The sequence below is a fragment of the Pollachius pollachius genome, assembly GCF_949987615.1.
Source record: "Pollachius pollachius genome assembly, chromosome: 8".
Lineage (NCBI taxonomy): Eukaryota > Metazoa > Chordata > Actinopteri > Gadiformes > Gadidae > Pollachius > Pollachius pollachius.
The window spans coordinates 14,479,547-14,535,227 of NC_136941.1; the positions used below are offsets into that span (position 1 = coordinate 14,479,547).

Consider the following 55,681-nt stretch of genomic DNA (forward strand, 5'->3'; position numbering starts at 1 on the left):
CTACACGAACACACAGGTCCATGGAACGAACTTGTCACTTTACGGTCTACCTCTAAAGGCATTAAGTGTGCTTGGGGATCCATAAAATACTGCCATTTCCACGCACACACACAAACACGTAATTTTCTACTGCCATTTGCGCGGGCACACTCGCAACACAAGCACGCACGCGTACACACTTCACGCCCTCTCTCACGCACGCACGCACATACACACACACACACACACGCAGAACTAATAATACCTCCCCATGAATAGGTCTGCACTCTCTGCAGCATATCAGTGAGTCATGCTGTCTTTTGACACCAGCTAGAAGAGAAGAACAATGTTCTGCTTGTATTTCTATAATAAACAGCGCCCCCTTCTGTCACGTTATGCGCCACTTCATTGGCGTGATAATTACAATGAAGAGCCAGATGGAGCTGATAAAAGATTGTCTTTAATGTTTGGCATTGTTAATGAAATCCATACCACAGCAGTTTTGGGAGTAGGAAAACCACTTTGACAACCAACCACTGTTTGATCATGCTAACACCATATGTACAAGAAAGCACATTTAAAAGTGTATAAAGTATTTATATGAGAAGACTTGAAGTCAAGAACGGTGCAGAAAGCCACAGTCTAATGAATTTGTATTTTTTTCAAACACTGATTATAGATATTTATCAATTACATCAATTTCTGGATTACGTGTATATACACAAAACAACGATAAACCTTTAGGGAGTCTGCAATAATTGTCAAAAATATTTCACAATACTGCTGTATGTACAAGAACTGAATTTACATTGAAAAATTCTCTATTGTACCTATATTTATCTGAGTATCGCTTCCCCTCACCGGCTATCTTCAAAAGCCTTCAAGCTTCCAACCACATATATTGATCTAACCCTTGCCATGTACTTCCATACAAAGTATAGCAGCACATGCGGTACCCTGTGCATTCTGTCTTGGTACATTTTTCTGAAATGTGTTCGCACAACAGATGATTTTCCATACAAAAATAGATGTTGTCTTGTCAGTTGACAACCTGGTGTGTGAGAACACAAAGCAGCCACCTGCAAAAAAAAAAGACACAAAAAAACAACACAAAAGAATTTTCGGGAAACAAGTGTTTGTTAATTAGCTATCCTTTCAACCCAACGTTTGAGCAGCACATTAAATTACAGCTCATTAAAATAACACTGTCCTTTCAGAGCCGGAGAGTCGATCATCCTCCTCGTCAAAAACCAGAATACGTCTTTCACACGACCAAACAGAAAAAATCTAAACATGGCTGAGAAGAGCTGCAGGCCGATTCGTGCCAACGAGCCATGTGACCCTTTGAATCCTAAACAGAAACTGGAAAAGCTTACAAAACCCTTTGCCAGACAGATATTTCATTCCTTCCAGGGGTGGGTTTGGGGGGGGGGGGGGAGGGGGGGAGCATAGAGAGTACAGAATGACGAGCAGAAGTATTTCCATGAGTTTCCTGTGTCCATTGGAGGTGTCGAGATGAGCGGTCATACTGCATTTCAAATGCACTTTAAGGCAAATAGGGCGCTTCGCGACGCAATCTAAGTGGATCTTTAGGTTTGCCCCTTACCCAGCGAGAGTGTACAGGATATATCATCGGAACACAAAACACTGCCCAAATGCAGGCGTCCATGTTCAATTATCATTGGTTGGCATAGTGTGACATCTATCTTGTGTGAGAGAGAGTTATCGAGAAATAGAGAGAGCTAGAGAGAGAGAGGGAGAGAGAGACAAAGAGAGAGACAAAGAGCGAGAGAGAGAGAGGCATAAAGGGAGAGGGCTTCTGAAAGACATAGAGGGGTGTCTCGTGTAAAGTTCAGTGTCCATGTTTTCCGCCAGGTGTCTTAGGTGCGGCGAAGGCAAAGAGTCTTCTTCTTCATCCTGCACTCATGACTTCCAGGGTAATGGCTTCTGTCCGTGACTAGTCTTGGACCAGCTCAGTGAGTTTGACCTGATCAAAATAAGTCTGTCCAGCGGTCCGTCCGTGCTTAGCCGTCAAACCACGCCACTCCTTTCCGTCCGTCTTGCAGAGTTCTCTCGGTCCCCCCCCCCAGAGACATCCCGGTCACGTTTAAAAAACATACGGAAAGAATAACAGCTAAGAGATTCCAACCAAGGAGTTTGAACTTAAAAAAGCACTTTAACTGAAAGGAGAATTGCAACTTGTGAAATCACGGATTAAAACATCTCATTTGAATACATTCACGTGGATTTCCGTCCGCGATGGAACGGATGGGAGGGGGGAGGGGGGGTCGTCTACGACTGACAAGGTCCGCGTTACCTTTAGAAGGTCCAGAGGTCCACAAAGGGGATACAAGTTCAGTACAGTATCGCCTTGGTTCTAGGAAAGCTGGGGGAACAACGCACGCACACACACACACACACACTCGCACGCAGGCTCACGTGCACACACACACACGCACAAACACACCAATGTGCTGTTTCTGATGACTCACTATTAAGGACCACTTAACAGTGTTTCAAAAAACAGGATGGACATAGCTTTTGAGAAGACCCTTGTTTAGCAAATTTATCAAAAAACAATAAATCCCCCTCATAATAATAAAGCATTTTTGGGTTGCTTCACCGAGGGATGTAGAGCCTTCTTCGAGGGCCGCAGACGTGGTGTTGTCATGAAGCAAGGGAGCGTGGGGGGGGGGCGAAGGTTACGTCCTCTGACACACTTAGCTTATACCGATCCGTGTTGTTTAAAGATCAGGGGTAGTGGTCATCTGTCACAAGAACGCTTTGTCATATAATTATTCTCAAAATGAAAACACATGCTCACAGACACGTCGTTGTACCATTGTGTACAATCAATATCAAATCGAGGAAAGCAAAAAAGACATCCCTGCCCTGTGTTTGACTGACAGATAAAATCCCCTTCGTGTCGCACCAGAGGCCGACACGGAACACAGTGACGGCGCGTGCGCCTCGTCCATACTTCAAAGGCCTTCTCCTCGTGTTCCTCCTGTCAAAGCCGCCATGCTTGACGGGACTGGTGACGCCCCCCCCCCTCGGACCAGCCCCTCCTCCCTGACTCGGTGCACATTGAAGGGAGGAAGACAAGGAGAAGAACGCCGTCCTTAAAACCCGACAACTCTCCCAGCTAGGGGACCCCCCTCGCCGTCGTCCCTCCGTCCTCCTCCTCCTCCTCTGCCTCCTCCTCGCCCTGCCCTTCTCCTCACTGCGCCTCCTCGTGCTCCTCGCTGATGCACTGCTCCCAGGGGTGCTTGGCCTGCTCGTCCCGGTGGCCGTGCTGGGGGTGGAAGATCCTCCGGGGCAGCGGGATGGGCTGGGGCTGCAGGTCCTCCTCCGGGATGCAGCCCTCCCTCAGGTAGGGCTTGGGCGGCACGGCGGGCGGCGGCTGGGGCCGGCGGTAGGGCACGTGGTGCTGGGGCCCGTGCCCGGCCCCGTGGTGGTGGTGGTGGTGGTGGTGGGACGCCATGGGCATGGCCAGCTGCGGCTGGGGCCCGTGGCCGTGGCCCTCCATCCCCGGGTGGGGGTGCGGGTGGGCTTGGTGCGGGTGGTGCCCGCCGTGCGGGTGGGCGTGGGGGTGCTGCTGGGGGTGCGAGGCGGGGCTGCGGTAGTGGAAGGGCCGCGCCTGGTCGGCAGGGTCCATGTCCGGGCCGCTGTAGTGGATGTGCAGGTAGGGGGAGGCCAGGTACTCCTCGGGCGGGGACCACAGGTGGCTGGGGAGGGGCTCCAGGGCGTCGTTCCGGATGGGCCCCGTGTCCGGGTACTGGCCCCCGAAGTTACTCTCGCTCAGGGACGACACGCCGCTGCTGGCGCTGCCCGACAGGGTGGAGTTGCTGCCGCCCAGCGCCGACTGGGGGCTGGTGGGGGAGCCGGGGATGGGGTGGAGGGGGGACTGCAGGGAGAGGGAGATGGGGAGGGAGGGAGGGAGGGAGATGGGAAGAGAGGGAGGGAGGGAGGGAGGGAGGGAGATGGGAAGAGAGGGAGGGAGGGAGGGAGGGAGGGAGGGAGGGAGAGAGATGGTAGAGAAGGAGGGAGGGAGAGAGGGAGAGAGGGAGGGAGGGAGGGAGGGAGGGAGATGGGAAGAGAGGGAGGGAGGGAGGGAGGGAGGGTGATGGGAAGAGAGGGAGGGAGGGAGGGAGGGAGATGGGAAGAGAGGGAGGGAGGGAGGGAGGGAGGGAAGAGAGGGAGGGAGGGAGGGAGAGAGGGAGGGAGGGAGATGGTAGAGAAGGAGGGAGGTAGAGAGGGAGGGAGGGAGGGAGAGAGGGAGGGAGGGAGATGGGAAGAGAGGGAGGGAGGGAGGGAGGGAGATGGGAAGAGAGGGAGGGAGGGAGGGAGGGAGGGAGGGAGATGAGAAGAGAGGGAGGGAGGGAGGGAGAGAGGGAGGGAGAGAGGGAGGGAGGGAGGGAGAGAGGGAGGGAGGGAGGGAGAGAGAGAGGGAGAGAGGGAGGGAGAGAGAGAGGGAGGGAGGGGGATGGTTGATACCGTGGATATACTTCTCTAGAGCTGAATAAAGAAGGTAAATCAAGGCAAGGTGCTCTTTGACATTCTGTCCTGTACCTTTCTGAGAGAACGGACGGGCAAGGCAGGGGGCGGGTCATTGTTCTGGTGATGGAACGCATCAAAGTGCATCAAAAAGTGCCCTGCGAAGAAAACAAACAAGAACACAACCACATGTGCCACGTTGGGTTCAGGAAGCAGACCTTGTGAACTCCAACACTGATTCAAACACGTCTCACCAGCATCAAGACGTGAGGCACGAATAACAACGAAAACACGACAACAAAGACGACCGTCATTAAACCATATTAGAAGACATCATCGGAGCCAAGGGGAGTGAGGGGGTGGAGGGTGGGTACCTGGCGGGAAGGATCGGGGTGGGACGGGGGGCATGATCACACTTCCGGAGGACCCTGGGACGTAAGGGAGCGTCTCCTTGCTGTCCCCCTCCATGCTCCAGGCACTGGGGTTACCGGGGAACGCTTTGGGGGGGCGAGGGGTAGGGAGAGGTCAGCGTTTGGACCCCAGACACCCAGCGCCCAGCAGGATGTGAGTGGGAGGGGGGTGTCTCACCTTTCTCTGGGAGGTTCATGTGGGGGTCCGTGCACGGCTTACAGGGGCTGACCTGCTGGAGTAAGGCACGCTGCATGTGGTTGTTCTGCGCACAGAGGGAAAAACAACAACTCAAACAACAAATAACGGGATTTAGATGAAAGACGAATGAAGCGGGATAAAATAAGAGACGGCCTGGCAAGCACGATGGAGGTCATTGAATCAGGTTTCCTCGAAGAATGACCCAAGAATGGCACAGTTGGACCCCCAAAGTACCTGTCCGTTCTCAGCCAGTGTGTAGTACATGGAGTTGTTAGCCCTCTCTCGCTGTGGTAACAGAATCATCACTTCCCTGTTGTGTTTGGCCTTGTCCGGTAACGAAGGAGAGCCTACGACAGAAATTATTGCGATATATTCTGAATCCTGTACAAATTAATATGTCATGTAAGGCAGGGCATATGTTACTTAAGTAGCAGCCCCTCAAGCGCAAAGGCCAGTCCGAGCGCCAATAGTCAACAGAGAGCCTCCTCCCAGTGTGTGCGGGGGCTTACAGAGCGTGTTGATCACATGTTGTGTGATATATTCACCTCGGGCGCTGGACGGAGCAGAGGTGAGGACCTGAGAAGAGGTGGAGCGGATGGAGCTCAGACTTGAGGACGATGGACTGGGCTGCCAAACCACAGTGGGGGGAAATAACAATGAATAACAATAGCGGCTTATTCGGGCCGCAAATATCACATATCGTTGGCAACGCATGCGTTGTTCGGTGGTAAGAAGTATACATTATCATAAAATAAATTAGTAGATAAATAAAACAACAAACGTCTCTTCGTTTCTATAGTGCGGCTCTTAAAACAGTTTGCTTATTTTATGCATTTGAGCTACACAATTGAATCTGCACTTTTTGGGTTATAGCTCACATTTATTGTAAGTCACTTTGGACAAAGGCGTCCATGATCAAACCCTCCTAGATCAAACGTGCACGCAAAACGCTGGCGATTATTAATATTGATGATCCATGGGGGCTCCAGCACTGCACTGCAGGCAGACGGCAGCGCTCTGGAGTCCCTGCTAGGCTGCGTCTGGTTCCCCTCTACCGCAGTAGGCGTCGGCCCGTCTGTCTGTCCGGCCCTGATGAGGTTTGGCCGTTGGGCATGGCGTGCGGTCCCATCGTACCTGCATGTGGCCAGAGTCCTCGGGATGCTCCCCGATCAGCCCGTCCGTCAGGATAACCAGGTTCCCCGCCTCGCTGGACGTGTGAGAGGACAGGGAGGAGGACGAGTGGCGGATGGAGCCCTGCAGGTTCAGGGGGCTGGAGGGGATGGGCGGGTTGGGGTTAGACCAGACCAGAGCATAGAGGCGGGTGATGAACACTGCCCCGCGGGTCCTCATGTTTTTGACAAATGCGTCGCATCGGAAATCAAAGACGAAGGAGGAATACGAGAGGGCGCCCAGTTGTTTCACTCAGAGGGAGACCAGAGAGTTTAGAAGCTTTGGCGCGAACGACAAGAATGTCACAGTTTTAACATTAGTTTTTGTTTACGGTAACATTTGCAAAGTATGTCCCAAGGGTGCCCATGTTTTATCAGATCCTGTTGAAACACAAGGCTGCCTTCAAGAAGCACAGGAGACAATGCGGCAGCTGTGTTTCTCCGGGTCTGTGTGTGTTCAGTTTTAACCCCTGGCTAAGGTGCTAGCGAGCTAGGTGGCTAACCGACCTGTGTCGGTGGATGAGGCGGATGCTCTCCGGGCTCATGTGGCTGTGGGAGGTCAGGATGCCCCGGGGAGAGTTGCCCCCTGAGCAGCCCGCCTGGCCGAACCGGTCCACGCCAGGGAGACCCTGCTGGGTGCGCCAACACACACACACACACACGGGACGGGTTAGTATATACACACACAAGTACAAACTTGTCAGACAGCCACACAGTACATACATACACATACACAGAGGCACACACACATGCTCGCACACACACACCCACACACTTACACACACACACACACACACACACAAACACAAACACACGTGGGTGCACACACACACACACACACAGACATCCGCAGGCGCGCTTGTACACACACACACACACACACACGTGGGGGGGGGGGCACTCAACCACACTGACACTCTAGTCACAAGGGGAGGATGGTCCAACATGGCCGACTCACATGATGTAAGCCCGTCCTCATCATGTGGAACTGATCCACCAGCTTTTTGTGAAGCGGCCGCATCTCAGGATGCACCAGCTTCTCGTGGACGGCCAGTCCGACCCCCAGAATGTGCACCTATTCAGTCAAATATCATGGAAGAAAAGAGAAAGTTGTATATTTGTTACTGTTAGGAGGAATGTTCCCTTATTCAAGGTCAGGTTCATTCATTATGCATGCAGATCATGTGGTGAATCCTACATGCTGCTACACTAAGCTCCTGCTGTGCATAATAATCACCCACAATGCATCATACCTGTTCCTGCATCTGGTCCTTCAGCTGTGTCACCTTCTCCGTGTCTTCTGGGTGACTGGTGATGTATTCCTTATCGAAGAACGCCTGAGACAAAGCAACAACAATAATGAGTTTACTATAGTGAGCCTGTGTGCCACTCATTATCTCCAGGTCCTGCCTTGTTTTCTCCTGCAACACTACCTCCTGGTATCTGGCTATGCCTCCATTGACTGCAGCATCTATGACCCCATTGAGACACATGCTGAGTGGGTTGATGTTGCCATGGTGCTGTCTGTGCTGGTACTGGCTGATTAGCGTCCTCAGCTCCTGGGTCTTGTTCTCCACCACGTAGATGGCATTCTCCAGAGGACTCACTTCCACCTGCAGGCAGATACACAGACGGATGTTCAACCAGGGCCACGCTCAAAAACCGCAGTGGGGATTTAAGTTATTTGATCCCCCCAAGGGGGTTCAATCTCATTTGCACTTATATTCACAAATAACTTAGGGGCGTGGGTATCAAAGAAGGCGAGAAGATTGACAAAATAAAACCCCAGTTCGTCTTTGTAATTTTAAAGCGGTAATCTGTATTAGCGAGATCAAAGACATTATGTATCAGAGCTTCTGTCTAGTAAAATGCACAATTATGTTTTACTTTGTAAAATGCTATCAGGCTGTATGTTTCCAGCTGCTGCTATTCAACCGATGCGACAGACATAAGTGGTGAACAGAGAGAGACACAGGATGAGGTGACACACGAAAGGTTGAATCCCCCCGCACCCCACACCACCACTCACTACTTCTCTCCGCTCCACTTCAGCCCAGCGGGAGATCCCAGGGAGGGGCCTGGACAGGATCAGGGTGGTCCGCTCTATCCACAGACTCTAAAAGAGAGAGAGAGAGAGAGAGAGAGAGAGAGAGAGAGAGAGAGAGAGAGAGAGAGAGAGAGAAAGAAAGGAGGGGGGGAGCGAGAGATAAAAAAGAGAGGGGGAGAGAGAGAGAGAGAGAGAGAGAGAGAGCGAGAGAGAGAGAGCGAGAGAGAGAGAGAGAAAGGAGGGGGGGAGCGAGAGATAAAAGAGGGGGAGAGAGAGAGAGAGAGAGAGAGCGAGAGAGAGAGAGACGGCGAGAGGAAGAGATAGAGTGATAGAGATATAGAAAGAGTGAGAGAAAGATTGACAGAGAGAGAGAGAGAGGGAGGGAGGGAGAGGAATAGACAATATATATTGTCAGAGATAATATATAGAGTCAGAGATAAACATCAAGAGAGAACAATAAAGAAAGAACGAAAGCAAGAATAAAAGATAGAGACAAAGATCTATTGAAAGCATCAGCGTGAATGTCACAGCAGTGTCCGTGGAGACCGAGACGTCCCCAGGCGGTCTCACAGCCTCCGCTTAAGCGATGAAACAACCAGAAGAAGACAAGCCGGAGCAGGAGGCCAGGCCGTACCCTGAACTCGTTCTCCCTGTCTTTGGGTCCCTTGTGGAAGGGCCTGTCGTAGTGGAAGCGGTTGACGTTGTTGATGCGGTAGAAGCTCTTGATCCTCTCGGGCACGCGCTCCAGCTGGGGCGCGTCCGTGACGTCTGACACCGGAGTGACCGCGTAGATCTGGAGGTCTGCGGCCGAGCAGTCAAGGAAGTGACACGCGGACAGACAGCCAGACAGCCGGATGGACGGGGACAAATGGGGAGGGGACAGAGCACCAGAGGGGGGGGGGGAGGGGACGTGAGAGGAATAGCTGATGCCACCGGTGGTCATTTTCCATAGCATGTAAGAGAAGAGGAAATTCTTATTTCACGCCTACATTGAATTAAATAAATAAAATAACCAATTTCAGGGGACAAAAAGTGGGTGAGCTCAGAAGCTCAGTCCACATGTTTTAATTTAAAGTGACAATGTGTAAGATGTGTCCCTCTATCGGTAGCAAACATTTACTTGGCAGAATTGGACAACTATAAATTTGAAACTGCTTTTTGTCTCAACCTGGCCCCATTCACTAGTTGTGGTTGCCAGCATTCACACAAAAATACAGGCAGCCAAATCCAACATGCTAGAGTCGTGTCAAATCTCAGCTGTTCAAAATCTCTGTCAACCTCTCAAATTTGCCAAAATCAATTCTGTTTTTCTCCCTCTTTATTGTCTTTTGCCTTCTTATACATCAAGATATGTTTTCCTTTGAGGCACACTGGGACTGTAGTGAGTTCCACCAAAGCATGTACTATAGATATATCTAGATCAATTCACCTTAAAAACAATAATAAATATGGTCATCAATCTTAAACATTAAAGGCTCCTATCCATTGTGTCTATGTTAACGTGTTGAGCTAGCTGTAATGTATCAGTGTTAGCATGGTAGCTTTCCTCCCGAGTCCTCCACAATACTAATATCTGAAGTGCAATGGTTAAGGATACACTGAGCATCGCTCTGCAGGATGGTGTCGTCCGGTTGGTTGGGGTGCTGCATGGCGATGGCCTGTGGAAATTCTCCCAGCATCCTTTGCTGGAAGTCCTCAAGCCGCTCATAGTCGTAGCCGCGGCAAACAAACTCCTTGTTCTAGAAAGTTAAGAGGAGCGATAGGCAAGAGGAGGTGGAGGATAAAAGTGGATGCAAAAAAAATTGCTTATCTTTAGAGTGGGCTGTAATTATGCTGTCAATGACTCACCAAAAGCTATTCCTGTAAACCTTATATTAATCCTTATTTTAAATAATCCGTTTTATGAACTGATCTTGTCTATAAACCCATGCTAAAACCACAGAGCGTGAATTAATCCGCAGTGTCGGCTCAAAACATTTCAAGTCGTCCCACACCCCCCTCTGTCCCCCGAGACAAACAGGCCCTACATGCCATCCGGTTTCATAATAAAATTCAACATCAGTTTTTTGCACCTTTGTACCGGCGGAGGACTAGAGCGAGCTGCCTAAACCACCAGAGGGACAGCGCAGCCAGCCAGCCGAGTCAGCAGAATATTAAGTACGTCTGGAGAGACGGGGGCCTGCCCCTCTTACCCGGAGGAAGAAGGGGAACTTCCTGCCGTAGAAACCCATTCGGAAGAACTCTGGTTCAACCCTCTGCTGCTCGATGATGTTGTCATAGTAAGCAGCCTCCATTTTCTGCCAGGGGAAAAGATAAACACTTACACAATCATCCTAACGAATAATGCTTTAATTACACCCTCAACCACCCAAAGCCGCCGTCGCTGCCGAGGCTGAGGCTGATGATGTTGTGGAGTGTGGGCTGGGCATCAACGGGTGATTATTAAATTGTTTTGCCGACATGCGTCGCACAAGACACAAGACGGGCTTGATGAGAGAGACGGAGAGAGAAACAGCGAGAGAGAGAGAGATAGACAGGCTAAAAAAAATCCCCCATCCCACGTTATCTTTGGAGGATAATACATTCTTGAGCACATAGCGTGCCTGCAGCAGCAAGCCGATAATGAAAGGCAAACAACATGGAGACGGAAGCCGCACTCACCCGAATCCAGCTGAGGCTCTGGTAATCATATAACGCCTCATATTGGAAAGCCAGCTCCCGGCATAAAGATATTCCATATTCCCAACACTGGAAAAAAGGGAAATGCAGACGGGAGAATAAGACTATATGACCAAAAGGAAATCAACCCTTTACAAGATTGTTCCACCCAAAAAAGAACAACATAAAAAATGACGGATGGTTTTTGAGTGCGCCTGGAGAGACAGTGTTGTGATAGTGTCAGAATTAGTGCTGAAACATTACCAATTAAACATGCATTTATTGTTAGTACCGGTATCCATCTTGTGTTGCAGAGCCAGAAAATAGGTTGTCACATTTACCGGCAAACTGAAGGCACTAAAATGGTTATTAGTATAATGTTTTTGATTATTTTAGATTAGATTGGGTTTCCTTTATTAACTCAAACAGTAGGTGCGGGGATTTGGAACCATAATGTGACTAATCAGCCTAATAAATAGCAGATTTGTGAAGTGACAAGATGAAGTGACGTGCATGAAAACAGAATACTGGCACAGCTAATAGGCTGACATGGGGGGGGTTAACATTAGCAGCTGATCACTACGTGGGCAGTATAACAAAAACGTTTGTTACCATAGAAATGATAATCGTTTATGTAACAAATGGCTAAAAAGCTAACTAATCCCTAAAGTACATATTATATCTAGCTGGCTTGTGTGGTTACATTTTGAACGGTTAAAACTGCCCTATGTCGCTTTCCTACAGCAGCTTCTAACTCCATACGAGCAGTGTGAACTAGAATGTTTTTGAAGATAAACCCCCCCCCCATCTATCCATGAGGTGATCCGTAAAGGAACAGTGCCAGAGGATGACAGTGTGTGAACATGACATAGCTATAAATGTAGCTACAACTCGGGCCACTAGAGGCTGCAAATGGGAACACTGAAATAGTGAAGCTTCAAATGCAGAGCCCAACTGAACAAAATATGAAAGTCAAACAATTTGTTCCTTGATCCTAATGTTTTCCTCAATTTTAAAAATAGGTTTTATCGAAACTAAAAAATATCAATGTTGGTATGATCAAGACAATATCCGGATTGAAAAATCACCATGAAAGGTTACTTTACTCCTATTTGAGCCATTTGTGAAACCATTTCAACAACGATAGAAGGAAAAAGTGATGCCTGTTCAGGGACTTGCCTTCCCCTTGTTGAAGTAGTGGAGGATCTTGCGGCTGAGGTTCTCCTTGCGCTGCCACTCGCTCTGTGAGGGGTAGTGGAGGAAGTCCCTGAGCGCCCGGTCCTCCCACTGGAGCAGCTCCCAGTAGAGCAGCAGGGTGAACGCCGCCTCTGTTGGCAGGGGGAAGGGGCCAAAGGTCAGAGGTCAGGAAGTGGGGAGGCCAGAATCAGTCCATCCTGAATAATTGATGGTCAAATACTAAATGATGTGAAACATCATGACATCGTATCACGATGTCATGATGAATTCTAAATTAATAATTGTATAATTAAACCTGCACTATGTAACTTTTCCACAGAATATTCTCACATATTACTCCATTAAAAATGGGTTGAAAGATATAGATGAACAAGCTATATATATATCTTTTTTAAAGCTGAGTAATAGCTATATCATCTACAACGTTGGAAGATGACATAACTGTAGCCGTAGCTGCATCTCAAGCCCCCAGAGGCTGCTTATGGGAAACCGCAGGTTTAATTAACACAACATAAACAAGCTATTATTAGTTTGAGTATAATGTAGACTAATTATGTCGTACCTCATAATTGATATGAAGATTTATTTAAAATATTGCCAATGGATGCAGTTCATGGCCACAATGCATTAAACACAATATTTGCTACACAGCAGGGGCTGGCCTGAACTGTGCTTCACCTGTGAAGTCCTCCGCCTGCAGGTGGAGGTCACACAGCTTGTGGATGTAACGGATGTACATGTCCTCCTTGTTCACCTCCGACTTGTAGAAGTTCTTATGCGGGGAGGGGAGAAGATACAAAACAAGGTCTGTTAGAATCACGTCTTAATGGGTCGAATCAGCCAGCAGCATTAGTATCACAGATACGATTACGGATTAAACATGCGTCGACCGGATAGAGATAGTGAAAGATGGTGATTACCATGAGGTTGACGGAGCCACTGATCTTCTTGTTCTCCCCCTCCTCCCCCTTTATACAGTCCCTGAAGAAAAACAAAAAAAATTCATTTCATCTCAAGATCATCACAGTGTTGTCATGTTGGTAAGAATTGAACTTGCCTCTAGCGAGATGGTTGAGCACAACAGTTAACTACGTTAACTATTTTCGGAAAACTTTTAATATAAAGTGTCTACTAAATGAGAAGATAGGAGTCATTTAATGAGAAGATAAGAGTTAGGCCTACATTAAGAGTGCAGACATTGGGGTTTCAACCCACAACCCTTTCGACTGGGGGTCAAGCACTCAACCATCCTACGGCCCCCAACGACAAGAGTAGGTACCTGTAATCCAGGAGTCTCTCCATGAGCCTGGTGACTGACGTGACGAAGGAGATGCTGGTCTCTCTCCAGGTCTCCTGCTCGATCTTCTCCAGCAGGCTGGAAAAACAGAAACATCTGTCTTTAACTGGTTGAGGAGAATAATGCAACGCACATGATTCAAAATATATGATATATTATACTCAGTTAAAAAAGGGTTATATATCTATGTATATACCTTGGGTAGGGTCCAAAGAGCTGCGTGCTGCAGAAAAAGGAGATATAGTGAAGAAGAGAACAGTACAGTAGGGGTGATGGGGGTTCACAGCAGAATGAACTGACCAAAGCTGCACATTTCATTGTTTTTCACTGCAGCCATCCCTTTGGTCCAGAATGAGATCTTTGATTGGTGGTTTTATATAACTACGATAGGAAAACAATATATTATAATATACTGAAACCATTCAAATGATGATAGATATGTTTCTACTTGTCATCAAGTGTGTCTACGCACTCTTCAGTCTGATAGGGGTCCTCTTGTGGTCCTAGGTGGATGGTGTCTTTGTTATGGTGGGGTACTTTTAAATGGTATACATTCAGAGGAGACCTGGCCTTAGTAAAAGTAAGTCTTAAGGTCTCAAGTGGAATAACATTCTGACCAATGGTACTCATTAGACCTAGAAATAAAAAGGCTCACCATTCTATGGCGTCTTTTCAAGTATAAGTAAACCTTGTGTAGGCTTGGACATTGTTCAGTCCTTCCCTTGCATCTCGAGTCTGCGAATTCGTATTAAACTGGTTGAACTGCAAATCTACGTGTTGCCACAACTTTTTTTGCCTCGAGTCTTCGACTTCATCCGAACTGAGCTGACTATTCCCCCTTTCCACTGGAGCGGTGAATGGATGGGTTTATTCTGTTGACCGGAGTAGCCAGGTTTAAAGTGATTGCTACGGTGAGGGACGGGGGAGGGTTACACAGAGAAGGTTCTGAAGCAACAGTATTCACTGCGACGCTCACAGCAAGCTGAAGAGTTCCCTGTGGTTATCGTCTCCCTTCCCGTCGGAAACCATGCTGTCCAGCTTGTCCATCAGCTCCGCCTCCACCTGTCACACACACGTAGACACACACACACACACACACGCACACACACACACACACACACACACACACACACACTCATAGACAAAATGAAACACGCACAGAGTCACAGAGACATACACACGTTAAACACACACACAAATACACATCAATGTTAGACACAGATACAATCACAAATAGACACACACACATAAAAAATAATAAACCCCCACACGTCCACACACATACACACACACAAAGACACTCAGAGACAAAAAGAAACAAGCATACACATCAATGTGAGACACAGATACAAACACAAATAGACAAACACAGAAATAGACCCCAACACGCCCAAACAGGCCCCTCCCCACACACACACACACACACACACACACACACACACACACACCGGGCATTGTATATTGTATCAACTGTTCCTTGTTCTGTGATCCACGAGTCAAAGCTGTCTGAGGCACAAGATGGAAATGTTCAATACGAAAACAAAACACAGAAGAAAGCAGCGCTGACCTGTTTGAAGTTGCCGTTCTTCCTCTGTTCCCAGTCCATCATATCGTGGAAGATTGGAATCATGATATTCCGCACCTCAGTCTGCGGTACCAGCGTGACTCCGAGGAAGGGCCCCATCATCCCCGGGATGAAGTGGGGCTTGTTCTCACCTTTGAGGGGGCGGGAAACATGGGCGTGATGGGGATTTCATCAGCCAGACAATAGACGTTATTTCAGAGGAGCCAAAGGGAGCGTCATCTCACCTAGCTTCTGCCACATGCTGAAGAGCTCATAGCCCATCATCACTCTCATATCGCCATGCCTACAGAGACAAGAGCACAACATATGATCAATACACAACAAACAGATAAAAAAACTGAATGTAGTCATATTACTAGTCATAAAGATAATAATTACCATCATTTAATTCTAATATATTTAAATTAAGTAATAATGAATAAGAATAAGTAATTATTGATATTAATAATGTAATTATTATATACTATTGTCATTATCGTGATTATTATTATTAATAAATTATAATTGTAATGACTTGTCCAGGATCTTCTTCCTCTTGGCCTGGGTGAGGGGCTCCAGCTGCAGGCTGGGCTGGTTGATGTACAGCACTGTGAGGCTGAAGAAGGAGTTCCACACCTGCGCCACAGGCAGGGGAAAGATCAAGAAGAGCAGCATTAGCCTCACTGGAAAATCACACAAAACATCTGCTAAATGACCTGTAAAAAAGTAGCAGAATACATATGCATATCTTTATTAAGATTGAAGTATTTTTTTAACAAAAAGTTATATGCTGGTACTCAGTTCAGTTTTTAAGATAACTGAATGATAAGATGAGATAAGATGTTAAATAAATATTGAAAAGCGTTCCTGGAAATTAATTTTGTAATATTTATATTAATATTACATTGAAACTACTAGTTTACTCAGGTACATGCAAATTCACTCATACACACACACACACACACACACACACACACACACACACACACACACACACACACACACACACACACACACACACACACACACACACACACACACACACACACACACACCTTGAAATCGAAGTCAGCCTCAGAGAAGTTCTTGTGCAGCGCGGGGGACAGGAACTGTGTGGTCACCAGGATGATACTGCAGAAAACACACATAGGCTGTTAGTGCTAGCCTTATCAGCTCTGACAGCCAGGTATCTGCCGCTATGCCTTTAGAAAAAGATAGAAATCCCCTTTAAAGTTAGGGTAGGCAATTTATCTTACTAGCATTTTTTGTCATATGTTTTTAAACTCTCTTTACATCCCGACAGAAATCCATAAATAAAATACGCTGAAAAAAACCATAAAAAAAACCTGTGTTGCAGGCCTGTAACAAGCCCGTCAAAACATTTAATGCACCCTGAATGAAATGATTGGATGGCATACCTGTCTGTCTACTTACCTAACCGTATTCCTGCACTCACTTTGCCTGTGCACTCATTGTGCATGATCAGAGTCTTACACAAGGCAAAGCAGACCGATAGCCAAAGCTAGCGAGCTAATCAAATGTTTTGGGGGAGTGGCTTTGGAGGGGGGCCTGAAGGGACTGAGTGGGATTTTTTTGGGTGGATACATTCAAACTCTAGCCTATTCTGGCTGGTTCCTCCAAATTGCCTACCCTACCTTTAAGCAAAAAAAAACCAGACTTACTGGCTTGTGAGGAGTCTCATCACGCTCCAGTCTCGCGGGAAGATTGTCAGTTTCATCAGATTACGAAACACACAGAAGATCTTCAACAGGAACTCCTGGTGGGCGACAGACATGTAAACACATTCGGCAACCTTGTTGATTTTTTCCTTTGTATTTATTTCTCTGCGGCTGAACAAAGCTGCCTCCCACCTTGAGCTCCTCTTTACTGTGGAAGTTGTTGAGCAGGTGATGGAAGTGGAGCTCCGACATCTGCCTGAGCAGCGAGAGCAGACAGGAAACATACTCCCCCTGCACCACAGAAAAAGAAGATTGTAATTTTGAACCCTGATTTCTACAGCTTTCCTCTCAGCAATCTTGAGCAAGGTGGCCGAATTCTCCCTGCTGATCAATGACTTGCATTGGGAAAATGGAATGGAGTAAAATTTCTGTCGAATTACAGAATAGGATATAATTTGCTCCTTTATAGGTGTTTGGGGTGGGGAGTGAGGGAAGGGAGTCTGACCGTGATCTCTGCTGTGCACTGAGGGCATCTCTGTCCCCTGGAGGTCTCCACAGCCTGGGACTTGCTCATGATGGACAGCAGCGTTTGCAGCAGCACGTCAAGAAGGCTCTCCACCATCATCTCCACCTCCTCCTGAACCGACGATTCCTGGGAGAGAACCAGTATAAAAGAAAGAGAGGGGGAAGAGATAAGAAGAAGAGGAAGAGGATGATGATGATGAGGAAGACGAGGATGGTGAAGAATAAGAAGTAGAACAAGAGAAAGAAGAAGACGAAGATGAAGTAGAAGATAAAATAGAAGAAGAAGAAGAAGAAGAAGAAGAAGAAGAAGAAGAAGAAGAAGAAGAAGAAGAAAAAGTAGTAGAAGAAGAAGAAAAAGTAGTAGAAGAAGAAGATAAAATAGAAGAAGAAGAAGAAGAAGAGGTAGGAAAAGAAGAAGAAGTCCGTGAGGGGAAAAGACTGTATAAATAATTGATGGCGAGACCCATGCTGCTTAATTGCCTATTTAAACCGTGGAGACAATGTGGGGCGGTTGGCCGTAACAAGCCAAGGCTGCACTGGAATGAGTGACGGGGTCTTTCAAAAGGACACATGAATTTTACATTTGATTTTTTTTGCCATTCATTTTTTATACTCAGCTATGTCAATAGCTGTGTGTAGAGGGGGAAGGGGGAGTTGTGTGCAGTCTGCAAGTCTCAGATAAACAGCAATATCACAGGAATGAGGAAGGACATCGGCTCAAAACATCCCATTCTTGGTCGCAAAAAAGGAAACAGGGGTGTTTGTATGTTGATGTGAGCTTGTGCGTGTTGTTGTGCTTGTGTGCGTGCGTGCGTGCGTGCTGAGCAGGCACATGTCGTCCCACCATGGCGCTGGTCTTGATGATGGAGAAGATGCTGGCCAGGATCCCGGAGCAGATCAGCAGCTCCCTCTGCTGGCGCAGATGGAGGTGGATGTGGTGCAGGACCACTGGCAGCAGGATGCTGCGGGACTCTGGCGGGCGGAGGAGGAGGAGGTGGAGGAGACATGACGCCGTTTAGGTGGGAGGAAATAGACTTGGACTACTTTTTGAAATATTTCGCCTTGAAATATGAATAGAGAGAATAATTTTGATCACAGTGGATTGATAACCTATTCATCTTGGTCAAAATATATAATAAGACAACACCAATGTTTATTCATGCGTTTATAATGTTTAAGTATAACATAATATCGATTATGGTTTTTAAATGTGTATCTCGGGCCTGGCGTTCGGCCAATCGGTCTCACCGGGGAAGTAGAAGAGTCGGCTCTCGACGGTGCGAGCGATGGACTGGAGCTTAACCACGTCCATGGACTGGCCGATGTCCACTGTGCTGGGCATGCTCCCCAGGGTGCCCCGCACGTACTCAGCCACCTCCTGGACGGTGAACATCTGGAGCAGCTCGTCGAATATATCCGGGAAACTGTTTAACAGCGCCGCCTATGAGGGCAAAGATCAACGGGGAACAATCTCTGTTAGGGCTGCTCTGTAATATGTGTGCTAGAGCTGGCGTTGAGCATTAGCTTTATATGAGCATTTTTACAAATGGATGTTACATGGACACGTAAATGCGCACATAATGAAGATAAATAGTTAAAATCCTTCAACCTCTGCTAATTATCTATTTCAATAGAAAAACCACAGAGGTGACCACAGTTTTCTCAATGTCATCTTGTTGGATTGAGGCACAGCCTGCTGCTGCACCGGAACTGAATGAACACAGGGGGCGCTGTGACTTACTGAGACCGAAGAAGCGCTGGAATATGACCACAGAGAGGCATGCAGCTGACCACACCCCTGAACTGTCCAACAACAAGCCAAGGGTGGGGTGACAGTAAGAGGGGCGGGGTTCAATACAATAAAACAACATGGCTTCAATAATCAAAAACAAGCAACACAAACATGGGAATTAAACTGGAGATATGTGGATGCAAAATGAACACAATTCAACAAAAATGGACAAACATGCAAAACCAAAGATCTGGAATCACTCAGCGGCGAAACAGTTACAAAATAAAACCAAAAAGAGACTAAATTGAAACAGGACTGCCTAGCAAGCAGAAAATGCTTTTTGACAGACACGACTGTCCACCGAGAAGCTCTCCCCTAGGAGCCATCTGACCTGTGTGAAGACCAGGGTCTCCGAGCTGCGGCTGTCCAGGCTCAGCACGAAGCGGATGGACTGGAACAGCTCTTGGATGTTGGCGCGGAACTGCTCCTCCTCCATCCCACAGGTGGCCCGCGAGTACAGGATCCGAGACTGGACGATGAACTTGAACAGGTACTCTAGGGCCTGAGCAGGGGGCAGTAGGGGACAGAGAATTAGAGGAGAGCACATGACGCACACTTGTCCTAGTAACTATTTGAGGCCCGTTTTTCTGTGTTGGCTACAACATTCATTATGCTTAAAGTGCAATCAACAACATCAGGCACTATTGATGAACATAATCGGAATAATGTCGTCATTACAACCAATACACACTTGATGTAATATGATATAATCGGCAACCACCTTTAAACAGAAATAGGTGTAAACGCCATGCAAAGGCAGCCTATATCTCCTCATACTAACACGTATCAAACAGTTGGGAGTCCCTTCACCTCTTTACACAATCCCTGCAGCTCAACCCGGCAGCCTTCTCTGTCTGTGTCAGATGGTGCCATTTGTGCTTATGCATCACCATTAAAATGTATACTACTGAATTAATGAGACTCCAGGTCTCCAGGAATTGAATGAATTGCATAGTACATAATGTACAGTCCTGCTGTAGCCTACTCTTCATTTATTATTTATTTGATTTGAACATCTGTATAAGGTGACAGCGAGGCAGGGTCGCCTGTGCGGTGAAACGTGTTGTGCACTCACACTGGGGCTCACTGCATTTGTTTAATTCCCTCTACATGGAAATGTGGAGGGAATTACTGGAAATAGATTGGTCTTACTGGAAATACATTGGATCTTCCTTATGAGGAAATCTCCAGTGAAAACGATGGAAGTCTAAGGAATCTAAAGTTATCTGCTGTAGCCTATGATAGACAAGGAAAAATGTACGAGCATGGAACAAACAGCAGTTTGTATTTAGGGATATCAGGTGTAACATTTGGGGGGACCATGCAGGATGTAAACCCTGGAGAATTGATACAACTCAGGGAATAGACACCTGCAAGTGGAGAAGAAAACCGGGAACGCGTCCTGAGGTTAAGTGGGGACTTTGGTTATCGCAAAACATGTCGGGAAGAACTTCTATTTAAAGGCACAGAGTCATTGAGGGATTTAGTCTATCGGATCAGACGTGTGAACCTTCAACAAGCGTCTGTCCTCTGCCATGGCACCACAGTGATCATTTCTCCTCTGCAAAGTTAAGTTACCTCCAAGGGCACGCGACTTGGCAGTGTTAGCGTATGCGCAACTCCCTGGCATCCGGATAGACAAACAAAAATTAATTATTTAACGGATCGTGGAGAAAAGCCCCTTGCGTCAATGGTGCGGCGGCCAGCTCGCCAAGTGCCAACAGCGTTAGAGTACAGTTCCAGGCGAGAGGGACACCGGTTGCCCACACTATCAAGACACTACATCAGTGTCCAACACTCAGCCAACTGTATCTGCTGTATGGCCAACGGATTCACACCGGCTAACACGCTTATGATCGCAGAACCGCTACCATCGGGCGCAATTAATTCCGGGGTTTATTTTCTGATGTGGGTAACCTTGTACTTTGTTTTGTTTTTGTTTGTGTCCATTCGTTCCTGGCTATCCTGTCGGGCCTCTCACTGATCTGCCCCAGTGTTGTTTTACCCATAATTACTATCTCAAACCGATTCTTTAATAGTGAGCCTCAAAGCAGTGATATTGCATTGGGTATTGTATAAGGCTGACAGCATGGCTAGACTTTGGGTGTCCTTAAATTCTCTCACAAATTCTCTCTTCAATTATTTATCTCAGTAGGAATATTACAAAATTAGATTGCAGTGTTTCTAACATACAACCCTGAGTTGCTGTTCCCATGGGATTGAAACTAAGGCCTGATGCTATAGCAAAATACTATATGCTCTCTTCTATTACCATGTTTTATCCATTTACAGTGAATTCAGATGCATGTCATTAGGGAGCAGTTAGAGTTTAGGCATATTGGGAAATACTGCCAAAACAGGAATTAGTAACTGACTAAATTACGCCACGAATTATCAATATTAAAACCTGAGATTCTACAAATTGCAGACATCACAGAAAAGGGATAGACAGATCGAGATGGGTCTATCTATTGAAGAATTTAGTTTAAAATGCATGTAGCAAGCAACCTGATATTCTTCGCCCCATGTAGATCAAATCAATATATAATGGTAATTGTCTCCATCTAGCAGTTGTTTTAAGATACATGTTTCTGTAAAAATCGAATCAAATATATTCATAGAGCACATTTAAAAAAAGAACAACGGCAGTTGACCCAACTGCTGTACAATCAAAGACACCATAAACACAAAAATAAAAATATAAATAAAAACAAAGAAATGCAACTCTCATATTCGAGTTAAAAGACAAGAAAAATAAAAAGTGTTTTAAGACAGGATTTAAAAACAGGCAATGTGGGGGCCAGCCTGACATGAGGAAGCCACTCATTCCAGAGGTTGGGGGCGACTTTGCGTCACAACCCCCCCGATGCTTCAACCTCGATCTTGGGTCGACTAGAAGCAACAGGTCAGCGTACCTGAGTGACTGCCATGGGAGGTAAGGATGTAAAAGGTCAGCGAGATAGGCTGGAGCTTACCCATTTATATCCATTTAAGGCTTTGTTCAACGATAACATCCTCAAATCAATCCTAAAACATCCAAGGAGCCGGTGAGCAGCGTCTCTTGCGTGTTCCTGTTAAAAGGCAAGCTGCAGCGTTCTGGCCCAAAAGAAAGCATGAGAGGGAGGCCTGGCTAACACCAGCATAAAGGGCATTACAGTAGTCGGGTTGAGATGAACGCAGTGGCTTGTACAAGATACACCGTATCCTCAGTGAAGAATCTGGGGTGTTTGAAGGGCAGAGGTTTTTGTTCTATGAAAGGGATCCGTTTTCTGTTAGGTCTTTGCATTTTCTAGGGCTCATCCTTGGAAGTACCGTGTTGAAAAAATGGGTCATTGACTGGATTCAATTTTAGGTTATGAATGATTGATTGCTTTTGAATGAGACTCGGCTGTCCATTCAGAAGTCCCAACGGGTGCTGATAGTTTATATGTGAACATTTAGTAGTTTTACATCCACTTCTTTACATCCTAGGCATATACGATACACGCCGTTACCTAGAAAGACAATCTCCTCAATCAAACTATTTTACGACCTTGTCATTGTTGATAGCCATATTTGTTTCAATAATTTGGCTTTTCGTTTAATCAAATATACTTTCACTCTAGTTTATCTATATTCTGGTTCATTCTCATTCCCACTTCCTGAGAGTCTTTATTATCCAAGTACATCTGGGTCTGGGAGCCATCGATACCCCCACTCTAGCTCCAGTATACTTTCCCAAAAGAGGCCTGGTCCACCGCAGACCCATTGGGCTTGGTATTACTTACCTTCCTGAGCTCGCATTACTCCTTATCAGCCTCTGCTTGTCAGACGTGCCTATTGGCTACTTTTTTAGGCCTCGCCAATAAATCTACTTTGAAAGATCCGGGACATGTTTTGTATTTTTGCAGGGGTTCAAGCTTTCCAAAACCAGGAATATCAAAGAAACGATTAATTTGTGTGTGTGTGTTTGTGTTTTGATATAAGTCATGGACCTTACCCTCATGGCTTCCTGGATATGGTCCTGTCTGACCACTTCAGCTGAGCGGTCCATGTACCATTTTAGACATCGGATCAGCTCTCTGAAAACACAGTGTGGAAAGAGCCTCTGAGTCAATATCATGGATCTCCTATGGTGAATTGTGACCACAATTAGAAGCACATCAGAGATCGTTAGAGAAAGTGTAATTCATATTCTCCCAACAAACGCTGAAGGTAGCCTTGCATTGGATGGTATTTATATTTCAGTAGCACTATTGTGTTCTTTACTTGTAAGCCAGCGCTCCAGCGAAGTGGTTCTGAATGTACGAGTCCATCACCGGTCTGAAGTGGTAGAAGCGGCTGTCCCTGAGCAGGTTGATGATGAAAACCTACACAGAGCCCAAAAATAACCACGTGAATCCCACTCCTTTTGTCTTGCAGTGGCTACACATGTAAGATGAAACCATTTGTTTTGGTGCGTGAATGCGTGCATGCAAGTTTGTGTGTGTGTGTGTGTGTGTGTATTTGTGTGTGTGTGTGTGTGTGAGCTCCTGTTTTCCTTACCAGTGACTGGAATACCAACGGTCCGTATTTATCTGTGTTGTCATCCAAGAGACAGAAGAGTGTATCCAGGACATCTCGCAAGAACTGAATGGAAGCACAGGAACAAGAATCATGACATGGCTGTCTTGGAATTAAAGGATTTATCTTCAATTTACAATCAAAACGTACTGTAGCACTATAACCAACCACACATCCATGTGATGAGGGACAGAGACTGTAGTTACCTTACCTTTTAACTTATATTTTGGTAAAATATATTATACATCAAATGTATGAAAAATATAACAGGGTTGCCAACAAAGCGTACAATAGTGTCCGAATTTAGTTTTTGTATTATATAAACCAACACAAAATCAACTGTAACTCCACTAGCATATTGAACCGAACACAAAGTATGTTCTAAAAGCACGACAGTGGTGTTGAAAGTGACCTTGACGATCTCCTCCCCGCTGATCTGCCGCAGACGGCCCAGGATATCCAACACTCGGTCAGGATGGGCCTTCCAGTTCAGCAGAGCCAGGAGGTCGACTAATGTCATTCAAAACAAAACAGAGAAACCCAGAAACAGTACATTAGCACTTCAACCGAGAGTAGCGCTCGAGTCACTCAGCTTGAGCCGTGTAGCATCGCATCGACCCGCTGGTCGTCGTACCGTTCTGAGTGAGCTTGGTGGAGCAGAGCAGTGTGGAGACCCAGAAGGTCTCCTTGGGGCTCCTCTGGAAGGGCAGGTTGGCGGGCAGGTTGGGACAGCTGTTGAAGTCCTCCTTACAGCAGGGCATGCTCAGGTACAGGCCCTGGTTACTGAACGTAGCGTTCTCATCACACTAAGGCAGGGAGAGAGAGATGGAGAGAGTGAGAGGGAGAGAGACGGAGAGATGGAGAGAGAGGGAGAGATGGAGAGAGGGAGAGAGGGCGAGACGGAGAGAGAGGGAGAGGGAGATGTAGAGAGAGGGAAAGATAGAGTGAGAGAGAGACGGTTTGAGAGGGAGAGATGGAGAGAGAGATGGAGAGATGGTGTGAGAGAGAGGGAGAGATAGAGAGGGAGAGATGGAGTGAGAGAGAGAGATGGAGAGGGAGAGATGGAGAGGGCGAGACGGAGAGAAAGAGGGAGGGAGATGGAGAGAGAGGGAGATATGGAGTGAGAGAGAGACGGAGTGAGAGGGAGAGATGGAGAGGGATGGACAGATGGAGTGAGAGAAAGATGAGAGAGAGAGGGAGTGAGAGAGAGAGAGAGAGAAAGATGGATTGAGAGAGAGTTGGAGAGTATGAGAGAGAGAAAGAGAACGAGAGAGAGAGAGAGGGGGGGGGGAGAGAAAAAGAGAGAGGGGGAGAGAGAGAGAGAGAGAGAGAGAGAGAGAGAGGGGGAGTTGCGTAGTGGTGAGGATAGGGATAAGGTGGAGGAGTCAGGGAGTTTTTCATGTGAAATACAGCGGCGTCTAAATATAGCGCGGCTACTTTTACACCTTGCATTTGAATGTGTACCCACTCTGCCTGTGAGGGCTCCGCGCAGCCACGGCCCTGCCACTGCGGGGGGGGGGGGGGAAGTGTTTGAATCCCCTCCCCGGCTCTCACCTTGTAAACATAGAGCTCATGGTTCTCATCCGACAAGGTTGTCCCGTCCTCCCTCATTAGAGGCGTGAAGGCGAAGCCAAACAGCTTCTTCTCCCCTTTGTCTTTAGCTGAAAGAACAACAGCATTAAAGATGAAATGTGTCTTTCAACTCGACCACTGCCACGGCCAACGTGATCTTGTCATACAGTGTGTTATTTAATCATTTATATTACATTTAGGAGGCACTTTCCGTCCAAAGCGAAGTAAAGGTAATTCAAGAGCAATAAGGGGGCTATGCACCTTGCTCAAGGGTGATCAGCTACTTGGAAATTAGGGATTGAACCCAGTAACTTTGAGCAAGGGAGTTGAACACCTGAACCACTCGACTTCCCACTGCCCCACTGCTACTGTTAAATAAAAATAACAACACACAGATACCCAGAGTTCTGTCTCTTTATTGTGCCGGGTAATTAAGGATGCATGGTCAGCAGTGGGGACTCACTGGAGCAGTGTCTGAACTCAAAGCGTAGGTGGGACCCTCTGAAGCGATCTATGGGGATGGGCAGCTTCACCATCTCGCTCCAACGAGGGCTGTTGTTGTGGTAGAGGACGAAGGAGCGATGCTCGCTGGTGTTGGGCTCCCCGCTGCCCAGACTGATGCAGTCCTGGTGGGGGGAACAGGGGAGAGAGGAGACGGGGTTAACTCGCCGGGTCTGGACGTTCGCTACGTGGCTGCCAACGGTGATCATTGACAGCCTGTGCTCGCCGTACTAAACGTGTGTTTGTCATCGTGCCGCGTCGTTCCGTACTTTGAGCGTGTCGCCGTCGGCGTAGAGCACGTACACGGTGACCTCGATGTTCTTCTGCACGCTCTTGCCCCCCCTTTCGAATTCGCCCCGCTCCAGGGTGAGGTACAGGTCATTGCGGATGTCTCCTGGGACAAACATTGGAGGGAAGGAAGGATGAACCCTCTTTAACTGAGAACCTCAAGCAAGGAACCACATCCCTGTCCTGCAAAATAGCCTCTCTTCCTCCCGTCTGTCCAGCTGCGATAGGATATGTCCAAACTCGGCTAGAACAAAACATTGTAGAACCATCCAAGCTTTCACAGCCCAGGTTAAAGACAATAATTTACTGGAATGATGTGAGACATAGCATGGTTCCTTTTTCCGATACTCTTTGTAGAACTGAACTGATAGTTCAAGAAAGGTTCAAATATTATTCTAGTAATTTGTTCAACCCGACAGTTGACAGTAGATGCGACTGTTGCGTTCGACATTGCGTTTCAAAGGCAAGCCCAATATCAACCTGTTTCTGTCACTGAAGGGAATACATCTTAATAACTGTCACTGTCTGAGGAAGCGCCATCATGACATACAAATCAACGGCAGCAAGGGCGTAGGATGTAACAGTTACTCTTAAAACCAGAATATGTTTATATATATCCAAGTCAAATGAAGGTATTAGGTTGGAGGGGCATGTTTCTGAGGAAAAAACTGGAAGAGGGATGAGAGACAGAGAAGGGGCTTCAGTCTCCTCAATGGAAGACAAACAGGGCACTGCTTGCTGATGAAATGAATGGAAATAAACACACGCAGTACCTCCAAGCTTTTACCATTTCACTTGGTTTTAGTAATAGACGAACTGCTCAGCACCTGACCTGAATAGCTTCTTCATGCATGCAGGGTGGTGACCAATTAGGTGAGTGTTTCTCTCTCTCTCTCACTCTCTCTACTGCAGAGATCCGAATCCAACTCAACTCGAACCAGAGCATTCCTCAAGTCACCTCAGCCCACACTGCTCTCCAACCCTTCCTCACAACATCTCCATTTAGTCTACTTTGACTATCGATTCCTAGTCCTCTGCGTCCTACACAGCAGTCCTAACCTCCGGACCTACCGTCTCATCAGGTGGACACCACCCTCCCCCATAATCCTTAACCCCTTCTAGACTCCTAGCCCTGCCTCCTAATTTGCCCTTCACTCTTCTCATCTGATCTCCTGGCTTTTTGTCATCCTGTTCCTGTTCCTGTGTGTTTGCGTGTGTACGTGTGTGAGTGTGTGGATGTTGTGTGTCTGTTCAAGTGTGTGTGTGCGTGTGTGTGTGTGTGTGCGTGTGTGTTTGCGTGTGTGTGTGCGTGTGTGTGTGTGTCCGCCCAAGTATGTGCGTGTGCATGTGCATGTGCATGTGTGTGTGTGTGCTCACCGGGCAGGATGACGTCTGGGAAGCCTAGTTTGCGTGTGAGTGCCAGAGCCCTGCTGAACACCGCCTGGTTCTCACGTCTGATCTGCTCCAGCTCACCCCGCAGCAGCTGCAGGGAAATGATGAGGCCTGCACACCAGGAGAGAGAGAGAGAGAGAGAGAGAGAGAGAGTTAGGGAGAGAGAGAGAGAGAGTGGGAGACAGAGAGTTAGGGAGAGAGAGTGAGAGAGACAGTGAGAGAGTGCAGAGAAGGAGTGTCAGAGTGGGCTTGCGTGTGGGTGTTAATGCGAGTTTCTTAATGTGAGTGCCTGTACATTTTTAAATGGGGAGATTTACAGTGCGGCTTTCAATGGATATATGTCTGTATGTGTGTGTGTGTGTGTGTGTGAGTGTGTTTGTGGGTGACCATGTATGTAACACAAGAGTGTTGGACTGGGAGCGGGGGGGGGGGGCGCTACGGAAGCGAGGAGGAGGATGGGTGAGGACGGGAGACAGGCGTTTAAGATATATTAGTCAGACTGTGGGGGCGGAAGAAGCACACAGCAGAATGGACAGAGAGACGTCGCCCAGCACCACATAATAGAAAATAAGAGATGTACACCATTTGAGGAGAGGGTAACAAATACAGGACTACGAGTAGGAACAGAAAAAATGTATGAGAGCTCGGTGAGTCATGTGTTATTTTGTGAATCGGGAAGCCAAAACAAACTAAATAAATGAACACTGATCTCGAGACGGAAGACAGACTCACTGCACTGATGTCGCATCACTTTTGCGGTGTCGTTTCAGAAAAAGGATAAAAGACTAAGGCATAATATATCCTTTGAAATCAAGGAGAGGGACCCCCCCTCCTTTCGTGTGTTTGACCTTGTGGAGTGCTGAGCCATTGGCTAACGAGGCTCTTCCCCCTTCATGGCTCCCCTAATGGAGGTTACCGCCGTCAGGGTTATCAATACTGCATTATGACGCTGACGTCTGATGCATCCTGGGATACATCTTACGCTATGCAGGATCTGCGCTGATGCATGCTAACATTTGCATGCAAACAGTCGCACGCTGACAGTTGCATGCTAACTGTTGCATGCTAGCATTTGCTTGCTGGAAGCTGCATGCTCACAGTTGCTTGCTAAAAGATGTAGGCTAGCATTTGCTTGTTAGCCATAGTATGATAGCTGTTGCATGCTAGCAGTTGCATTCTACCATACAGGTATCATGGAAATATGATATATATCAGTTTTTATACTGATTACTTATTGCTTTATTAGTCACACAGCCCAAAGCACCCAGAGTACACATTTTGCTTCATATATTTAACAGAACAAAGCTATTGTTTTTGCTTGCTTCATATAGATCTGAAGCCTATTTCAAACCTGAAACAGTATTTAATATGTGTTTGAGTACTTTAGGCTTAAGTCCTAATCAACAGAAAGAGGTGGGGAGGCCTGGTGGAGGGAAGTACAACTCAGATGAAGCCTGTAGTGTGACACCAACTGATACAAGGAAGTCCAGGTATACGTTACCATAGTTGGTGCTGGGAGCCGAGTACTTTGTGTTGGACTTGCGGATGATGTTCTCATGTATCTGGAACCACTCGTTCTCATTGTTGCATCTGGAAGGGAGAGAGAGAGAGAGAGGGGCGGAGGGAGAGAGGGAGAGAGAGAGGGAGGGAGGTAGGGAGAGAATGAGCAGGAGAGAGCGATGAAGAGAGAGAGAGGAGGGAGGGAGAGAGAGAGGGAGAAAAAGAGAGAGACGGAGGGAGAGAGAGGGAGAGGGGGGGAGAGAGGTAGAGAGGGAGGGAGAGAGAGAGAGAGGAAGTGAGCGAGAGTGGGAGAGAGGGAGAGAGAGGGGGCGAGAGAGGTGAGAGGCAATAGATGTTAGCGACCAGCAGGCCCAGATGGAGGGGCCTTGGGGGGGGGGGGGGGGGGGGGGGGGGGGGGGGGGGGGGGGTGGAGCCTAAGGTAGGTAGGAGGGAACCAAATGAGCAGCATGTGGCACAGGAAGCCAGTTCCTCCTGGAGACAAGGTAGCAGCGGGGGGGATGGGGCTGGTTGGAGGAGGGGGGCACTATCAACCAGCACATTAGCCCCACATGCACAGCACAGTGCGCTAAGCAGAGCTGACAGCCAGCTCCTCCACCAGCCTTTTTCATTACCGAGGGCCCGTGGGGCCCCTGGGAGAGGCGAGGGGGGAAACGCACGGACTGGAGCGTGATAGGAGAAGACAGTTTGGAGGCAGCTCAGCCGAATCACTGCCGCCGCTCCGAGAGGAAGGAGCATTTACACTGCGTGAAGAACCCCCCCCCCCCCACCCCACCAAGAAGAACAAAAAGAAAAACGGCGAACCTCGTTCCGGGGGAGTTTCTATTCATGGTTATTTTGCTGTCTAGCAAGGGCTCTCCATGCAGAGGGAGCTCTGGTGCGCTCGTAGACCCGGAGGCTCGGTAGGGGTTAGGGGAGTCGCGTCCGAGGAGGCCTCCGGGTGGACCGCGGACACGGATGACCTTTCGTCGTCTGGCGGTACATGACGTGCTTCACCGCGCCACCTGGTTCCTTCTAAACACTGTGGCGGTGCGCAGCAGAGGCCGCAGCAAAGTCTTGGGTGAAACGACGCAACGATTTGGTTTATGTTGTGCCTCCGACCCCTTGACCCCGCGGAGCTCCTTGTGAAATTTGCCCCAGGAAGTGCTGACAAGGGGGGAGAGCAGCGCCGCCAGAGACACGCTCTGGATATTGATTGACAGGGGAAGAATGCTTAGCTCGGTGTTATTCATCTCTGTCCTCTAACTTTGTTCATTTATCTAAGTGTCGTGTCTCTTCTCTCTAGCTCTCTCCTCCCTCGCTCTCTTTCTCCCTTTCTCCTTCTATCTCCCTCTCTTCCTCTCTCTTTCGCGCTCTTCCTCTCCCTTTCTCCTTCTCTCTCCTTCTCTCTCTCTCCCTCTCTCTTTCTCGCGCTCTTTCGCTCTCTCTCTCTCTCTCTCTGTCTCTCTTTTCTCCCTCTCTCTCTCATTCCTCCCTCCCTCTCTCTCTCTTTTTCTTCTTCTCCTCCTCCTCCCATCCTCCATTGACCAGGGTACAGCAGTGTCTCTGTGTGGTGAGTTTTAATAGAGGGGACCATTTGCGCCTCATGTCAAGAGACAGCAGAGCAGCTGCTGAGTTTTCCTGGGACAGTGAGATATCTCTCTGATCAAAACACAGAACGCAGCTAAAAACCATGAGGTGGTCGTGTGGTTGTCCAGGACAACCTCTTCGAACATTTGTTGTGATTTACACCCAATGTCCCTTGTGGTGGTGGTACAGCTCACATGAAACAGGATGATGACACCGTTGCATTTAATTATGAGATCAAATAATCCCATGGAACATTGAATGGACAATATACTTGATATGGAGTTTGTTAAGTTATTCAAGTATTTCTATAGTTATATCCTCTTTTTATATACCTCCCATAGAGCATTTAAGTGGGTCCCACTCAAGTGCTCTATAAATAAACACAACTTTGCGTGACTTATCATGCCAAGATTAAAAAACAACATAGAAAGAAGGGGAGAAAGACAAAATGAGGTCGCTTCTTACGTATAGATCTTGAGCACAAAGTCCTTCTCCTCCTTGAGGTCGGTGATGGTGTGGAACACGTCCGTCATGGCCAGCACGGCGCAGCCATAGGGCCGTCTGTACAGCACATGGGGTGGGCCTTTCTTCGAGTCGTTCAGTAGCATACGACCTGGGGCGCAAAAAACACATCAAGACAACTCCAGGGGGGAGGGGCTGAGGGGGGTGGGGTCGAAGCAGGTCGGCAGGGGTGCAGCCTGAGCTGTCCCCCAGGTCTGATTCTGACCTGATGACCTCCGACACGTTTCCTTCCCTCTCTTTATCTTCAAGCCGTGCTCCTGTGTTCAATGTCCTTCCCGTAAAGCCACAAAGAGCCCGTGGAAAATATGTTTAAAACACATGAATTCTGTCAAGACTCTTCTTGTCTTGTGTGCTGACCATAACACCGTAAGAAGCAAAAGACTCAAGACTCCGCTTAGCCTCCCCATCCCCCTAACCCCCTCCCACCCCTCTCACGCACTTATTGTAGGTTGTACGTCCTGGCACTTAATGTACGCACTTATGGTATGTTGTACGTCCTTGCACTTAAAGATTGTACTTAGCATTGTGGAGCATCTTATCCTAGCCAGCTTTGTTGTATACGGGGAAGGGGTTAATCTAATAATTGTTAGTGCTTGGCACTAGGTTCTATGAACATCCTTACTGTACCGACAGCAATATATTGTTTCTCCCTTTTCTGACAAATGTACTTATTGTAGGTCTCTTTTATATGAAAGTGTCTGCTAAATGCCCTAAATGTAGGTGTAAAGAAAGGGGAATTTTTTGCACATTGCATTTGAACTTAACTTACCAGTTCTTATGACCTGTGCAACGATGTATAGGTCTCTCTTCAAGTCTTTGCTGCTTAGGTCCTGCAGAGGAAAATAATGTAGACAATGTGATCAATACACCATTGTGGCAGCTGAAATATTAAATAAGATTTGGTCTAAGCAGGTTTCTTTTATACGAGTGAACCATTATTACCGTGAAAAGTGCACACAGCCGGTCAACCTTCTCTGGATTCTTTGGCCCTCCATTCTTGTTCAACCTGACCATGAACTTCTCACTGAACGAGAAAACTATGCATGAGTAAACCATGGGATAAGTACAAACGCTGTATAATAGTGAATGCAAAGCATGTGTGTGTGTGTGTGTGTGTGTGTGTGTGTGTGTGTGTCAGTTTCGGTGTGTGTGTGTGTTTTGGTGTGAGTGTGTGTGCATATGTCTTCCTGTGTGTGTGTGTGTGTGTGTGTGTGTGTAAGTATAAGCATCTGTTTGTGTGTGCGTGTGTGCATGTGTCAGTGTGTGTGCGTTCGTGGTTGTGCGTGTACCTGATCTGCTTGGCCTCGCGTGTGTCATAGAGGAAGAAGAAGACATCTGCGTCCTCGCTGATGCTGTTGTAGGTGAAGCTCTTCAGGTTGATGAAGAGGTGGTGCGACACAGGGACACGGCAACTGTCGCCATGGCGCTGCCGCGTACCGTCACCCTGACAATGAGATAGAGAGATAGAGAACCTTAGCAACTAACAAGTCATCCCCCCCTCCCACACACACATGCACGGCTTTGGACAAACGTTTGGATTCCTATATTCGTCATCGGTCCAATGAAGCTCAGCACAAATAGTGTTAGGTCATTTGGTTTCTCCACCCAAAGTGTTATATATTTGCGTGTATCGTTACCATGAGTTTCATGCCACCTGGCGTATATGTGGGTGTTACACAGAATACATCACCACATTTAGAACCATTTAGCTAAGGAATCATTAGGTGAGCCACAATTGGGGGTTTGGTGGCAGATTTCAAAGTATTATTACCACCACAAAAATAACAACATCAACTTACTGTGATTTCCCAGATACACATCATCAAGGAGCAGGTATAGGGTTAGGTATCCTGCTCAAGGATGCCTAAACCTTGATGCCTAAGTTATCGGCTTCTGACATTGGGAGTCAAACCCAGTACCTTTAAAATGGGAGTCCAACGCCATAGCCACTATACCATCCTGCCCCAAGTTAGTCTGTTACGGTTATAGTTTCCCTCACAACAATAAGGTATGACGATATACATTGAAAATGAGCCAGCTCTCCACACGCACATGGCTTGATCACATAAAGGGGCATGTGAGTAGACTCAGGGTACGGCTCCTCATAAGTTGGTTCTGAGGTGGAGGTGAGTCATCCTAAAGCCCAGTGCTGTGGGCAGTGTAGTCACAGTAAAACTAGAATTCAATTATGCATAGAGTTGCATTTGTCAGTGTATGTGTGCGTGCGTGCGTGCGTGCGTGCTTGTTTGCGTGAGTGCGTGATCCAGGGGTGAGTGAGGGGTGGAGGTAGCCTGCAGGCGGTTGAGTTGTAGTCAGAGTGCCCCCTGTGTCTTAATAACAGTGCATTACTGTGTAGGCATAATGTTGTTTAAATATGGTTGATCTCAGCCGTCTGGCGGCTGAGACACAACGCACCGATGTAGCACTTTCCTGAAAGCCTCCGCATGTACAGTGTGACGTGGATCCCGAAGGCGGGGGCATTTGATGCTAACACTCACAATACGGAAAACAAGATTCCGCCATAACAACGGGTGCATGGGAACAATCAGCCAGGGGAAAACGTTTCAGGAAGAACAAATGGTAAAGGAATGCAGTACAAGGAAGTGTGGGCATCTATTTTTAATAGCGGATGCACAGCTGCAATGAAAAGCCTTACCTGGGTTGTGCTTTGCTGGCCACAGTGTCTGCTGGATACATGCTATAAACAAACCGACACACACACACACACACACACACACAGACACACACACACACACAGAAACACAAAAACAGAGAGGGAGATGTCAGTTCAGTTGCTGTACTCAACACAGGACACGTTTACCTCCCAACAACTTTCTACACACACTGGCCCGGAGGTCTGCTCCCATCCCATGGTTCAGAATCAGACAGAATAACTCACCCACTTAAATTGCCAAGAGGCTGTACTTCAATGTAAAAAAGAAGCCCACATCATGTCGAAAACGTGCGCACGTGGGAGAGGAGAGGACAAAGCCGGCTAATCCCCCACAAACACACGCACACACAAAGACACACACTGCCCAGCGGTCTAACAGAGCCCCCACTACACCGACCTGAAACAGCGCCAAGGGCCTGGGCCCTGCCAAAAAACAAACTCACTTTCATCGACATTCAGGAGTCATTTTTCTTTGGCACGGGTCAACGCTTGACTTTGTTTTTAGAAAGGCGCCATTAAATGCACGAAAAATGTAAATGTAAGGAGAACATTGGATATCTCCTGGGCGGCTGGGGAGTTGTGTTGCGTGCAGACATTTGGCCGATGGCCAGATGGGAGCCTCCTCATTTACCTAACTGTGGAGCTGCCACATCACATGACCTGCATTTGATTACCACTGTGCCGTAACCACATGCTCCTCATTTGGATCTGCTCGAGTGATTCTCATCTCCCACCCCTAATAGTAACGGCAACACCCAACTCACTCAGCACGATTCAAAGTCACATAAAAAAAAAAACTCGCTCTTTTAAACGGCGAAACGTTATTTATCCACACGCCGGTCGTCTCGTTTCACCCGATGAACCGCTCTCTCCCAGCCCTCTTGCGCAGCGTGTCATACGGCGTGACGTCGCGCTCGTCTAGCTCGCCATGCCGCACGCGGGCGTCACGTAGCAGCAGCTGGGTAGCGCTGCCTTCTGTGAGTCACCTTCTTATGGATGAGTTGATCATCGCCACACATCGCACACATCGCCACACATCGCTGCACAACATGTTCTTATCAGCCGAACCACACCCAGGCAGAGGGCGACAGAAGGAGCAAATTGCAAGGGAAGCGACTAACGTTTTGTAGTAATTATTATAAAAAAAGAAAATCTGTTCATTAATTGAAAGTCAATTCAATTAATTAACAAATCCATAAGGAACCTCCATGGTGCCTGGAATGAATGTTTTAATATGTTGAAGATCAACTCAATCCTGGATCGATTGAAATGATCTTCGACTTATCAACGGCCCAATGCCAAAATAGGAAAAGTTGAACGCAAACACAATCACTCAATGTTGCCTAAATGTGTGTTTAATAATAAATTGTGACGGTACCATTTTATAGAGTTCCGAAATGCTGATCTGATCCGGATCAACCATCTCAAACTCCTTCCTGGGAACTAGGTCTAACCCCAGGTGCCTGTTGGAGGAGTCCAGAGGGGTAGAGGGTGGGGGTGAATGGGTGGAGAGAAAGGTAGAAAGGGAAATGGGAGCCATTAGAAAGACATCTGTCCAGTTGAAGAACAGCCAAGCAGCAGAGCGATAGCACAGGTTAAGGAAACATTGAATTGTTATTCCGATCCTGCAAACGTTAGTTCACAAGATGGTTTGTACCATGATATCACTGGTAATTAAGTGGGTAGCACTGAGCTAAAAATGCACAGCCAATTAGCTAGGGCTTATTACCGGGCCCCTAGCCAATGAAGCTCCGATAAGCAGAGCACTCCCATGTATAAAGACACATCCGGTCTCGCCAGCGATGCATGCTGATGTTGACTAAGACAATGAAGGAACACTGTAAAGTCAGACCAAACCTACATTAACCAACAGATGGCCCATTGACCTAATGCATTTCCTAAACATAACGCAACCCCCTCTCTCCATAAAAGGACATAATACATTATACCAATCATACACATATTACATCGCAGAGGGCAGGGAGGACTATGTAGAGCAAGAAAAACAAAGAAAAGGCTTTTGTTGTAGAGGAGGGAAAGGAAAAGTGAAAGTGATCAATCAATTCATTCCTCAGCTCTAGATGTGAGGTGTTGTGCGTCGTTGTTTGTGTTTGTCGGCCACTCACTCGTTGCCCCAGTCCAGTCGCACAGTGATGTGTCGTTTGATCTCGCGGGTCTGGTCCTGGGCCAGGTGACCCTGGATCAGCTGGCGACGGAGGTCCATCAGCTCGTTCATCACGTGGCGCAGCTTATGGAACAGGTCCACCTTGTGTTTCTGAGGCCAGGGCGGGACCAGAGACCAGGGTTAAGAGGACGGCTTCTCGAGCAGGCGCCTCGGATCATGTCAATCTGGATCACACGTCTCTAACCCAGGGGCTTCATTGTGTTACCCTTATTTATGTTTGTATCGATCACGGATGCTGACCTCTTGAATGCTAATGTCAAGTGATGCATATTATTAATGAAGTCTGGCAGGGGAGAAGCAGAAATAACCCTACGTCTGTAATTCCAGTCGTAGGATAGCCACACTTGTTCCGTCTAATCTGAATTTTTCTATTCTACTATTCATCCCACTATGTTTCACCGTGCATATATTCATCCCTCCTAAATTACAAAAACACATAAAGAAATATTAAGATACAGTCCCCGTGTCATGTTTTTTCGCCTCATTTTACGTGATTTAATCTCCATGACCGTCCTTTCATAAAATACCAGAAGTCATTCAGGTGGTTCTACACCCCGAGTCTTGAGACAAGCTCACATTAACACCCAGGTTTGTTTACATAACGGCACAGGATGAAGTCATTTCCTACCGCTCGGCATGTACACTTAATGAGGATAAGAGAGTATGTTCTGAACGGCTGGGAGATGCCGGAAAGCCCATCTCTTGATTATCCCTCTTGGATTATTCCTTGGGGCTCATTATGTACATTACAACTAATGCACATTTATGCTTAGACCATTGCGTCTTCAAGTACTGCTATAAACTGTAATTGGCTGCTATAAGAACGGCGGTAAGGTAGCAACATCAGCATGTAGCCCATAATACATGCCCTTTTTTGTTTTTGGACTATCACGACCCCAACTATAGCTTTTACCGCACAGGGGGGGAAGTGTGAGTGTATGTGTGTATGTGTGTGTGTATCTAGCAACCAAAGCGAGCGTTAGTGTTAAATCAGTGGTGCACACATTAGTCGAGCTCCAGAGGAAGTTACATCACAGCGGTCACGCCTCAGGCCCCCTTGGTTTGGCTGGGAGCATGAGCAGTCTTCACCCAGGCGGTTATGTAAGGAGACACTGCCAGCTCGGCCGGCGTATCCTCTCTGCCCCACTCCGTGCCCCCCCCCCCCCCCCCCCCCCCCCAAGACCCCCGTGTCTGCCCGGCAGCACCGGGACGATCGGGAGGAGGACGTTTGTGAGAGGGCCTTGGGTTTCCCCCAGTAACGTATATTTCTATTTTTTCATTTTTGTTCATCTCTTTTGTTCCTTGCAGGGCGGGCCTGACGCAGAGCGAAGAGGTCTCCGTGGAGAAGGAGGAGGGGGAGGGGGCAAGATGGAGAGCAACGTCTGAAGGACACCGCATGTAATTGGATAGGACGGCTGTGAGCGCCGGTATCTGTGGCCAACTAGCCTTCTCCTTGTGCCTCATGGAAAGTGTTTGAGAGCATGGCTGAGGTTTGACAGTGAGACGGGCTTCAAAATATGCTTCTGAAAAGGAGCTACCGTTGTGTGTTTGTGTGTGTGTGTGTGTGCAGCTATCCCTGTTTGTTTGAATTCACCTGTAACGTTTTCTGTGCCATCAAGAGCTTACTGGAGGGAGAGGAAGCATAGAATATAGAATAACCTGCAGAGGTTTATAACATAACCCCTGCAAGGCATTATTTAATTAAAAACCCTTTTCTTAACAAGCATCATTCTTTAAGAGTAACACAATGTATGCCTCCCTAAGTCCACTCAAACTCCGTAGGATATACGCGTTAGGCTTTATATTGAAATTTAAGAAATTTTCTGAAAGACTGCTTTCCCATGTGTTCCTCATCCAACTGGGGTTGCACAAAGGTGTCTATGAACAGAACATTCAAGAGACACACCAAGGGCCTGTAGAAAAGTCATTTAAGTGGGAAAAATTGATCAATACTTGCAACGGTGCGTAATTTCAGGAACGATTCAACCAGAACCTGGGAGACGTTTTAATTAGTCGCACACATTGGGACCATTTTGAATCAACACATCAAACACCGCATCAGCCCGGTGATGCACCTGTGCTCATGTCATTTAGAGTTCACACCAGTGGGATGCAATGGAGATAATGCAGAGTGTGACTGACCACGTAGAGCTGCTTCCACAACACGGCCCATTCCTGCAGCGTGGAGGTGGTCTCTGTGATGATGGGGTCCTCCAGGGGCACCACCGTCTCACAGAGCCTGGGGGCACGCACCAGAACCACGTGTTTAAACACACACACACACACACACACACACACACACACACACACACACACACACACACACACATTCACACCGTGACAGAAATGTCACAGAATAAACAAATAGGACAAACAACCAAACCGATCACGTTTTGTGAGCTGTGAAGAGCAAATCTGCGTAGAATATTAATCATAACAATAAAGAAAATGATAATAATAAATGCATCATTATTATAAAGAATAATATAGTCTTTTGTGGTTATTTGTTTTTTTTTTCCCCAACATTCATGGCGAATCGTCAGAGGAGAAAGGAAATGTGCTTTGGATAAAACAACAGCGATGGCATGAAAGACAGGCACATGACTCACTTCTTCTTTTGTAAAGGCTCCGCCATGGCATGCAATCAACACACCCAACTTGGATACATCAAAGTTTTCCCTGGTTTTGTTGCTCGCGCTACAAAGAAAGACGTCTCTTGATCAAATCACTCCACAGCCCAATCTGTTACATGGAGGAACCAAAGAAGTGATGTTCTATGTTCCGGAAGGGGAAACCCTTCAGAGGTACTACAAAGACGCGCCCTAGCTTTACCTCACTCACTCCACCCAACAGCACAGCATAATCCTCCGAAGTCAAAACTCAAAGCACAATAACGTCAATTTCCCTCCTCATCTGAACGATTGTAATTGTTCCATTGCAAACAGGAAGTCCCCTGCTAGGCGGAGGCTCCACCGCGGGGCAGTGTTAACAGTGTGATGTATGCTACTAGTTGGCGCCGGGGCCCACAACCACAAGATGAGATCTGTGTGAGCAGTGGCTGATAAAGATCTGCTCTGCCTTCTGCTGTCTTCGCCTTTTGTCTTTCAACTGCCACGCACAGTACGAATTTTGACAGTCTTTTGTGTGTGTGTGCCTGTGTGCGCGCTCGCATGTGTGTGTGTGTGTGTGTGTGTGTGTGTGTGTGTGTGTGTGTGTGTGTGTGTGTGTGTGTGTGTGTGTGTGTGTGTGTGTGTGTGTGTGTGTGTGTGTGTGTGTGTGTGTACACTAGTACTGGCTCTGATTCTACGTCCGCATGTGCATGAAGATCAAGAAGGATTCGAGACAATAGAAGAAGAGAATAGACGCTTTGCACGCTCAGACACCAGCCAACTGAAAGACGTCAGCGTTGTGACTCAAAAAGAGAGCGTCATTCAATTAGCCATCAAGTGAGACAAAATAAAACAAGTAGGTGATGTTTTGCTGTAGCTTCTCTTCATCACTATTGTAGGGTGAAACCCGTTATGAGTACACCTTGGCGTCCTTCACTAGGTCTGACGACGGAAGTGGTGACAAAGAGTGTGAGATAACCGCTTTTACTCCCACCTTGTTTTCATTCAGGAACCAAATGTGGATTAGCCAAGATCACCTGGCTCATGCTGAAGTACTTTTGAGTCGTTCAGCAGACACTTTTATCTAAAATGTCACTTAATGAGCAGGCATTTTCAACTCAAGGATGCCTACAGGTAGAGCAGGTCGGGGTTCAAACTCACAAACTTTCAGCTGGGAACATCCTTACCACTACACTATCCTTACTCTCTGGTCGCCGTGAACAGGTGATGAACAAATGACAAACACAAAAGGTAAATGACGGCCGTTTGTGATTAACTGAAACAAACTAAGACTTAATAAAAACCTTGGAAAATCAGTATTTGTAAAAGCATTAGACTCACCCTCTGTTGGTCACTGTGGATTTCTTTAGGTGAACATAACCCGTTGGGAAAATACCCTGCGGAAAGACAAAGTTAAAGGTTAGGAAAACAATGCTGTAAGGAGGTCACAATTAAAGATACAATTTACCAGACAACACCAGAGAAACACACTATTCTCTGTGAGTTTTTGCATCTATAAAAAAGCCAGCATTATCTACAGTTTGATCCACGAGTTCAATCCTGTGTTTCCCTCTTTTCTGTATTATTCTCCACGCAAAGATCCAACCGCCTTCAGCCTTCAGTTTTATTAACAAGTGCCAAAGGCTGTTGTGTATTCTACAGACACCGACAACTTGCACACAACACAGATGACAGGAATACAGGATGCAGCATCTAATGGCCCTAATTGTGGCTTGACTTAGGAGGGAAGGACATTACAGACTGAATGGTGCCAAGTGCCAGACGTGCATTTTGTCATCTTTATTCTAATCTGGCAGATGTGATGAATTGGCCACGGCATGCACAGCTGATTTTCTCTCTTGAGATATACACACAAGCACACACATGCTCGCACACACACACACACACACACACACACACACACTAAGTGCGTGGGTGAGTTAGTGTGAGGGTGGCAGACGACATAACAAAATGGAGGTATTTTGCTGGTTGCTACTGTAAATAGATGGGGAGAGCGCTATAAGAGGCGAAACCGGGGAGAGACCCACCCCTCTGTTCACAGACAGATTTAGCTTGTCGTTCCCTTAAATGTGCCGCACACACAAACACGTCCACTTCTGCCCTTTCAGTTCAAAAGAGGCTAAGAGTTATAAATAGAGATTGCCTGCTGGTGATAACCTTTTTCATAGTAGGGTATGCTGTTTCTGAGGGAAGGCACTGCTGTATTCATGAGAACTGTGACTTCAAGAATTGTAATGCGTGACCTATGGCTAAATATGCAATCTTGAAACACAATTCGTAACCAGGGGCCAGGGATAGAAATAACTCTCAATCAATCATATAAGTGGGTGGTTATTTCGAGTGGCGCACAACCAAATAAGACGAAATGATGCATACCCAGTATATGAGGGGGATTTGGGCAACAAGATAAACAAACACAATTAAACCACCTCATCCTTTAAGTATCCACCAGGTACTAGGTAGCATGCAGTAATAGTTCAAATAGTTGGAAATGTGATTCATATTCTATAGCTAGCATACATTATTCAGGTCAAATGCACTAGCACATAGTAAATCATATATCTGTTTCCATATCATAAGCCAAAAATAGAATTGTACTGCACCGTGTAACCACAGCTGTTCATTTGAAATCCCTCAAAGCGGGAGATAATTGTTCCCTTCATTATTTCGTTCCACAATCTTCCTGTTCCAGAGTTGGGTCTAACATATTGTGTGTGATGCTCGTGTTGGGTATTTTTCCGTCGGATATCATCGTGTCCCTGTGGTGTTAAAGGGCACCAGACAGTGTGTGAGGTTGGAAATACTCTATCTCAGGTTCTTCTCTGATCCGGTACAGTAGCTGCGTTTCCATCCCCCTGATTTCATGCGAATTTTGAAGTATCGAATCAGTAAACGGTGATGGAAACACCAAAATGCGCATAAAATCCTCTAATTCGCAAAAAAGTTTATCCGCTCGCTTGAGGTGGTTTTTGAGAAATGCGAGAGTAAATGCGCAAAATGGGATATGGAAACACACTTTTCGAAACAGCTGTGACGTAGCGAACATTGAACCCACAGGACTGACAACGTCCTTCCGATTTCCGCCTAACGACCGGCCATGGCAACCCTGGCGACATCAACTTGTAGCGTCAATATATTTTTAAGCGTTGATATATGGACACCTACTAAGTAATTCCAGTCAAATTGTCTGTTCAGCCTTCAAAACGAGAGCTGGTACATTGTGGAAAATGCATTAAACTATAATCAGAAAACGCGGTTATATGCTATAGACCCTATAGTATCTGTGGCATGAAGGCTGGGGCGAATTTCGAATTATAAATATGTACAATGTATCCTTTAACCTCTTAAACTCCAGCCTATTTTTTAGGTTTCTGCTCGAAAATGACATACCCAAAATGAATAGAGAATATCTCTGCATCTACAAGGTCTATTTGAATAATTGCGATGTCATTAGAGTCTCCAGCAGAAACTGAGTCCTCAGCATTCTCATCGTGTAAAATGTCTAACACCTTCTCCATTTTCAATTTTTTATGATAAATGATCAAAAAATAACAACAAACTATCTCAAAACTTCTCAAAAACTCAAACACTCTCCCCCCATGCGTTCTCAGTTCTCGTCTGCGTGCGTAAAGAGTGCGTGCGCAAAGAGGCCGCTGCCGGATGTAGCTCTCCTGATGAAACTCACATGAGCTACATCCAGTTACGCATGCTAATTACTCGGCCGAGGATTGGTCGAATTAGATGATTGACACCTCGTTTTAACCATAAGAGCCAATAAATGTTAGTGGCAGTATCGAAATGTGTGCCAGACACATGATTGGCTAACAGTAAGGAAGCAAATACAACTAGCGCGAAACCGACTTCGATGCATGCTTCATGAAAGGATGCCACTCTTACACTAAAAATAAGTGAGGTTCACATTAAAACTGGTTGTAAACAAACGCAGACATGTTGGACGTACTAAAACCGGAGTTTTTTGCTCTCAAGTACAACTTTTCATCAAAAAATCACAAAAGTAAGACAGAATTTATGTTAGTCGCTGTCAATAAGTGGTTGTATACCTTTGTATTCTTTGGCTGCTGGTTCACTGAGTGTTTATCGTAGGGCCATGACCGTGGTACTGTTGAACTCGTCATGGTCTTAGCTTTCATTTGAGATGATATTTGTTTGTGTACAATGAAGTATCGGTGCGGTAGCAATGGAAATGTGGAGAGTGGGTAGTAATGCGCGATATAAACGATATGCGATATAAACGATAAAAAATGGCCTACGATAGAGATTTTAATTCTATCGCGCTAACGCGATAATGCATGTTGATGACGCAAAATACAATGTTTAATTTTTGGTTTGGTGCAATTCCTTTTCACATTGCAATTTTCACAAAAGTGCCAGGATTCGTCAACAAACCTGCATGTGTGCAAAGAACGTTATATCATTGGACAAAAAGGTCTGGGGCGTTGTAAAGTTAAAGAAAAAGGGGAGGGGGGGGGAAGCACCGGTGAAAGTAAACAATCATGGATATCCAGCGTGATATAGATTGATCTGCGGACTGGTCCAACTCCTTCTCCCTCATCCTGACTCGGAATGTGTTAAATGTATCGGCATTTTTAAGTTATGTTTTCCAGCATACTTTTTACTTGCTTTTGTCGGACCGTCGGGTGTTGGCTCAACATGGAGCAAAGAGGAGACGGAATGTCTTTTGGATATCGGACCCGAATATCCAAAAGACGTTCCGTCTCCTCTTTACTCCATGTTGAGCAACGTCTCCGAGACCACCTCTCCGGCTGGGTCAACCTCCTTTTGATGGTTAAAAATATCACGTAATCGACAAAAATCTTAACAATCAATGATCGATCATCAATTAATCATGCCCATCCCTAATTGTCAGTACAGTGTCTGTTCCTTATCTAGAAAGACACCCGTTTTTCCTGTTCTCTGCATCTTGGGTGACATTTAAGAACCAAGGACTTAAACTAAGTGTAGTGCCTTTTAGAATGGTTTGCACTAAAGGAAAGAAACCCAATACTAATTTTATTTATCTGCAACATTATGTTGTATGATTACAGTGTTTCACAATAAATGTTCTCGAAATGACATACTATATTTCTTTTTTTTAAAATACATTTAGCAGTTTGGCTTTCCTTAGGGTCTATGTAACCTGTTCTGAAACGGTTATTTTATGATTTTATATCGTGGTATATATCGTTATCGCAAGAGGCTGCAATGTATATCGCAATATGGATTTTAGGCCATATCGCCCATCTCTAAGAGTGGGTTGACTTTCTGACGCTATTCAGATTTTGATATTTGATCATTAATATGCTTGGTGTTTGAGTTGTGTTTGGTGTCTGTAAAAATTACTTATATGTGCTTGTAGCCGAGTTTCTCATGTTTAATTTGATGTGCAGTATGACTATTTCTACGTAATAAGGGCAGTGTTGTATGCCTTTTGCTGCGAGAGTGATCGAGAGTCCCCAAATATGGGGACCCTCGAGTTGAATACGTCCATGGAACAGATGGCCAATGTGAATAATAGATACGTGTGGACCGCTGAAGAGGTAAAACTTTTCCTTGCTCTCATCGAAGAGAAAAACATTACAGCTATTTTAGATGGAAAACAACGCAATTCCACTATATATCAGGACCTAAGAGAGGATGTTATCAAAAGGATACGACAAGGCCTGGAATGTGTGTAGTTTTCCGCTCCAACCACTTGATGGAAACGCGCCTAATTCGAATTTCTTTTTTGCGAACTTTCTAAAGATTTGCTTCACCTTTTACATGGAAACGTGAATAGTGAGGTCTCTAAACCCATGTCATGGGCCAGTCTTCTGCTATGTTTTGGTTTCTGCCATTGGAATGTTCCAAAACGGTACGTATGGCAACATCATATGGGACGTAATGTAGTTTAATGCATAACACCACTTCCTGCCAAGCAAGACCAATGGCAGTAAACTAATCGTATCTAATCTAATCCAATCAAAATGAACCAGCATGGGATAGGAGGCTCAAACAGGCTCTCCAAAGGGAATGAGATACTTTGGGCTCAGGGGCTTAGACTTGAAACTATCACTCCATTCCCTTTCCACCCACTGCAGAGCAAATAGTGCCTGCTGTGAAACCGGAACTACCCTGGTTGTGAGTGTGTGATGATCATATATAGTTGGCACTCTGGTAACTACTCTGAAAGTAATTGTATTAGCAACTCTATTGAAGCTAGCAAGCTTGTCGACATTGTGAACACCTAGTCACTCGGGTTTGCTCCATCTGCTGATAAATAAAATCAATAATTCTTTGGGGGGTTGAGGTTGAGAGATCAGATCTAATGCAAAGTATATTTAATTGTGTTTAAAGGCTTTCCATACAATACACAGGACAACACACGGATGCCCATGTCGTTTGGTGACTATCCGGTCATTTCAGCAGCATAATATGATCAGCTTAGTGAATTTTCTTCCTTTACAATAAAATAAGTAATACAGAACTCAGGTCGAAATATCTTAAAATACCAATAGTAACAATAGCATCATTAAGACAACATAACAGCTAACAGCCAATGGCCATTTGGCCTAGCTAACTTGCTTATAATCATTCAATAACGCTATAGCCTAACTTCTGGCTGGAACTCTACAGCAACCAGGAAAGGCAAGGGGCGGAGTTACGAAGGGTTTCCTGTTTTGTTACAGATGTATTTTTCGAAAGATAAACTAATTAGCGAGTGCAAGCAAAGGTCTCAAAAGACTTTACCAATTTATTTCTACAGCGGCCAGTCTACTATACAGGTTTGATTTTAAACCTTTACAGCGCATTTTTCTTTAGTCTCCGTACAAGAGGTTGTAGATTGTCTTCCCTTCTCTTCTATGGGAAAGGTTTAGTTTTTACCAGTGCTGGCAGAGATTGTGTTCGCTGTTGACCAAGGACTAAGGACGTTTGGAAGACGATGCTATCGTTTAAGTATTAAACTCTTCTGGATCCGGTGTGGGTACCGGATTGACTCGGCTGCCAGATCGACTCGGGGTCCTAGATGCCTAATAATGACGCACTTCCTATAAACGCTGTCTTTTAAATGCGCACGGGCGTTTCATTCATTCCCATGTTATTCTCAAGTATTAATGATCTCCTTTTGTTTTCTAATCTATGAATAATAATCTAATGTACAAATTATTGTTGCCTATACTTGGGTAATATATAAAAGAAGAATCGGTTAACTCCATTCACTGAACGGGGCGATCCACTTTATTTCCAGCGCTCCCAACACAGAGTCAAAACAGAGACCCACACGCAGACACTTACGTTCTGCTCCTTCAGAATAAGAGTCCCTAACAGGAACTGGGTTACATATGCATTCATCAGTGCTTTTAGACGTGTTTCCAATGGCTTTGTTTGTGGGAAAGAAGGGGCTGCGTTCAATGAAATCAAAACCAAAACGGATTGAGCCTTCTTTTTATGTCCATGATTGAGCCCCGTTTATAAACAACCCTTCCGGGTTGTTTATACCAGGGCCCCGAGTCGATCTGGCAGCCGAGTCAATCTGGTACCCACACCGGGATGAATGGGCATCCATATCACATTTGTTTTGGTTCCTCCGGTCAGGTTGTTTCCAGTAGAGACCCATTCCATGTAACACGCGTCTACAGATCCCCATCAGTCCCGCCCCCGGCAACATGATTGGTCGACTCGAAATATATTCAAAGATAAATAAAACCTTTGAATGTATTGGCAGTCAGCTGACTGCCAACAGACTTTAAATGTTAATATAAAGTCGGATTTGTGAGACTTGCTTAAAAAAAACTATGATAAAAGATTTATTCGCTAAAGAAATTCACAACTTAAATGAATCATGAATCACAACCTGGCCAATACCAAAAGAGACAAAGCTCTCATACCTTAGTATATATTATAACCCTTTATATAATAACGTATAATAACCCAAATCATATGCTAAACCATGCAGTTCAGACGGCTTGTTGTTAGCTTGTACTGTATTTACACAGCGCTCCTCTCCCTGGTGCTACTGTTTACTGCCCGAGCTCCAGCTCAGCCACAGAGATTGCACGTTTGCCTGTGTAGGTGTGTTGGTTTTTCTGTGTGTGTATGTGTGTGTGTGTGTCTGTTTTGCGAATGAGTGACACATTGCTATCAAATCTTAGCCAGAGGCGGAGTGTGACTGTGACACAATGCAAGAGTAATGGACTCAGTGGCCACTAGGCACTTGGCTTTGAATTGGTGCACACAGAAAGGTAACGTGGAAATATTGTAGGAAATGTTAGGAGGAAGAAACGTGGGAGGAGCACAAAACGCAGGTTCTGAAGCCCCATGGCTTATATGCTTTGAATAATTTGTCTCCAGTCATGTCAATAATACATGCATGACTGCGTTTGACAACACTGACAGAGACGTACTTGTACACATGGACATATTTACCTTGACAGAAGGCTTCCTGGTGGAAAAGCCCCGGTACCAACCTAAAGGAAACACACATCAGCTTTTTAGGCACAGAAAATCATTTCAGGGATCGCCATTTGTTCAAATCCCTCTGCCTCTTCTCTCTCTTCGATGAGGTTGTCCACTGTAGTAACTGGAACCACAAGCCGAAGAGAGTGGCACGCCATTATATATTTTCCCCCTCGCCCTTGAAGATTATATTTCCACATCCTCAACCGCTGAAGTCAAAGTCAGGGTGTTATATTTGTCATATCTACAGTATTTCACAGTGACCTGACCAGTGACATTTCTTTGTGACGGTAAGCACAATAAATAGCACAAGAATATTAACAAGATATCAAATTATTTAAAAGATTCTCAAATAAGGCAGAAAAAGCAAAAATATGGTAAGAATAGCACAAACTATACTAGCAGAAACAAAGCACTAGCCACATGCTAGAGAATTGGGATACAAAGCATAAGTATCCAGGTGGCCCTTGACAAAGGCATCGTTTATCATGTGGAGGTGTGCCTATGACTATGTACAGTCAATGGATGGTAATTTACATTGAATGTCAAGGCGACCAGAGCATGTGTAGGAGTGAGCATACAGCTGTACATTCTGTTCAGCAGCGACTCAGCCGGCTCCAACAGAACCAGCATGGCGGCCACGGCGCCCCTACCTTCACACTTCTCCAGGATCTGTACGGTTTCCCCGACCTCCAGCACCAGGGCCTGACATACTGGGGAGCGGAAGCTGCTGATTACTGTGCAAAAAAAGACAAAAACGGAAGACAGATCAACATTTTGTTACATTTTTCTTTTATTTATTTGTTTTATCGCGGCACTTGCTGGTGCTCTTCATAGAGAGAGAGAGAGAGAAAGAGAGAGAGAGAGAGACCGAGACCAGAGTGTAGCTTGTGTTGGCTTTCTGCCTTGGCACCCCTGATAATGCACGTTGGACATCCATGTGTTTTTGGGGCTGCAGAAAGGCGGTAAACTGGGGGATTTTAACAAGCCGTTAGATGCAAGCATCTAAACACAGTCTACGCAGGAGGCACTGTTTAACCAACTGTAAACAATCTCCCACCCTGAGGTGGGTAGTCATTTTAATAGGCAATTAATTCTTAAGCAGGCCAAATTTTAGTGCAATGTCATGTTAATTGCACGGTCTACAGTAAAAAAAAAAAAAAAGTAAGAACCCACCCACAACTATAAAGTAGTTTGACTAAACACTGCGCCTTAGCGTGCATCTCGCATGAGCCAGCTTTTGCAGCGTTGTGAAATCAGAAGCTTGGCGTGTACACACGCGGAAAGATCCTACCACGGAGAGAGAGAAAAAAAAACACTAAGTATACGTTTAATCTCCAAAGCACAACTCGTCACACTGAATTGCCCCCACAGTGTAGCGTGTAGCCTCTGGCACCCCAGCCGCAGCCTGTTCCTGCGTTGGACAACACTGGCGAGACCTAATGCATGCAAGCCTGGGAAAATATACTTTTGTTTGATAATGACAGGACTCCATTGACAATAAAAATACAAAAAAAAGCATACAAATGGTGGCCCTTGGAGAAGTGCACCATGTGAGTCATTATGCTAATGAACTAGCCAGGGGACCTGTGTGAGGGGGAGGAAGAGGAGGAGGAGGAGGAGGAGGAGGAGTGCTAAGGGAAGGGTGCAGGGGCTCAGCTTCGGAGCCCGTTGGAGGGAAACAAGTGCTTAGTTCCTTTGCTATGGTAACTATAGCAACAGATCGTCCAGAAACCGGGGGGCTTTCTCCAACTGTAACTGCTACAGGGACGTAGGATTTCTGGTTTATTATTTTAGTGTTTTAATGGTTAGATTACAGAAGCTGTGTTGCTGAGCATTATTGTTTGAATCATTTACAGGCGTCAGAGAGTGATTGGCTTAACAAGAAAGTCACCATGTCACAGTTTTGCCCTTTGCTTCAGGAGTTGGTTGTGCACTATTTGTGAGCCCCCCTTCTTAAATGTCCTCCAGGTCATTTGAATTGCAAAAACATAACAACGAAACAAGAAAAGAAAAAAAAGGAAAAGACAGGAGTCAAAAGGAAATGAATGGTGTGTTTGTTTACAAGAGCGGCTGACATCCAACAGATGGCGGCGACAGTAATTACATATTAGCGGAACGTTACCTTGTATCTTGTATGCTGTTTGTATGCGTTGTTTCCTGTGCCAGTGTGCATTAAGCTTGAGGTGCTTTGGTGAATCCAAAAGCTAACACAATACAACAACTATCCCTATCATCGTTGACAGAATGAACACTGGCACTCAGCATGCCACGAGAATCAGCACATCTGGGAGGAAACACTCAATGATTCTACTTACTAAATAATACAAATGGTTCTTGCTCTCTTCGGATATCGCTCTCCGTAGAGACCACACAGGTTGTGGCTACAGCCATGCAGAATAAGCCAAAGGCAACCAAGGGTCAAACCTACCCCAGGGAACAAAATGAGAGGAAGGAGCCTTACCTGATCATCTCTACGCATAGCGCAGCTAGTATGCCTTCTAATAAAGTTACTTTATTAGCATACAAGGAAATGAGACTCAACTAACACCTCCTCATGCTAGCTTAATGCTAACTTGTTTATTTAAAACAAATATGAGCAAATGCAAAGTTAACGCTGATTAGAAAAGGCAGGGATGCGAGGTCATTACCAAAGTATTTGTCATTACTAACATCTCTAAACACAGCCACATAATTATCTATTTCCTTACTTTAGACGTCTGTGTAAAGAGAGGTTTCTGGAGCATAGACACATAAGACACACACGCGCACAAACACACATCCACACACACACACACACACACACAAAACCATGCATGCGGTAGACATACACAAACACACACACATGTGCATTCATACATACACACATGCACACACACACACATACACACACGTTATAAATGGTGCTTGCAAGGGTGTTATTATTTTCTTGGTCTTTCTTTGTCACAATGATTTTGGCACACTGCAGCACGCAGCATTTAGCTTGTTGTCAGAGGCTTGACATTCAGAGTTTCAGTCTAACGTTGACCTATTTCACTTGGCTTCCTTTGCAGCCCTCTCTCACTCTCTATCACTCTGTCCTCAAAAATTCTTCATATTTATTGTAAAAAATGAACACTATAACTAACCTGAAGATACATCCATATAATAGCACCTTAATATTGTTGAATAATAAAAAGATTTAAAAAAAGAGGTAGAAGAAAAAGCAATAATCTTTACTTTAGTGTCACAAAATGGATCTTCATACCTGCAGCACAACAACCTACATAACAACAAATAAAAACAAAAAGGAAGATGACCACTCTATCCGACAGGAGACTTTGCTGAAGAGGACTGAGCACCTGAACAGTTAAAACAGTAGCTAACCTCACTTCCTTATTGTGCTGACCCTGGTTCTACTTAAAAAATGCTTCATTCAAATGATGTGTAACTGGCTTCCTGTCACCACTTATTAGTGGATGGCAGGAGGCAGAGGCAAAGGATGCTGGGTCGATCCCGGGATCCTCCTAGCTAAGTGTTACTGCTCTAGATGACCTGGCTGTTGCCTTGCCTTTGAGACTGCATATCGGTGTATGATCATGCTTATGTGAGTCCATAATTATGAAAGCGCTTGTGGCCAAAGGTTTGAAAACGTTACATGAATGCAGTCCATCTTTCATTGTATTCCTTATTCCTGAGAACGATTGACGATGGGAATGGGATGAGTTGAGCACTTCCGTCACGCAATCCACTAACCCAATGCGACTGAGCTTGTAGTTCAAAGAGGTCCTACGAAAAGGTAGCCATGTTATAGTTCACTACTGGACAAAGTTTCAAAACACAATGACGCAACAATTTGGCACGGTGAGAGCCAGTGAATCGTGTGGTTCATTGTACCTCCAAAGCCTTTGCTCATTTACTGGTACGCTGCTCTAAGTTCTCGCCAACCTGGAGAATTTCTTCTACTAGACCTTGGGGTATATTTTGCCAGAACTGATTTCAAGTCAGTGTTACAGCTGCCTTCCTGTATATCTATAGCCATTCAACTCTAGTGGGAATGCAGATGTAAAGGGGCGATAATGGCCCCAACTTTAATCTATTTTCAGCACTGATGTAATGACAATAGACAATTGACTCCCTTCCTCCCTCTCTCTCTGCATCTCTATCTCTCTCTCCCTCTTGCTCTATCTTTCTCTCCCTTTCTCTCACTCTCTCTCATACACAAACAGATGCACACAAGGGCATGTGTGTTCTACTCATGCTTTATTTAGGCTGGCTTTGTCGACCGTGAGCAAAATGGTTCACAGTGGCCTCAACTTTGGGTGTACTGTCTTCAAAGAATAATCCAATATTAGAGAATCCCTGAAGTGCGTGAAAGGAGTTTCCATCCTTATCGTTCAGCCTTGAGTGTGGTGCTAAAATGAGGGGTTGAGATTATGGTTAAATACATCAGAAAGTATCCACTCAGCCAATTTGGGCTATGTAATCCTAAAACACACACACACACACCTGTGTGTGTGTGTGTGTGTGTGTGTGTGTGTGTGTGTGCGTGTGTGTGTGTGTGTGTGTGTGCGTGTGTGTGTGTACAACGACAAAACAATGATGCATCACCACCTTTTTCACATGGAGCTCCACCATAGCTTGTTTAAAACGGGCTACACGAGCACAACGTCCCGTACCCCCCTAGCTGGTCTCACCCATTAAGATCCCGGTCGTATTTCAGCACCATGGAGAGCGCTATTACACTCTTTACCGAATGGATGCGGAGGTAGCGGTGATCTGTTGCTCCCTCCTCCACCTCCGCCTCGTCCTCCTCCTCCTCACTCACTCACTCACTCACTCACTCACACCGTCCACTGTTTCTTTGCTATCCGCTATGCGTGTCTTGTCTCTATGTGGATCATTCAGTGTGTTCAAACTTGTAGCCCTATACCAAGCCCTTCATAAAAAAAGAACCGCAAGCGAGCGAGCAGCCCTGCAAGTATAGAACACGCTCGTGATGAGCATCTGGACATGACTCATTCGGCCCATCGCATCACTTGGATCATGTTGGCGTTGAGAAGGAGTAGTAGGCTAGTCGGTGTCGTAATAATACCCAACGCAACGCAAACGGTGACCGGTGACAGTTGTACAATCGCTTTAGAATAAAAAAAGATATAAATAATGATAATAATAAGGCATTTGAGTCTGTCGCAGCAGAAGGCCTGTGGTTATTACAGCTCAGTGCTTCTACATGAAGGCTACATGCAGCCCCGCTGCTTACTCCAGCCTACACCTGTTGGAGGGAAAGGGCGGCGTCACTGCCCCCTTGTGGTTTAAACGTGAATCATCCTTCTCCCCATGATAAAAGATCTTCAAAGAAAACTTAACAATAAGCCAACATTGATGCATATTTACTGATCCCAACTACAACGATAGATGGTTTGATATTAAACGTGTGGGGCTGTATCACAAGCAAGGCAGGCAATCGTGATGGTAGTAGGGGCTAGGGGCTGTATGGATTGAATCATCCCACGCAATTTCTCTCTCTCTCTCTCTCTCTCTCTCTCTCGCTCTCTCGCTCTCCCCCTCTCTCTCTCCCCCATGCAGTCACTGACCATGTATGTAAACCAATAGAACTGTAGGCTATAGGTTTTCCATTGCCAATAATAAGCAAAGTAAACATGAAATCATGCCTATACATGATCCCAAACGTCGATGACAACAAACCCCCTATGGGGGTTATTTAGAAAATGCCAAGGCACCAGCGTTGTGTCTAAAAGTCCCTGAAATCGAAGAATCTGACAATTGGGCAAAAATCAATAATAGCTTATTAACTCACCAACACCGATCTTCTCCTCCTCCGTAGGTATCCACATATTTGGTTCTTTTCCTTCAGCACACCAAGTCACATTATGTCGATATCCTGAGCGGATGATGCTAAACGTTGGCTAAAGGCTACGAATGATGTTGTCTCCTTCTCACACATCGAGATGCACGTCTTGACCGGAATCGGATTCTCCTAACGTTTGGAGAAAAAACGCGACCATCGTCGCCTCTGGGCTCGTGGGGGTCTATGTGGTCCCGATGTGTTCTAACGAGCCGTCGTACCGATCTGATGCAGTCTCCGTGTCCACCTACCAAACACACCGTAATCTATTCTCCCAACGCTAATATTACAGCCGCATTTCGATTGGATCAGTAGGAAGGTTTTTTTTTTCTATCGACATTTATTTATTTAATTTTAGGTTTCAGGTCCTCGAGCCTATATATCGCACCGCAATGAAGTCCAGGAGTCTGTAGAGCTATGAAGCTATGAGCGAGCCGCGATCAGGACGCAAGGGGGGGCTCCGATCCTCACACGCGGGATTAGGACACTTGATTCGGTTCTCCGGTCCAAACTGGCCGAGTGGTGCAAGAAAATATGAGCCAAACTGCAATATAGCATGAGCTGCGCCATCTTCACGTTACACGTCACATGACTCGGAATTGTCAACACTGAAGTGTCAAGTGTTTGCAGATGTGTGCTCTGCGTTTCTCTTTCCCTCCCTCCGCGACTGACTGACACTGGCGTCCATCACCCATTTCTATCCACTGCTTTGATTTCCAGTGCCAGTGCGACGGCTCCTCGACGGCTTAAAGGCAGTGTGCCTATTGATTGGATGTGTGTTGCCCAAGGGCCAGGGCTACATAACTGGCCCATAGTATTACATCATGTGGGAGAAGTACCCGAGCAGACCATGTGTGCAAGGCGGCACTCCTGGCTGAGTCATTTTCCAGAAGAAGAAGAGGCAGCAGAGCAGCCAGTGTATGCTCTGTGACAGTGTACAGGCTACTTATTGTGTCAGTGAGATTTACTGCATGGCTCTGAACCAGCAGCATGTGAAGGATGACAGTTTGCTCTATGAAAGAGCAACAGCCCACCCACTAAAGAACTGGAAAATAAAAATATGTTTCTGACTAAAACAGATTGAAATTTAACGTATGGTCTAACTATCAGCCGATTGAAACGTTATTTGGCTTAGTCCATACGATGTGGTGACTTTTAGGAGTTAAGTGAATCTCCACCCACACCAAATAGCTTAGATGTGACTCACGATAAATCAACAGGACACAAGAAGGGGAAGGTGATTAACAGCTGAACATAGGATAATTGCATCAACCTCTGGGAAAATGTGTGATTTTTAAGGTAATTAAAGTGAATGATAATTATGCAAATTTGGTGTAATAAATTTAACACCGATTACTGAAATATTAAACCACAGCTGGGGTCACATCGAAGGTGCGTTTGTGTACGTCACAAATGTATGAATATATTAGGTGTGAAGTCTAAAAGGAATACAACCAAAGCCAACAAAATGATAAAAACATAATAATATCTTTACAATCCATCTTAATTTTCCATTTTGCGCCATGTTGCAGCAGTAACATTTTTTTTATTCACTAGGCTGCTATTCTGAAATATTTACATAATAGAAAAATTCTGTATTCCAGCACCATTGTTACACTGCTGCAATACAGAGGCGTTTGAGCTGTATGTTCTGCAACTGACAAAGGACTGTCAAATATGTACACAAGTATAGGCAAGCCCTTCTCCTAATTGTACTGGACCAATTCCAGTACTGACACACTTCCAAGCTTGTGAAAAACTTCTATTTGAGCTTCTTTCTATTTCTGATGTCGGAAAGAGGGAAATATTCAACAAACACATTATTTTAGCAAGAGCCTGTGAATGACAAACCATGTGAGGAGTGTTAAGACCTCTCCTTTGTGCAACTCGTTAGACAATTACAAAAAAAATGCTGAATATGGAGTATCAAGAGTTTGATGAAGTGTGTGTGTGTGTGTGTGTGTGTGTGTGTGTGTGTGTGTGTGTGTGTGTGTGTGTGTGTGTGTGTGTGTGTGTGTGTGTGTTGTTCTGTCCATCACAGACGAGTCAGTCGCTCAGAATGCAGAGCAGGTTGTCTGGTATCCAGAGGGTTGCTGGTTCGCTCCTCCCAAGTGTTTGAAGTTTTCCATGAGCAAGACGCCTAGCCCTAACTTCTCCAGAGGACCGGGCTGTTGCCTTGCATGGTCTGCCGTGGGTGTGTGAATGTTAAAATCCCATCTATTCAACATCACTTTCAACACATAACCACCATCCATTCTCTCCCCTCCCTCCTTTTAACTATTCCTATATATCTATTTAAGTTTTTTAGCAACCTTTTTTTATCAGATTTTATCTTTTTACTTATAAAGTTATTATTAAATGATTTTATTCTGTGTTCACTCTGTTAAGCAACTGAGTATTGTATAGTATAGAATAGTATAAGGTGAATGTATTATTATTATAATGTATAATGTATTATTATAATGCTAAATGCCCTACATTTACATTTAGGGCATTTAGCAGACGCTTTTATCCAAAGCGACTTACAGTAAGTGCATTTGTTACAATAAGCACATTTGTCATAAGAAGTGAAACAATATATCGCTGTCGGTACAGTAAAGATGTTCATAGAACCAAGTGCAAGTATTACAATTGCTAGGCTAACCCATTCCCCGTGTAAAGCAACGATAGCAGCTACTGTAGATGCTACACAATTAAGTACCTTGAATAAGTGCAATGTGCAAGTGCCAGGACGTACAACATTCAATGGTGGCTGTGCATTGGTTTCTATGCAGAGTCGAGGTGAACTCTGAACAGGTGAGTTTTGAGTCTTTTGCGGAAGCTGGTGAGCGACTCTGCGATCCTGACATCGGTAGGGAGCTCGTTCCACCACTGAGGTCCCAAAACAGAGTATGTGTCTATGATTGGGTGCTTGTGAGCCACTTATTGTTAGGTATTTGGGGTGGCCACAGGTCTGTAAATGTAAATGTAAAT

At 45.9% G+C, this 55,681-nt stretch overlaps 1 protein-coding gene across 1 annotated transcript; it reads right to left on the reverse strand.

The window, feature by feature from the left end:
* Positions 1 to 3,199: 3,199 nt before the first annotated feature.
* LOC307079279 (dedicator of cytokinesis protein 3-like) lies at positions 3,200 to 52,697 on the reverse strand (the record flags this gene model as incomplete). The annotated part of the gene is made up of 54 exons (XM_079741506.1): positions 3,200 to 3,886; positions 4,552 to 4,634; positions 4,851 to 4,973; positions 5,065 to 5,149; positions 5,320 to 5,432; positions 5,631 to 5,712; positions 6,220 to 6,355; positions 6,762 to 6,883; positions 7,213 to 7,329; positions 7,508 to 7,591; positions 7,688 to 7,867; positions 8,284 to 8,370; positions 8,936 to 9,102; positions 9,899 to 10,040; positions 10,494 to 10,598; positions 10,963 to 11,049; positions 12,139 to 12,287; positions 12,835 to 12,928; positions 13,077 to 13,137; positions 13,436 to 13,531; positions 13,650 to 13,676; positions 14,430 to 14,515; positions 15,021 to 15,169; positions 15,263 to 15,321; positions 15,553 to 15,653; positions 16,073 to 16,148; positions 16,700 to 16,794; positions 16,889 to 16,987; positions 17,202 to 17,348; positions 18,066 to 18,193; positions 18,470 to 18,662; positions 19,345 to 19,515; positions 22,993 to 23,074; positions 23,262 to 23,362; positions 23,538 to 23,621; positions 23,968 to 24,065; positions 24,190 to 24,361; positions 25,110 to 25,216; positions 25,591 to 25,753; positions 25,898 to 26,022; positions 27,294 to 27,419; positions 28,810 to 28,898; positions 30,861 to 31,008; positions 31,687 to 31,747; positions 31,860 to 31,941; positions 32,207 to 32,361; positions 33,574 to 33,615; positions 34,970 to 35,054; positions 35,718 to 35,866; positions 37,919 to 38,015; positions 39,727 to 39,782; positions 46,831 to 46,871; positions 47,514 to 47,597; positions 52,661 to 52,697. The coding sequence occupies 54 exons, from the start codon at positions 52,695 to 52,697 to the stop codon at positions 3,200 to 3,202; spliced, it is 6,315 nt and encodes a 2,104-aa protein (XP_079597632.1).
* Positions 52,698 to 55,681: the final 2,984 nt, after the last annotated feature.